Source organism: Pipistrellus hanaki (assembly GCF_964339955.1).
Source record: "Pipistrellus hanaki genome assembly, chromosome: 3".
In the NCBI taxonomy this organism is placed as follows: domain Eukaryota; kingdom Metazoa; phylum Chordata; class Mammalia; order Chiroptera; family Vespertilionidae; genus Pipistrellus; species Pipistrellus hanaki.
This window is the reverse complement of record NC_140505.1, coordinates 2,890,990-2,963,078: the sequence shown is the minus strand read 5'-3', so window position 1 is coordinate 2,963,078 and position 72,089 is coordinate 2,890,990. Positions and strand designations below refer to the sequence as shown.

General features: G+C 40.3%; 1 long non-coding RNA gene across 2 annotated transcripts; it reads right to left on the bottom strand.

Moving 5' to 3' along the window:
• Positions 1 to 28,929: 28,929 nt before the first annotated feature.
• On the bottom strand, positions 28,930 to 54,997 carry LOC311619813. Of its 2 annotated transcripts, XR_014794583.1 has the most exons (5): positions 54,901 to 54,997; positions 37,776 to 37,949; positions 36,690 to 36,737; positions 36,406 to 36,573; positions 28,930 to 29,199 (listed from the first exon to the last, which is right to left on the bottom strand). It is a non-coding gene; the product is annotated as an uncharacterized lncRNA (long non-coding RNA). The 2 variants fall into 2 exon arrangements; XR_014794584.1 differs by lacking the exon at positions 28,930 to 29,199 and having other exon boundaries at positions 34,534 to 36,573.
• Positions 54,998 to 72,089: the final 17,092 nt, after the last annotated feature.

Below are 72,089 nucleotides of genomic sequence, written 5' to 3'. Positions count from 1 at the left end.
TCAAAAATACTCTTATTCTGCATTGATGTTATAAGTAACTGATCAAATCTTCCTATTATCAGGGGTCTTCAAACTACGGCTCACGGGCCACATGCGGCCCGCAGAGGAGTCTGATCTGGCCCGCCAGGTTTTTTGGGCAGTGAGCGCAGCCGAGGTGTTACAGTAGGAATTAGTAGTTCATATAGTCCGGCCCTCCAGCTCTCTGAGGGACCGTGATCTGGCCCCCACTTTAAAAAGTTTGAGGACCCCTGTTTAGATGGTAGAAAAATAGGATCTAAATATATGCTCAATCTTAGCTAAAGTTTATAGAATTATTTTATGTACTATTTCACTATTTTCAGTGTTTGTTTTTAATGCTATTATGCATACTATATAAAATTAGATATAAGTATTTTATGGATATAAATACTTTATTTATTTATATAAATAAGGCATTGATTTATTTGTAAATAAGGTATTTATTTATAAATAATCTTCAACAAAAAGTGATACATTTTCATTCTATGTAGTTGATATTTAATATTCCTCACTGTCATTTTATAATTTTCTCCAAAAATACACATATACTCTACCTATTAACTGAATTTTGCAAGGGATTTGCCTTGAAACCCTTGTTGACTACAGCTGGTTGTAAGCACAGACTGGAGGGTAGCGTTGGATGTCTTCAGACAATAATTTCCATTCAAGTGTGTAATGTTCAATTACATGGTCATCTCATCAAATAATGAATGTATCATGAAGCTGAGGTCTGAGAAGTGTTCATAATTACATCGCTGGCCCCTAGAAAAGGGACCCTTCATAGGCGCTGAAGACTCACTGAGTGACAATTCATCCCATCACTATTTTTGAGAATTATCTAATTCACTGGTCAGCAAACTCATTAGTCAAAGGAGCCAAATATCATCAGTGCAACGATTGAAATTTCTTTGGAGAGCCAATTTTTTAAAATTTAAACTTCTTCTAATGCCACTTCTTCAAAATAGACTCGCCCAGGCCTATTTTGTGGAAGAGCCACACTCAAGGGACCAAAGAGCTGCATGTGGCTCATGAGCCGCAGTTTGCTGACCACAGATGTAACACAAATACTTCACTTGTACCATGCACCCATGACAGAACAACAGATACCACGGTGAGGAGGATGGCTAGGGATCTAATATTGCTTGAAAGTTGAATTCTAGGTGTTATTTTCTTTGAAGAACTGAATACATTGTGTTCTAGCTTCCACAGAGAAATGAGGTCAGAGGCACATGTAGCACAAGAAACAGAATTAACTGATACCACTAGGTGACCCAGTGCTTACAGAGGAGGGAGGAGGAGGGCGCTCAGGGAATGTGTGAGAGGAGAGGCATCCCCAAGCTGGTACTGGCCCAAGAGGACTTCTGAGGGTGGGAGAGGGGTTAGGTAGTTTGAGAAACCTCCTCAGATGACTGACAAAGGTACCTCTAAATTAGTAACTTCCTAAGCGAGATTCATACTGACACTAAATTGGCCATTAAAAAAGTGGGGGAGGGATCAACCAAAGGACTTATACACATGCATATGAGCACAACTAATGGACACAAGACACTGGGGGATTGGGGTGGGGGATGAGAGCATGCTATAGGGAGTAGGGGAGGCTGGGAAATGGCCAATGGGGGAACAAAAAGGAGATCTATGTATTACTATGTGTAATACTTTAAACAATAAAATAATTTTTTTTTAAAGCTGTCTCTTTATGGCAGAATTGTGCTATATGACTGACTACTTACAACTAACACTTTGCTAATATCATACAAGTTGATAACCATGGCTAATATGGTATTAGTCACCACCTTCTAATGGTAACTATAGCATCTAACACACATGTGTCAAACACACGGCCCGCGGGCCAAATCCAGCCTGCCAGGCCTTGCAATGTGGCCCGCACCGCGCTGTCATCACTGCACTCCGCTGTCAGTTTATGACATTGTCAGTTTATGACTGTTCAGTAAACCATTCGGCCCGAGATTTAGGCTGGATTTTAGATTTTGGCCCCTTCTCTGATTGAGTTCGACACCCCTAATCTAACACTTAATATCAGACTGAATTTCTGATAAGCATTTAAGTGTAAAATAAAAATTTGAGGTTTCCATTTACATTTTTCTGATTACTAGTATGGATGAATATCTAATCTTAAGCTTATTGGACATTTGTACTAGCCTTCTGTAAAATCTAGTCTTTCACCATTATTTTACTGACCAATTATTTCTTCTTGTTGTTCAGCAAGATTTCCTTGAAACTACACATTCAGAGGATTTGCGGGCTAAAGATATTATCTTTCCTTTTATAGCCTGTCTTATTCTGTAGCATCTTTTAAAGAACACAGACTCATAGATAAAGAGCAGGCAGACAGCTCTGGTGGGAGTGGAGTGTGGAGGGATTGAGGGAAAAAAAAACTCATAGACTCATAAATGTGTGACTATTGAGGGTAGAGGGGACTAGGGGGAGAAGAAAGCATAGAGGAGAGAGATGGTGTTGGAAAAAAATGAAATAAAACGAAATAAATGAAGCTCTTATTTTAAATGTAGGTCTTCTCAGATTTTCCTTTTATGGTTTATACATTTTGTGTGTTGTATCAACAGTATTCTCTACCCCAAACTCATGATTATATTCCAGCAATCTGCAATTCATTTGAAATCAGTTAGAAATACTATTGCTTTTCTACAATACTACCTCTATCACACATCGAGTATCCATAAGTGTGACTCTGAGCTGTTCATTGTGTTCCATTGATTGATTTTTCTATTGTTCCTCAATATTCTATTGAATACCATTTAGAGATAGAGCTGAGTACCCAGTGAGGGAAAAGACAACATTTTATTATTCTCTGTGGATGGTTCTTCAGGTACTCTTGGACATGTATAAAGTCACAGTTTTGGAAATGCATGCTGAAGTTACAAAATAAAACCTACACAAACAGGATCAATGACAAAATTACCCATTGTTGTTGGTTAGGATATTTAAATTATGCAGCACTGAAAACAAAGGCACTGCCAAGCAAAAATGAGGAGGAATTTAAATGTTTTCTACAGTGAATCTTCAACAAAGGAAAAGTGATATGTTTTCATTCTATGTAGTTGATATTTCATATTCCTCACTGCAATTTTATAATTCTCTCCAAAACATTTTCCATATATTTTGTTAAATATTTTCCTAGACACTCTATATTGATTATAAATTTTATCAACTTCATTTCCTAAATATTTGTCAGTGCTTATAAATGCCACTTTCAGCAATCCAGCTCTTCACTTTTATTATTGATAATAATGTATTACATATGCCTTTAGATTTATTACATAGTCTTGATATTTTAAAAAATAATGGAAGTTAGTGGAAAAAGTATACTTCACTAGCAACTATAAATAATTAAAATGGATTTTAAGAAAATGCTGTAAACATGTTTTGCCAACAATTTACATAAGTTAAATAAACTGAATCAATCCCTGGGAGGATACAAACTATAAAAACTGATTCAAGAAAAATTAGAAAACAAAATATTGATACTTATAATAAGGAAATATATTAGGTTAATAATTTTTAAACTTCCCATAAAGAAAAGCCAAGCTTTTACTTATGTACCATATTCTACCAAACATTTAAAGAAAAAAGTAGTACCAAACCTCTATAAAGTATTATAAAAACAGAAGAACGAGGAGTACTTTTCAACTTATTATCTGAGGATATTAATACCCTGATCCTCAAAGAGATCAAGGCATCAGAAGAGATCTATAGACCAATATGCTTTATAACATGGACATGAAAATACTCAAATTACTGTATGGTCAAAGCTAATATATCAGGTTGGATTTATAACAAAAATGCAAGGTTACTTTAACATTAAATGGTTAATGTAATATACCGTATTAATAAAACAAAGGACCAGAAAATCCACAAGATCATTTCAATAAATGCAAGAAAATCGTTTGAGAAAACCCAATGTATTTTCATGATTAAACACTCAACCAACTAAGAACAGAAGTATCTTCCTCAAAACCAATAAGGGGAATCTAATGAAAATCCACAGGGAACAAAGTTAAATGGTGAAAGACAATGTACATCCACACAATGGCGTGTGATTGAAACCCAAAGAGCTGCCAAGCAACAAACAAACAAAAAACATGAAAGAAACTTAAATGCACGGAGGGCCCTGTAGAGGATTATGCTGAGAGAAATGAGCCAGTCATATATACTCACATGTGGAATCTAATGCGCTGAACTAACAAGCAAAACAGAGGCACACTCATAGCTAAGGAGCATGCTGACAGTTCTGTGGGGGGAGGAGAATGAGTGTAGAGGGATTAAGAAAAAAGGAAAGGAGAGAAAGAACTAATGGACAACAACACACACACACATACATACACACACACACACACACACACACACACACACACAACCTTACATGCTTATTACCAACTACAAAAAGTCACACTGAAAATATTGCATACTATTTAGTTCCAACTGTATTACATTCTTGAAAAGGTAAAACTACAGTATGAAGACAATAAAAATAAAAAATAAAAAATCAGTGGTTGCCAGGGCAGGAGTGGACGGGAGGATGAAGAGGTAGAGCATGAAGCATTGTGAGGGCAGGGAGAATATCCAGCACCACATGAGGAATCCATGCCAGTATGCATTTGTCCAAACCCATAAAACATGCCACCCTGGAAGGAGCCTAATGTAAACAATAGCTTTCCGTGTTTGTGACATATAAACACAGATTCATCAGCTATAGCAATGGTAGCACTCTGTGGAGCTGTGTTGATAAGGGAACAGACTATGAATGTGTGCAGACAGGTATATGGGAAATCTCGGTTAACTGCTCCTCAACTTTGCTTTGAAGTTCAACTGCACTAAAAGGTTGTTCTAATGTTTAAATGGCAGTTATATTTCCTCTTTTAAAATTTCACACGTATTATTTATTTTTACTGGCTGACTGGGATGCTTAGGGCATTTAGTACAATCTATTCATGACACACTTGAATTTCACCTGGGCCCCTTCCAAATAGGGTGGCAAATGGAACCCCAGAGAGTCATTTAATTTGCATATTTCCAATGGACTGTAACCATAATGTTCTTCCTCAAATATATTGTATATGAAGAATTTCCAAGTTACTTGGTTCAAGGTATTTTTAACTGTCTTTTGAGGCATAATATATCACTGATGTAGCATGTCTTTGGAGTATATATGTACTATAATACTATACTAGAGGCCCAGTGCAAGAATTTGTGCACTAGTGGGGTCCCTTGGCCTGGCCTGCAGAATGGGGCTGAAAGCAGCTCTCCAACATCTCAAGGGGTTCCAGATTGTGAGAGGATTGCAGGCCAGTCAAGGGATCCCACTGGTGCACAATTGGGGACACAGGAGGTTGGCCAGCCGGGGGAGGGACCACGGTAGGGCTCCAAATATGTCCGTCCTGTCTCGCTTAATCCCAATCGGCCAGACTCCATCAACAATCTAACATACCGGTCCGAGCTTCTGCCCCATGGTAGTCAGTGCACATCACAGTGACTGATCGACCAGTCAACTATCTGCCCCCTGGTGGTCAGTACATGTCATAGTGAGCCGTTGAGCAGCCTTAGTATATCATTAGCATATTATGCTTTGATTGGTTGAATGGATGACTGGATGATCAGACACTTAGCCTATTAGCCTTTTATTATATAGGCTACTGTAGCATGATATGTGATTTTGATTTTACGATAGGTGTAGCTTAATGGTCTTGTTGCAAAAATAACTGGCTAATAATGCCTAATGTTATCTTTGCCTATTCAGGCCTATTCAACATGTGAAGAAAAGTAATGATGACAACAGTCTGTACAGGTTTGGAATGCCTACTGTGTGTCAATTCCAAACATCCTTCCACGCACATATTCCTTCCAGGTAAATATTATTTCCCCCGATTGTAGCTGAGGAAACTGAAATCCACATTCATTCATTAAGGCCACATGGACCTTATGATAGGATTTCCCCTTTTATTTATTTATTTTGGTGTAATGCTTTTTTTAAAATATATTTTATTGATTTTTTACAGAGAGGAAAGGAGAGAGATAGAGAGCTAGAAACATCGATGAGAGAGAAACATCGACCAGCTGCCTCCTGCACACCCCCTACTGGGGATGTGCCCGCAACCAATGTACATGCCCTTGACCGGAATCGAACCCGGGACCTATCAGTCCGCAGACTGACGCTCTACCACTGAGCCAAACCGGTTTCGGCTATTTTGGTGTAATACTTTATCTTCTATTGTATTAAACTAAAGCCAAGAAAATATCACTTTAATATTGAGGCAAATCTTTACTCCTTAAAGAAAAAAATACAAACCGGTACTTTTATAATAGATATTTTATATAACATTAAAAAAAATCACTAATGTGTCTATATGCTTGGTTTCCTTAAACTACAATGAACTGCAGAATAGGTGAAAAATGGGTTTACTGAACAGCCTACGCCTAGACAGTAAACAAGAAATTCATGCTACCTATTTCCCCAAGTTGTTTATTTGCTATTGATTTTCCCTTTTAAATAAAAATTTAAAATCCTCACATAAACTATGTTTTAGTTATTTCCACCTGGGAAAGAAAATAAATGCCTAATAAATATCTAAAAATTTGTAAGTCATCAAACCAGGTGAGACATGGAAATCTCAAAACTGTTTCTAAAGAATTTGCACCAAGTTTTAAATTACTAGTAAATTATTCTTCTAAACAATTATGCCTTAAATCAACACATTACCATTTAAAGTTCCTAAGCATCTACCAGAATACTTTAATCTTATATACTACTAGAAGCCAGGTGCATGGCTTTGTGCACTGGTGGTGTCCCTCAGCCTGGCCTGCGGGGAACAGGCCGAAATCAGCATTCTGATATCTTCTGAAGGGTCCCAGATTGCAAGATGGCTTAGGCCAGGCCGAGGGACCCCACTGGCGCACGAGGCTATTATAATATAGGATTGATTTTTTTTTTAAATACATTTTTTATTGATTTTTTTATTCAATTTTATTTTAGAGTATGAGCAAGGAGAAGGATAGAGAGATAGAAACACTGATGAGAGAGAACATCACTGACTGGCTGCCTCCTACATGCCCCCTACAAGGAGTTGAACCCACAACCTGAACATGTGCCCTGACCAGGAATATGTGGTCTCTTGGTTCCGGGGTCAGTGCTCAACTGCTGAGCGACACCGGGCAGGCTTTATTAATGATTTTTAATATATATATATGTATATGTATATTTTATTTAAAATGAATTTTTGACAAACTTTACAAGTCTGTGTTTCAAGTAATGAACTGAATGCTTTTCAGAAAGTTATTTATAGCTTTAAGTAACTTGATTTACAACATATTAAACGATTATATTCACACCACATATTCCTACAATATTTTGCTGAAAGATTTGACCCTAGAAAACAAACACATATTGCTACAAATGTGCTTTCAAAACTCAATATGAGTGCCTACTTATGTAAAAAAAAATAAATAAATAAATAAATAAGGAACGTAAGTGAAAAGCACAATTTGCAGGTGCAACATGACACTTCACTTTTCCAGGCAGTTGTAAGTTTGCAGCAAAAGGGTGAAATTTAGTGCTAATTTAGTCTGCTCTCAGAAATATTTCATGGATGAATATGATAAAGATTTACACGTTTAAGCAAATTATGTTTTATAAAATTTACAATAATCTAGGTACTACAGGAAACATTTCTTGCTCAGACTTTATGGAACACAGATGGGTAAGGAAATATGTACATACAGAGATCGCTGGCAAACAGATGGCTCTTTCTTTCTAGAGAGTCTCCCTGGTTGAAAGTAGCCTCCTAGCGACCATTTTTGCCATTTTTGTGTGTTTTAACATTTGGCATCTTTAATGAAATGCAATAGAAATGAAGAGAAGAGATGAGGGACAGTCTACATGTTTAAAACAAAGTACCATTTCCTTATTTTTGGAATCTGAACATATCACAACTGATTAAATGTAGTTTTAGAATTAAGAAGGAATTGTGCCTAAATATTTACTACCGTTTTCAAAAGCAAGCTTGGGTCTTCAGGCACTTAAGCATTTCCCTGTGACAAAAAGTAACTGACTTTAGATTTTCCATGTCAGTTCAAAACTAGAGTATTGATCTGGCCCACCCACTACTTCTCACAGATTTGTGAAAGTAGCTTTGTTGGCAAATGTAAAAATAAAACCTATCAAAAAAAACTAATGTACATTTTTAAATATTGAGAAGTATGAAATAGTTGTGTCTTTTTTTATAAATTTCTACATTGATTAAGGTGTTACAATAGTTTTAATGATATTTCAACTAAGATTTTTCAAATAGGTTTAGCATTTTAGGGATGATATGAATTAAATACATAAATACATGAATTTTCCCTTAGGGTCATTATAGCTTTTAAATGTCATCTGCTCATTTTGTTGAGTGGCCATGTCTGAAATGATCTTTTCTGTGGCTATTCTCATTTTATGGAGTCTGTTTGGGCTCCTTCAGGAATTTTACCCTTCCCATGAGTCACACTTATCTTTGGGATTGCTCTAGGTCTCAATGTGTCACTAAATGCCTTTGCACTTTATCTTATGCTTTTAAAATACTTTCCCCCAATTTTTATGCAAATGAATACACTGTCTTATAAATTCAGGGGCATAGGTTTTATCCGTATATCCCAAAGGAATATAATTTGACTGAATATGGTTTTGTTACAGTTTATTGACATTTAAACTACCTATAGTCAGCATGTAAAGGTAACATTGGTTTACATTTACTATGTCACTTATTCAACAAAGTATAGTCACCTTGTCATAAGTACCACCACCACCACCACCATCCTCCCCTGCCCCCTCCCTCCCTGGAGAACAGTAATCTAGAATACAGACTACCATGGGTATTCTACACTGGCAAAACACACTGTCTGAACTTATGCACACTTTCGTTGAGTTGTAAGAAATGCTGATCATAGGAGTAGTGAACTGGTAAGCAAGTCCTGAGAAATATCTAAACTGTGGCACCAAAAAGTTTAAAAAGAAAAAAAAATGCAGGAAAAAATTAGAACTACAGAGACCACAGTAGAACATTCAATCATCCATGCAATGGAGGCCACAGGGAGAGAAAAGGAGGAGAACTAGTATGTTAGGAGATCATGGTCAAACATCTCTAGAACCGATGGAAACAACAACCCCCCAAATTAAAATAAAATAAAATTCTGAGCATCTGAGGCAGAATAAATATAAAGAAAAATACTCATAGCAAGGCTCTTGGGAACTAAAGACAAAAATACAAGCTCAAAGGGTGTTGAGAAAAATGCATATCACTTTCAAAGCAGCAACAAACCAAGAGCTGACCCCTGAAGAGCAGGAGCGGGAAAACAACTCAAGGTTACCCTAAGTTCCTGAATGTGGGTGCAGTCCAGACATGAGATCATGGCGATATTTAGGAAGATGAAGAAAAAAGAAACAATGCAGGATAGATTTTAGAGGTATTTTAGTAAATGGGATGGGATGTGTTGAAGAGAAAGCAGAGTAAAATCATATACAAAGTAGGTTTTTCCTAGTCAAACTTCAGATTCCAATTAGAGATATGGGCGATTCTGGGCGGAATGTGTGGGAGGTGAAAATTGCCATTATGTTTACTGAAAGAGTTTGAAAGGCTTTTTCTCTCTATAAATAGATATACAGACACAGTACCTCAGCAGCTGGGGAGAATCACAGAGGATTCTGTGATGGTGATCAGAGGGACTTAACTGAAGTGCTGCCTCGGTAGATTCAGTTCTTCACTCCTCTGTATCAGAACACACATTCACACTTCTGCCTGTCACTCTGAGTGCTTCCTACTGTGAAGAGGGTATATTCTTCCTGCCTCCTGGATGTTGGTCTGCCAGGTGATTGGCTTTGGTTGATGTACAATAGTATGTAGTTGTATTGAATTCCGCTGAGATGGAAATGTAGTTACATGGTTTACTCTGTTCTCCTTGATTTCTGCCCTAAGAAGACCATGCCTTGGGTAGTGGCTGGTGTCAGAATAATAGACAGAAGTAGAACGACGTGCCCCAACCAGCAGCCTGGATCTAAACAGAGCAGGATTGAAGCAGCATCAACAAGACCACGAACTCCCAGGCCAGCACACTTGTAAACATAAGCATCAATGTCTACTCTATAACTAGGAGATACTTGTCCAAATAAGTGGTGTCATGCTGGACACTGAACTTGGTTGGGATTCCAGTGTGTCCTCAAGCATCTCATAGTCTAGCTGGTAAAGTAAACCTCACACAAGCCAAAGTAAACAGAAGTATTATTTGGGGAATCATGGAATGGTGACTAATAAAGTGGCAAGTTAGCTGAAACCACCTGAGTAAGCATGAGATCACCCCCTGAAAACTACAGTGTCTCCAACAGCGTCACTTCAAAAACAAAAGAAAGCCAATGTTGACCCAGCATTACCTGCTCAGAAAGGGTGACTGGCTTCCATTCCCCGTGCAGTGAAAAACTTACATACAATTCAAAACCTGCTAAAAGTCGTCTTTAGTGATATAAAAATGTGGAAAGTAATTCTTTTGAATTCCATGGCTTAACCTGTCAAGCAAATAAAGGACATCATACGGAGATGAAATTGAGAGAATAGAGTGAATCTAGAGAGGATTCTCTGAATGAGGCAAACAGTTGGTCCTGCTGATACTCACTGACCTGGAGTTTGGATTTTATGTCTGAAGAGATTAGAAGGGAATTATAGAGGGCTCCAAGGAATCAAGGCCATAAAAAGCTTAGCTCCCCAAAGTAATACATCATCCATACACAATTACAACTACCATATATACAGGTTGTCCTAAACAATGTATACCCATACTTTGAATAATTATAAAGGCGGTGTTTATTAAAACACCTTCCATTTTCAAAACTGAGCTATCAGCTGTTCAAGTGAGTATACATTTTGGACGACACCCTGTACACATGTATGACCACATACAGTGTGCCAGCCACTGTTCTAAAAAATCTGTAACAAATTAGTGTATCCACATAATTAATATTATTTAACCCTGATTTTACATTTTGAAGAAATTGAGGGGGAAATGGGTAAATTATTTGAAGTAACAGAGTCAGTAGATGGCTGAACTAGGCTTCAACTTTGGCAATCTAGATTCAAGGCCCACACTTCATCGTCCTACTCTGTGGTTGCTCAGCGAGAGGATAATAAACACAATTGTGATAATAAAAATAATGACTGCAGATCCGGGGATATAAGGGATAGTATAGCTTAGCCTGGCTCTACGAAGGATTAAATAAATGAATGCTCACCTAGAAAAAATTAACCATCTCACCTGAGTTTTTAATCTGAATTTAAAATACCGTTTGGTTCGTAATACCCAGGAAAAGTGTTTTTTAAAGTTTCTTGTGTTGTGAATTCTGCCCGGAGTTAATACGAAACAAAATAAAACTCATTTTGAAGGAAAAGCACCCTCAGCTCATGTCTCTAGTAGTTTCCAAGGAAAATGTTAAAATTAACATCGGTTGAGAAATATAAAAGGGAAGCAAGTAGTAAATCTGTGATTAGAAAATATAAGGGACTGTCAATCCTCTCTGAATGTCAAATATAAGTGACTATCAGCAGAATTAACAAGTCTTATGATGACATGGGCAAAGACAAAATATTGAAACTATAAAATATATAATGTAAAGCAAGTCTTATTTACCATATGAAAGACATCAAAATTATGACAGAAAAAATAGGCTATCAAGACTCAAGCAAGGCATTTAAAAATCAAAACAAAATTCTAGAAGTGCTTAGACATTCTGTGTGTTGTGTGGGTGTGGTGTTTGTGTGGGGTTCACTGTGGTGGGGGTGTGGGGTGCACGCATGCAGGGATATATGCACCTTTTTTGCACATGAGTGTGCTGTTAGAAATACAAAAATGGTTGCAACATTGGATTAGGCACTGTTGAAGACAAACTAAATAAACATAAAAATCGAATTGAAGATATTTCCAAAAGACAAAGCTATCTTAAATGTGAGCTTTTAAGATCAAAATAAAAGTAAGGGGTATCAGAGTCCTGGAAGGGGGCACTAGACATAACGTAAGAGCAATATCTGAAGATGACGTCAGAAAGTATTTTCCAGAATGGGTAAGTCAAAGAGCTCCATTGATACCAAAAAGGATAACAACAAATGCACACCTCGCTGTACTCCATGGAATGTTCTGTAATTCAGACAGAAAGACGACTGTAAAAGCAACAGGAAGAAAAATACATGAGTAAAGACAACTAATTTCCATGCGACAGAAACTGAAGACAGACTGTGAACAAACATCCTCAAAGAGAGGAAATGCTTTCCATATTATAAATGTAACATGAGCTAACGAACTGCAAAAGCCGATAAAAAAAATCAGTGTAAGTTTATTAATATCTGACACGCAAAATATATTCAAATAAAAAGTGTTCCTAGGAAATAGCATCTCTCTATATTATTAAAATATCTAATTCAAAGTACAGATATAACACCAAAGCTTTTACATATGTGATAAGGTAATTCTAGTTTTATTAATCTGAGGTTAGCAGGAGACCTGATACATTCATCTTCATGAGGAAGAATTAGAGACAAGTCCCTCAACAACGGAGAGAGAGCAAAGAACAAATATTAGGTATACACACATATTTGGAGAATAAAATTAACACGGTGATATAATGTTTTACATAAATATTCAAAATCCAACGATTCAAAAATGATTGAAGGGCAGGTTCAGGACGGTAGCAGAAACCAAAGAATGTATGTTAGTGCACTTACATGCACAGCCCCGTGGACATGGGTAACAGGGCAGTGAAGACCTGGGAGGATGGATAGGGCCTGGGAGCGGAGCGGGGGGGGGGGGGGGGGGGGGGGGGGGGGCGCGGGGGTTGGGGGGGGGGGCGAGGGAGGAATGCAAGACACTGTAATACTATTAACAATAAAAAACAGATAGATAGATTGATAGCCGCATAAGAAGATCCTGAGCTAATCTCTTCCCAGAGACACGTCCACACTACAGTGCTAGAGAGAACCACTCTGAAGAAGATCTAAAGACTGCCAGAACACTAGGCCGAAAGGAGGAGTCCTATGGAGACGGGCAGGAGGGACACAGGCACGTGTTTGAGGAACGCCTCAAACACGCACCTCCTCCCTGAGGGCCTGGGCACCCCAACGCGGAGGCTCAGCCCCCATCGGTCTGACCCTGAAAACCGCAGAGGCACCTTTGGGAAGCACCTGGGCAGGGCCCTTTAAAAGAGAAGTGAGCAGGATGCCAACTGAAATGAGGCAGGTGGAGGGGACCAGACCCTATTGTCTCACTCACGTGGGGACATAATCTCACTCACGTGTGGGACAGAAACAACAAGCAACAGGTCAGAAGCCAGACCAGACTCAGACACAGCAGAACAGGGTGGGGTCGGTCAGGCTGGGGGAGGGAGAGGCCTGAGAGGCTAAAGGGGTCACTGCAGGTGATGGAGGGGGACCAGCCTCAGGCAGGAGGGAGCGCAGGGCATCTGTGGAGCTGTGCCCTGGCACTGCTATGACGCGTTAACCAGTGTTACCCCAATCCAGCTGTTTTCTGAGGAGGAGCAGGGAAAGGGAGATTTCTCAGGGAAAGGCCTGAGTTCCCAGCTCTAAAGTGCCCCCGCAGGAGAGCGGCCTGCCCCCTGCTGCCCTCTCTGTGTGTCTGAAGCTGACGTGTTCAGGGAAGATAGGTTGTTGGCGGAGTCTGGGTGTCTGCGGAACATTTAGTTTATAAAATCCTGAGGCAGCTACTGTGAGGGGGCTCAGCTGAGCCGCTGCTGGGCGGCCCTGGGAGAGTCAGGCCTGTTCCCAAGGCCCAGGGCCCAGCTGTCCCTCTGCCGGCCGGACAGTGACCCCAGCCTGTCCCTCTGCTGGCCGGGCAGTGCTCCCATCCCTCCGCTCCCTCCAAGCACACACCTCCCAGGAGGCAACCACCTCCTATGTGACTCTGTCCCCGTGACACACTGTCCTGAGGGGGGACAGGCCCCGGGGAGGGGGAGGGGACAGGCCCTGGGGGAAGAAGGGGGACATTCCAAGGGGGGGAGAGGATGCGGGGACAGGCCTGGAGGAGGGGTCCCGGCATTCACAGATGGAGTGATGCAGGTACCTGCAGGCCCCTCTGGGCCTCACACCCCCTGGGCAGGAGCTCTGACCGCTCAGCCCGCCCCCCCCCCCACTGGCTCTGGGGCAGGAAGCAGGGGTCAGCAGACTGTGAATGAACAAAGCTCCACACGTGCCTCTTCCACCTGCAGCCAAAGCAGGGAGAGACCAGGATGGAGACTCGGAGTCAGTGCTGAACCGCTGTGGGCTCGGCCACCAATAAACCAGAACTTTCCTCCAGTGTCAACTGTCCCCAGCACCCCCCTCTGCCTCCTCTGCCTCCTCTGCCTCTCCCACGGCCTCTCCCCACCACCCACCTGCTCCCATGCAGTTCCCACAGGCACCCTCCCCTCCCCCAGCTGCCAGGATGCCCCCACATGCCCTTGGGGAAACAGTGGTCCAGCCATGCTCCTCTCCCATCAGCACCACAGCCCCTCAGCACAGTGCCCGATGCAGCCTTTCCTTCCAGAAGCTCCTGTGCCCCCGGGACCCCGCTGGAGCCTCACTGCCTTCCCCAGGGGCCTGGGGCTGAGGAGACAGGGCTGGGGCACTTGGCAGAAGTCTGTCCCCCAACAAGCGCTCAGGCCACCTGGGGGGCTGTCCGTGCACTAACTGGGCTCCCCAGAGCCAGGGGCACCGCACTGTCCCGCTCCCTCTCTGAGCAACCCCCACGAGGGCCACCACAGCGCAGCCTGAGGACCTGGTCAGAAATGGGGCCCAGGGCCAGGGCCTCAGGGCGTCGCAGGGAGAATTCGAGGCATTCACTCAGCGAGGTCACCCCGGTCAGTCCCAGGGCGGCTGCAGGGCTGGCTGCAGGCTCAGTCCCTGAGCCGGGGGTACACATGGGTGGGGGGGGCTTACCGCAGAATCAGGGCGTTGGGCTCTGTTCCCAGAGGCGCTGGGAGAAGTCCAGTCCTTCAGGGGTGTCTGGTGGGGCTGCGACCCCAGAATCCTGCTGCCTCCTCCAGCTCCTCCAACCCAACCACTCTGAACCACCTGCTTGGCTCTTAAAGGGCCTGTGATGGCTGACATTGGCTGCACCTGGGTGAGCTCTTAAAGGGCCTGTGATAGCACTGGGTGCCTCTTAAAGGGCCCTGTGATGGCACCTGGTGCTCTGGGTGCCTCTTAAAGGGCCTGTGATGGCACTGGCTGCACTGGGTGCCTCTTACAGGGCCCTGTGATGGCACTGGGTGCACTGGGTGCCTCTTAAAGGGCCCTGTGGTGGCACTGGGTGCCTCTTAAAGGGCCTGTGATGGCACTGGGTGCCTCTTAAAGGGCCTGTGATGGCACTGGCTGCACTGGGTGCACTTGGTGAGCTCTCAAAGGGCCTGTGATGGCACTGGGTGCACTGGGTGCCTCTTAAAGGGCCTGTGATGGCACTGGCCGCACTGGGAGACCCAGGCCCCTCCTCACGGAGACCCTCAGCCATCAGGCCTGGGGGTTCCTGTTGGCACGTTAGGGAGTCGCCTCCACAGGTGCCTGGGGCTGGGACACGGGCCTCTGTGGGGCTCAGGCTGAGCTCCTGGGCTCCTCCCGCAGTGAGCTCTGTGGGTGCCCTTTCTCCCTGAGGAGGGAGTGCCCCGGAGAGACTTCCCGTCCCATCACCTGATGGGGTGAGAGGAGCGGAGCCTGTTCTCATCTGTAAGTTTTCTCACAAAACATAAAGGAGAGAGACCAGTGATGAAGCGAATGGAACTGTGGAGGGTGGGTCCATCACACAGCCTCATCATACCGCCCACGTCTACCTTCTTTCCATGTGCCAGCCCCTGTGTCAGTGCTTGGCAAAGGCAGCCTCACTCCATGCTCACACACTCACAGTGAACCAGGATGGAGATATCACAACCAAATCATACTGACACACATACATTTTTATGTAACCATGTGTTTTTCTCTTGGGTACTCTCTTCTAAGGAGCTGCAAACATGGGTAGCAGGCGCCGTGTTACAGGACCACTAGGGCAGGCAGAGTTGTGCCTGTGGGACAGGAGGGAGAGGGAGAGGGAGAGGGAGAGGGAGAGGGAGAGGGAGAGGGAGAGGGAGAGGGAGAGGGAGAGGGAGAGGGAGAGGGAGAGGGAGAGGGAGAGGGAGAGGGAGAGGGAGAGGGAGAGGGAGAGGGAGAGGGAGAGGAGAACTGAGGAGACCTGAGAAGGAGACTCTGAAGGCTGAATGTCTACATTGTGGCTGCCTGATAAAGGGCGGAGGACAGCAGCGGGAAGAAGTGACTCTGCATGTCACCTTCACACACACTCCTCCTCAACTCTAGACAGAGAGGCAGTGTGGCTAAGAATTCCCCCCTGCACGCTTTTCTGACTGGTGTGGGTAACATTGGCATTGCAATATGTGCAAGAATACTTAGGACTATGGGGGAAATTCTGCTGTCAAGTATGACAGATTACATTACGTTTTGTAATCTGTCATACTTGACAGCAGAATCATTCAGATTTTGATGTATTGATATATGCCGAGCCTATTCATGGCATGCTAACAAGAGTTAATTCTTAATGGTAGAATCATAGCTAAATTTTGGTTGTTGTTTTTTTCCCCTAAGAAATTTTCCAAAAATTTTCTAAAATGTCTATTTATTCTGTGTAGTCAAAAAAATATTTAAGGGGGGGATTTTTTTCTCAGGGTTACCCAAACCGTTGTGCCATTCCAGTTAGTGAGTGCAGATGTAATAAAGGTATTTTCTGAGTGAGCTTCAGATAATAGCATGGGAGAATTAGTAACTTCAATTAATCACAGAGCCCCAAGTCATACCTTAGGTGTCTGCATTACACAGAATAATACTGGATGAGAATTGGAACCCTAACAAATACTGTAAATACATAGGAATCCACAACCTGCCACCTGCTTTATTCAGACCATATTTCCAAGGAACCGTATTGTGACCTGATCTTCAAATATTAGAAGAGTTCAGGCCCCCAGCTAGGTAGCTCTTTGGTTATAGAATCTTGCCAATACCATGAGGTTATGGGTTTGATCCCTGCTCAGAGCACATAAAAGAAGTGGGGTTCTTCAGCCTGGCCTGCACCCTCTCAATCTGGGACTACTGGCTCCTAACTGCTTGCCTGCCTGCCTCATCACCCCTAACTGCTCTGCCAGACTGCCTCATCACCCCTAACCACTTGCCTGCCTGTCTGATTGCCCCTAACCCCTCTTCCTGCCTGCCTGATCACACTTAACTGCCTTTGCCTGCCTGCCTGCCTTCCTGCCTGATCACCCCTAATCACTTACCTGCCTGTCTGATTGCCCCTACCCACTCTGCCTGCCTGCCTGATTGCCCCTAACTGTTCACCTGCCTGATTGCTCCTAACTGCCTCTGCCTTTGCCCCCACTGCTGCGACTTAGTCCAGAAGGACATCCAGAATGAAGTCCAGGAGATCATTCATCTGTCCAGTCTAATTAACATATTACACTTTCATTATTATATTCACTATCTGCTTGGAAGCTAAGAGAGTAAATCTGAAAAGTACACACGCACAGTAACTGTGAAGGGATGCAAGTGTCAACTAACCTTATTGTGGTCGACATTTTAAAACATACATACATATCAAATAACCATGTGCGCCTTAACATTCTTACGTACGTTATAAACCAATTATCTGTAAAAATAAAAGTGTAACATGCAAATCAAAGGAACGGTGAACAGCGGAACAACCGTTTGGATGACCTTCCGTATGTGGGGCTGCGAGGGCCACGTTGGCCACTGCCGCCAGGGGGCAGCCGCTATTGTGTATCGGGCCTTTAGTTATTCAATAAACCTGAACAAAACAAAATGCAATTTCTTTTTCTCCTTGTGTTATTGTTTTTACTGAAAAATAGGCTGTTACTCTTAAGTTTTCTCTTTTGAAGAAAATGTATGTTTTCCTCTGGCTGCTTTGAAGGTTTTTATCTTTATCTTTGTTCAGCAGTTTTATATGAGCCACTTAGGTGTGATTTTCTCTGTGTTTTTTCTGATTGGGGTCCATAAAGCTTTCTGAGTTGTAGGCTGATGTCTTTTCCAGTGCTGAAAAATTCACATATTGCTTCATAATATTTCACATATTGCTTCTGCTTTAGTTTCCTCTTGCGCTAGAGCTCAAATTATGCCTATTTTAGCTTTTTTCAGTATATCCCCCATGTCTTTTACACTCTTTCTGATTTTCCCATCCTATTTCTGTATGTGTTTAAAGTATCCTATTCCTCTTTTCAGTTTCCTAATTTTTCCTTCTGCCTTATTTAACACATTAAGTTTACCTCATTTTTAAATATATTTTATTGGGGGTTTTTTTGTTTTGTTTTGTTTGTTTCTTTGTTTGTTGTTGTTTTTTAGAGAGGAAGGGAGAAGGAGAGAGAGTTAGAAACATCGATGAGAGAGAAACATCAATCAGCTGCTTCCTGCACACCCCCTACTGGGGATATGCCTTCAACCAAGGGGCATCCCCTTGACCGGAATCAAACCTGGGACCATTGAGTCCGCAGGCCAATGCCCTATCCACTGAGCCAAACCAGTTAGGGCTAAGTTTACCTCTTTAAGTCTTATTTTCAGTTATTGTATATCCTTAATTCTAAAAATTTAAATTGACTTTCTTATAGAGTCCAGGTTTCTGATAAGTCTCTATATCTTCCCTTTCCTTTCTGTGGTTTTTTTTAAACATAATAATCAAGATTATGTTAATATCTAGATCAGCTATGTTATACTTTTACCATCTGTGATTTTTTTTTTAAATGTACTTTTTGATTTTTTACAGAGAGGAAGGGAGAGAGATAGAGAGCTGGAAACATCGATGAGAGTGAGTCATCGTTCAGCTGCACGCCCCGCACTGGGGATGTGCCCGCAACCAAGGTACATGTCCTTGACCAGAATCGAACCCGGGACCCCTCAGTCTGCAGGCCAACGCTCTATCCACTGAGCCAAACCGGTTTCGACACCATCTGTGGTTTTGTCTGGTCTCCATGCATTTCACAGATAAGCCTGTAACTTGCAATTACAAACACTGGAGGTCTGACTGGCCATCTCCCTAAAGGAGGATAACCTGCTACAGAGGCCATGTCTCAGTGCCCCCCCCCCCCCCCCCCCCGCCTTCCCCTGCTGCAGGGGAGGAACGGTCTGGGGTTTTGTGAATCTGACACTTTCTCTGGAGAGCTCTTACCTGCCAGGTGTGGACCTTGCTCTTAAGCAATATGCTTTCTGGCATCTTAACGGAAATCCTGACTGTCTTTTGAGTCACCCAATGGTTCATCTGTCCACCACTGCTTCACTTTCCCTGGAGCAGTGGTTGGCAAACTCATTAGTCGACAGAGCCAAATATCAACAGTACAACAATTGCAATTTCTTGTGAGAGCCACATTTTTTTAAACTTAAACTATATAGGTAAGTACATTGTTATTCACTAAATTAGGGTACGTGGTATTTTGTAGAAGAGCCACACTCAAGGGGCCAAAGAGCCGCATGTGGCTCTCAAGCAGTTTGCCGACCACTGCCCTAGAAGGATAGACGGTGGAAATAGCGGCCCAGTTCTTTTAGGTCTCAAACCACAGCCTGCTGCTTGGTGTCTGGAGGTCTCCTGCTGCTCACCAACCACACAGCTTAGGACGTGGTCGAAGCCTTGGGGTGACCACCGTGCAGGCTCTCACACCTGCCTCCTATGGTTATTTTCCCCTCATCTTCAATTCCTGGAGAGCCCAGCACCGCCCTCTGTCTCCCTAGTGTGATGTCACCTCCGTGAGCTCCAGACCTTGGCGTTGGGCTCTGCCTCCTCACCCCCTGGCCTGGCAAACGCAGAGGGGAAGACAGAAAGGAGTGCGGAGCTCACAGTCTTCTCTCCTGTCCTCAGAGTCTAGGCCCCTCTGGTCTGTCTGCATGGCCGTTCTCTGATGCTTTCCAAGAGCTGCTTCAGGGAAGGATGCTCTTCTACACTTTCGCCGCTTACAGGAGGTTCCTGTGATACACGCCACCTTGTTATGGTGGACAACGGCAACCACTGAATTATGGGGGTTGTCCGTTATGAGCGATACCTGGGAACACATCTCTGAATACATGGAACATCCCTGGAGGATTGAAAACATCTGGTGCAATTACTTCTACGGATAAGACTGCGGTGTTCTCTCTCTTTCTGTGTTCTCTCTTTTTCTGTGTTCTTGAATTTTCTGTCAGGTTGTCCTGCTGTGTTGGTGGTGGGAGGTTCTTGCAACTAGAAGAGTTGCCAGATCAAATTTAACCTAAGAGTTTGTTTTTTATGTGTTTGTTTATGGCTGCGATGTCCCCAGTGTGACAGTAACGGTCCCTTCTGTGGTAGCAGCTCAGGAAGTTATGGTTAACCAATCCCATGTTCACATTAATAACTTTTAATATTTATAACTCATTTATTTTCCTCTGAATGACACAAATATGTTTTTAAAGAACACAACACTTGCACATCTGTATGGTCCTTGATCGTGCTGTATTTGTTCTGCCTGCACTAAACATTGATGGGTGGATAACGCTCAGGGTGTCAGGAGAGCATTTGGAGCTCTATGAGTGGGGTTATTTAAAATCTATTCTCAGAAAAGTACTTGAAATGCCTATAACTCAGCCAGCTCGGGACATAACCACAGGGTGGAACTTTACACTCCATATGCTAAAGCAGCTCATTGAACAAAAAGGTGCATTCATGACGATGGTGCAGAGAAACCTAACGGTGATTCTCTGACTTTCGGCCAGGAGAATTTGCTGACTCTGTGATGGTAAATATGAGCTTTTCAAAGAATCACTCGTAGAAACCAACCCGTGAGAGACTTTTTCTTTTTTTCTGGGGGCTTTCTTACCCAAGAACATGCCTGCTGTGGAACGGGAGGAGGTGGCAGTGTCGGGGCATAAAAAACTTAGGTTATTCTATGTACAATTGCCCTGGATCTCATTCCTACACGCTCCTATGAAATAGGAATGGAAGTTTATGGGGAGCTGTACGATATATCAGCACTTTCCATCGCATCTGTTCAGTTTTACTGCAGGCTGATGTCTTATTAAAATCAAACAACAGCGTGCTTTAGAGCCAAAGTTATTACAAGACCGCCACACCGGGAAAAATATGAAACAAACCGAGCAAGATATAGTGACTAGAGCTACTTATTAAGCATAAAAATGATTCTCATCGGGGATTATTTGGATGCAGTGGTAGAAGCATTTCATTCCTTAGTTGTCACTCCTGCAGTAAATGTGAAATGATTGTGGTATTTTCCCTGCAAATGCATAGATATCCCATCTAAGAGCAGGAATGAGGGGGAATATTATGGACTGGGATGGTTTTTATGAAAGAAAGAGAAGCTAGGAGAGGGACATAAATACAAGTGCTGATTTACGAAGTGGTGTGTATAAAGTAATGGCACTGATTATGTGTGGAGATTGGGAGAAGTGTACGAGAATATTTTGAGGATATTGCTATGTTATTCAGTTTTTTCCAAACACAGAAGCAAGGTAATAGGTCTGATATGGCCTTAGTTGAACTACAACAGAGATTTCAATAAACTGCTTGTGGGGTCATAATACAGGGTATTGTGCTAGTCGATTCCTGAAGACATAAAAATAGGCAAGTCTCTGATCCTGACAATATATATCATTACTTATTCATGAAGATAGCTGTATGCAACTAACTTTATGTAGAAGTAGATTAAAAATATAATACTGAAATTCTGATTGTTTTTAATAAAGTAAAATTTACTTTGTAAAACACTAAATTATTAATCATTGGAAGGTGTTGTATTATTTTAATTAACATTTATGACCTGAATAATGCATGGATAGATGAATGTATGAAAAGTTAATTGCTTAAAATGCAAGGATATTATGAAATACTTGGGTCAACATCTGTGGTCAAATATATGTACATTGATGCAAATGCCTTGAAAAATTTAGATATGCCTCTCTTGCTCACTTAAAGACAGACAACTAATTTTATTTGAAACTGATAGCCTTTGTAAATGTTCAGGTTTAATCTTCCTGTTTATCATGTCAAATCTTGCTCTGGATTTAGAATGCTGGGTTAAAAGAACTGCACATCTTGGATTACCACAGAAATGTGCACCCTTACTGGACTTAACCCTCCATTCTTCAACAGGCAATGACTAAGGGAACTCAGTGGAAAAACACTTTTTAAAAAGTAGGACATACCAACTTTAAGTCAGTGGAGGACAGCCTCCTAGGTTTTTATTTATTAGTTGATGCTTCCATTCACAGTAAGCCAATTACAAATATTTATTAACTACCCAATATCTTTTTTTTGTTGTTGTTCTTAAAATATATTTTATTTATTTTTTACAGAGAGGAAGGGAGAGAGATAGCTAGAAACGTTGATGAGAGAGAAACATCGACCAGCTGCCTCTTGCACACCCCCTACCGGGGATGTGCCCACAACCAATGTACATGCCCTTGACTGAAATCGAACCTGGGACCTTTCAGTCTGCAGACCAACGCTCTACGGCTGAGCCAAACCGGATTCGGCTACCCAATATCTTATAAACTGGATTTCTCATGTCCCTCTCCAGCTGTCTTGATCATTTGATCACCAAAATTATTCTTTTATTTTGTCTATTTTTACAATGTGAATGTCTTTAAATTTAATTTTATTCATTTATTTTTAAATATATATTTTATTGGTTTCAGAAAAGAATAGGGGAGAGGGAGAGAGAGAAAAACATCAATGATGAGAGAGAATCATTGATTGGCTGCCTCCCGCAGGAGCTCCACTGGGTATCTAGTTGCATGTCCCTGACCGGGAACTGAACTGTGACCTCTCATAGGTCAATGCTCAACCACTGAGCCACAGCAGCTAGGCGGTTCTTCTACTTTTAAAACAGTGACATGTTCTATTCAAGATGCCAACCCCATAGGAGACCAACTTCCCTCAAAAATGTAATATATGTCTATATAATATTAAAGCCCCAAATAATATGTTTCTCTTAGTCTAAGCCAGCTATATGAACACAAAGGAGAAACTATGATCGGAGGGAGGTTTACAATAGGAGGTGAGGATTAGCTAAAGCTTAGTACATGCATGGTGGGAAGTAGGTTGAAAAAATTGAAGGCTATCTGTGCCAAGCAGACTTGTAGTGAACCATCATGGCTCCTTGAACAGAGCCCCGGTAGGATTGGTGAACTGCACTGTGAAGCTCTATCAGAACGTGTATGGTGTATGCACACCCAGACTGGAGGACGAAAGGGGAGTTTGCATCAAACTAGAGGGGGCCTTAAAGGACATGCCAGAGTTTGGTTTCACCTGGTAGACCATGGGAAATCAAGGTTTTTACCTGATGAAAGAGTTAGATTTCCATGTCATTGAGATATTAAAATTATAGGTATGTATGGAGCGCTTTTGATGTACCCTCTCATTCACTTCCACAGGCTTTACATTCATTAGCATATTTCATGCCCACCCTATAGAGTCAGTGTTAACATTGTTTCAGCTTGCAGGTAAAGCTTGCAATCACTTGTGTAAGATCACAAGGGAGCCCTGGCCTGGTACCAGGTGGCTCAATGGATTGGAATGTCCTCCCTCACGCCACTGTTGCAGGTTTGATTCCACTCAACAAGCAACCAATGAACGAATGGCTAACTGGACTATCGATCAATGTCTCTCTCGCTCGCTCGCGGTGCTCTCTCTCTTTCTCTCTCATCCTTCTCCCTCCCTTCCTCTCTCTTTCTAAAATGAATAAATAAAATAAATCACACTGCTGACCTCTGCACTATATAAAATCAAATTTCTCAAGGTCTATAAATGTAATGTACAAATAAGTGATTAAATTTTTAGTGACAGGTTCCTTTTCATTTTGCTCATTCCCCCTCCTCTCCCTCTTCAGCTTAGCTCTGGGAGTTAGCCCTGTGGAGAACAATGGAACCTGTATTGTACTTTCTAAACATTTTCCTTGTACATGAAAAAATAACCAGAAGCAATAAGGGAAAGATAAGAAATATCGCTCATAAAAATATGTTACTGCGCTCATCTACTGCATTTTAATGCTTGCTCTAAGAAATTATTGATATACTCAGTGTCGTCCTGTTAATTTCCCAAGTAACGTCCAGAAAATTTAGGTGAAGGAGATAACAAAAGAGATAACAAGTTTCTTCATCATGAAGGGTGATGAATTTTAAATTTAGGACCATATTTAAAAGCCCCTTTAATGAATGTTGACTATTTAAAAGCTCTTTTTTGTTGTTGTTTTTTGTTTGTTTGTTTGTTTTGTTTTAGCTCATGGCTCAGAACAAGATGGCAGCGATTCTTAGTGAACATGACGTTCTGATCTACAGAAGGACCTGTTCTGTTCTAGTGCTCTGTTTCCTGTGCTTGAGGCCTTGAAATGTTCTCTTGATTCTATCACCTCTGCTCTTGATTTTTGATATTCCAATCCAAAATTATACCAGGTAATTTTCTCCTGATTCCTATATTCCTCTTTCTGGAGATAGTTTTTCATCCTGAGACTTTTTTTCTCCTGATTCTTGTTTACAACTCTAAAACAGAGCAATCCTTATGCTCCTCAAACTAATGTTCCCTAAAAGAGCATACTTTTTCTTTTTTTTCTTTTTTTGTTTTAAATATATTTTATTGATTTTGTACAGAGAGGAAGGGAGAGAGATAGAGAGTTAGAAACATCAATGAGAGAGAGCCATCGATCAGCTGCCTCTTGCACACCCCCTAATGGGGATATGCCCGCAACCAAGGTACATGCCCTTGACCGGAATCGAACCCGGGATCTTTCAGTCCCCAAGCTGACGCTCTATCCATTGAGCCAAACCGGTTTCGGCAAGAGCATGCTTTTTCACCAAGGACTGACACATTACCCACCCAACTGGATCGTAGGACTAATAAAGGCCATGTCAACAGACTCTCAAGTTGTTAGAGAAGTTGTAAAATGGTATGATTATTAGATGACAAGATGATTATTCACTTATACATATCTACCCAATTCATTATAATGACCATATAAATTGACAATTTAACACTTTCAAAAATTATTAACACTAATGGATATTTTATATCAAGCAATTATTTTTTTCATTTATTTTTATTGAGAGTATTATATATGTCCCCCTAACCTTTGCTTGCTTGAACCATTTTATTTAATAACAATTTTTATATAAAATTCTAATCTGAGAACTTAATATAAATCTAAAATTGTAATGTGCCTTTCAAAATTAGACACTCCAGTGTGTACAACAGTTTCCCTCTTTATTATATATTTTTTCTTCTCAGTTTTTACTTATAATTAGACAAGTTACATAAGTTAGGACTATGATGGAATGGGCATCACTAGCACTAACTAAAATATATAGACACAAAAATAACTACGAACAAAAATCTCTCTATCTAGTTTTGAAAATTTAGCATTTCTAGTATACAAAAATATCCACCATCCAATTATCAGTTCACTTTGTCATTTCTCTTTAGTTCTTTCTAGTATAATGGCATATTCAACGGTAAATCAATAATATTTAGCAAAAATAATAGTGAAGGATTTAAGATTTATGAATCAAATCTATTAACGGCACAGCAAACTGTGACATGAATATTTCCTATTGCTAATGTGTGCCAGTGAAAGGAAAATACTTGAGATTTAACTTAGTTTTTAGGGTTGAATGTGCTGTTTTGGAGCAATTATTTCAACCATAATGCAGAGGCAACAGCTTACACCTCGTCCTTGTAGATTGCAATGTTTCACATATTTGCTATTTTTTAAATACCTACAGTACTTGGTATGGAACTTTCAATTCCACACCCCAAGCAAAATAAAATAGTATCATTATCAGGCTGACTTTTCTCCAAAGACATCAAAAATATGTATCACTCCCCAGGACTTTCATACAAAAATAAAAATTTTTAGATAATTCATTTGAGTTTAAAATCAATGGAAGTTGTTTAATGAGCTAATACCACACATTCACAGCTTAACAGGTAGGATTTAGAATTTGGTGTGGGTGTGCTTTATATCAGGAGAGTCCTGACATATGACTTGGAACTGATGTTAGCTTTTTGTAATTTGGAGGCAGTGCTTCTTTGATTATCTTTGGAGGTGCTCAGAAATCTAAGTTATAGAATTCAAAACAAAGGCAAGTTTAAATTCAAAAGGATGATTTAAGTAGGATTGTGGCATAATAACAGTAATAAGGTTTTATCTAAAAATATATATTCTTAAATATACATAAATATATTTTTTCAAAAGTCAAAGAAAAAGTAGTAAAGAGTTATACATCAAATTTTTGAAACAATGGGTATATGTGTATGTGTATTTGTATGTGTCAAAAGACTTTTATTTTTTATTTTCCTATTTTATTAAAAATTGTGTGTGTGTGTGTGTGTGTGTGTGTGTGTGTGTGTGTGTTGTGTAATTTTCTTAAAGGACTTCAAGTCAAGAAGTCCTTCATAATTATGGTCATCCCTTATAATTCAGAATGAGAAGTCAGCCAAAGTCACTTTCAGTCAATTATTCTAGGTTATAAGTTCAGTGAGGGAATCTGTCTTATTCATAAATGCAGTCCCTTGTCTCTAGTGAGGTTCTTGATAGAGATAAACGTGCTGAGTGAATAAGTAAACACAAGCCGCCAGCAGATAGCAATTGGGACATGTGACTACGATGAGCATGGTGGAGTTGCTGTGAGATACAATAACAAGCAATTGCTGCCCGGCTGGGTGTGGCTCAATAGTTGAGTATCAGCCTATGAAACCAGAACGTTTCCATTCGACTCCCAGTCAGGACACATGTGCGGGCTGTGGGTGTGATTCCCAGTGTGGGTTGTGTAGAAGGCAGCTAATTTAAAAGTGGTTTTTTGTTTGTTTGTTTTTTAATTGCACTAGCTGGTTTGGTTCAGTAGATAGAGCATTTGCCTGCAGACCAAAGGGCCCTGGGTTCAATTCCAGTCAAGGGCAAGTACCTTGGTTGCAGGCTCTGGTTAGAGGCAACCAATCGATGTGTTTCTCTCACATCTATGTTTCTCTCTGTCTTTCCTTGCTCTTCCACTCTCCCTAAAAATCAATGGGAAGGATTAACAATATATATTATGTGTGTCTGTACATACGTGTGTGTGTGTGTGTATACACATATGTGTATACACACACACGTATACACACACACACACACACACACACATATATATACACACACACACATTGATTTCAGAAAGAAAGGGAGATAGAAACAACAATGATGAGGAAGAATCATTTATTGGCTGCCTCCTGCATGCCCCACACTTGGATCCATCTTGAAACCCGGAAATCAAACCGTGACCTCCTAGGTCATAGACTGATACTCAACCATTGAGCCATACAAGCTTGGCCATAAAAATAGTTTTTAAAAAGTTATTAAAGTTGCCATTATTTTGTCTTTCATATGCTGACTTTGTAGGAAACAAACTTGGTACTAGAGAGAAGGGAAGGGAAGGGAAAGGAAGAAAAGGGAAGGGAGAGGAAGGGAAGGGAAGGGAAGGGAAGGGAAGGGAAGGGAAGGGAAGGGAAGGGAAGGGAAGGGAAGGGAAGGGAAGGGAAGGGAAGGGAAGGAAGGGAAGGGAAGGGAAGGGAAGGGAAGGGAGAAAGAAAAAGAGAGGAAAAAGGAGGGAGGAAGAAAGCAAATAAAGGAAGAAAGACATATAAATATAGACATAGTTATAGACCAGTAAGTATAAAATTATTTTACACAATAGTCTTGCTTTGGAAACATATGAAGCAACAATTCTAATCCTGGATAAATTTCAGTCACATAGAAATCTCTTGTAAAACTACTTATACATTCAAGTTGCAAAGCATTTTAAGTAACATCAGCTATTTCAATGTTGACAGCCGCTGACACACGCCCAGAGTTCCCTAAGGAATTCTTGCTGGCAATGATTGTCATAATAACTGACATCTTGTGCAACAAGTCCTCTGTAAACAAAGAACTTAAATACAGTTTGTCAATGTACAACTCTTACTTATAAGTAATCTTTATTCACAATCTCATATAGACAGATCATTCACATGCAAATTTATTATAAAAGTACTGAGGGACTCGCTTTCTTTGTATTTGAGATGGAGAGCAAACCTGACCAACAGCCATATCTGCGGCTTATAAACTTCACTTTCACCATTATTAAAATACTAGAGGCCCTGTGCACAAAGATTTGTGCAAGAACGGGCCTTCCTTCCCTGGCTGCTGGCACTGCCTTCGCTCTGGCCAGAACTGCCTTTCCACTCCAGCCCGGAATCACCTTTTCACCTTCCCACGCTGCCCAGAGGCCCCTAGCAGCTGGGGTGGTGTGGAACACCAGTGTTGTCGCCATGGAGATGAAGCAAGCATCCTGCCCAGCCCCTGGCTGCTTGGTGCCTGAATATGCAAATTAACCCACCATCTTTGTTGGGTTAATTTGCATACTCACACATGATTGGCTGGTGGGCCTCAGGAAGGTACAGTCAATTAGCATGTTTCTCTTTTATTAGTGTGGATTTCCCATGACTGAATGTGCTAATGAAAAATAACTACTTGTCCAGGCAAATATTGTCAAAAGAGCAATAGGGCAATGAAGACCAGACAAGAAAAATGTAATCCATTTGTCATTTCATTGAAGAATCCAATTAACACCAGAGCCATGCATCATGGTAATTCAATAATCTTGGTTTATTACTGGGAGAAACATTTAAAAAATGATAATATTTTGGTTTTATTTTTCTTTAGACGCTCGAAAATATTTTTATAATACTTAACATGTCTGGAAACACAGGATAATATATCTCATATATGGAAAATATGTGAAATATATCTAAACTTGGAAAAAAGTCATATATTCTGATAAAATATACTGGGGAAATTGGTTCAGGCCATAGGATAAATTGATCATATAAATCGCTAGCAAAACCTATCAATAACTGTAATAAATGAAATTTACCTGGATAATTACTTAGTATGTCTAATCACTAGTACACCTGAAGATAATTTAATATTGTATTATCAACTGATTGAAAAATAAAAACAATGATTTAAATAAAAAGATTGGTTACCGTAAAATCCAACAAAACAAAGTGGGCATCCTTCTGCCTCAGGCAATTCGGCTTCTCTTGCAGATTCGTCTCCAGCTTCAGTTCAGCTCTTGCCCTCTGTCAACCAAGAAAGAGTGTGTCTTTAAGACACTCACTTTTTGTCAACTAAGAAATCTTTCTAACATTGGAAAACGTTGTATTAGACCTGTATAAAGCTTGCTTTGAATTCGCATCTGGACAATTCTCTACTAGAGGAAGATTTACTTTTACTCATCTTCTTATCATTAGTCTAGAAAAAAACTGAAAAATAAATCCTTTTAATTCTGGCAGAAATGTCTCCAGTGACCATTAAATGAAATAAATGTAATGATGATTATTTGCAAAATGTAAAGTAATAAACATTAGGCTATATGATTACCATCTTATTTACAAGAAAACATCTAAGACAGGGAATTTGTAATGTATAGTTGGTCAAATAAACATTACCTGTCTTAAAAAAAAAAAAAAAAAATTAGATGCTGAAACCAGTTTGGCTGAGTGGTAGAAAGGTCTGTGGACTGAAAGGTCCTGGGTTCGATTCCGGTCAAGGGCATGTACCTTGGTTGCGGGCACATCCCCGGTGAGGGGTGTGCAAGAGGCAGCTGGTCGATGTTTCTCTCTCATTGTCATTTCTAGCTCTCTATCTCTCTCCCTTCCTCTCTGTAAAAAATCAATAAAATATATTTTTAAAAAATAGATGAATAGAACTTTGATTTCCCCCCCCCAGAATATTCTTTCACTGAAATTTTAAGCCACTTGCTCTGCTTCCAACGCAGGTAAATTTATTCTGTTAAGCCAATAATATAGTTACTTGTTAGCATAATATTGTTCTTAATTTATTATTCAAAAACTGGCCTAAATTGTTAAACAGCTAATCTTCAGAATGCTTTGCATGGAAGATCCATATTGTTTTTCTTCTAAAACCAGAACAGAATCCAATCTCCTCATAAGGACGAGGAAGGGTTATAACGGTCCTTCACATGCATACCAACGGAGCACATACCAGTTTCCCCGGAGCCAGCCGGATCTGATAGGTATGTCACACTACTTTCATTTTCCCAATTATGTGCACACAAGTTAATGGCAGTCATCTGTTAGGGATACAGATAATAACTTTGTTCTGTCTACTCAGGATTATCGTGGGTAGCAAAACACAATGAAAACCACCTGCTCTTCTGTTGGCCTGTCTCTCAGTACAGATATGAGGTTAGCACTGCGTGAGCCAAATGCCTGGTTGGCCCAAGGTAAGAACACCTTTCCCTGTGGCTATCCCTTCAACCGCCATATTCATTATTTCCTGGGATGGTTATTTTTTTAGCTATAAACTGCATGGGAAAATAAAGACTCAATCATAGCTAAGAAAATTTGTAAATAGAAGAGCGCTGAAGAGGGTCCTGCCTCTCTGGGTAATGAATTGTAAGATATAAAATAATTATAGAGGGCTGTGCAAACAACCCACTATAATAATTCACTAAAAATTAATCTGATGCAATACCATATTGAACAGGATAATTAAAGGAATCTTCCAGAAAATAGATCCTACTATTTATAAACATTGATTTCATGCTGAAGGTACTATCACAAACAAATGGAGAAGGAATGTATTCTTCAATAAGCAGTGTTCATATCTTAAACCAAAATTAGTTTCAAATAGTCAAAAAAGGAATATTTAAATAATAAAAATAAAATGGCATATTTAAATTATCGCTAAATTGGAAGTAATGTATTAATTACTCAAACAACAGAAGCAATTATAAAAGAAAGTGTTGAAGCAAATGCATAGTAACTGAAGTTTCTCAATGCCACAAAAAAAAGAACATAAATAAAATTTTAAAAAATTAATGGGAAAATATGCCAAGGTTAATGTTTTTTTGTTTGTTTTTTTGTGTGTGTGTTTTTTAAAATATATTTTATTGATATTTCACAGAGATGAAGGGAGAAGGATAGAGAGCTAGAAACGTCGATGAGAGAGAAACATCGACCAGCTGCCTCCTGTACACCCCCTACCGGGAATGTGCCCGCAACCAATGTACAATACATGCCCTTGACCGGAATCAAACCCGGGACCCTTGAGTCTGCAGACCAATGCTCTACCACTGAGCCAAACCGGTTTTGGCCCAAGGTTAATGTTATGTGTACATACACACATATATACTCTTAAAATAAGTGGGAGTAATAGGAAAATATAATACTGAAAAAAGCCAATTAGATTGAAGAGAAAATAAAATATAATTGTTTAATAAATATATACAAAATTAAATTTATATAGTTACTACAGCAATTAAAATAAAACATGATCTAACATTTGGAAAATATTATTAAAATATTATCCTGTGCTCATAAGTGGGTAGAAGGAATATAAATCTGGAAAGTATTTAAGGGTTTGAATGGAGAGACAAAAACATATATATCACTTAATTATTCTAATTCTGATATCCAAGAATATCATCACATATTTAGTGATAAAAATATGTATAAACATTTCCATTGAAATCTTGTTACATAGAATAATAACGATCTATAATAATATGGAAATCAGCCAAATGTTCAACAATTAGAAAATAGCCCATTTTACTAGGGCAAATCTACCTAAAAATGATGGCGTAAGAAAATGCTCACAATATTTAGTGAGAGGAGCAATGTGTAAATTGTATTTAGACTTTTATTACAATTTGGCCATATAAAAAATAGTAAACAGAAATATACAAAATGCAAATATGCTAATGATGGCTGTCTTTGATTGATGACTATGAAGTAATTTTGACTTTTTGTTAATGTTTTCTCTAGTTTCTAAAGCCAGCACCTGTTCCTGCAGTAGAAAGTGCTTCCTCAGAATGTGTCTTGTGCTCTTCCGCCAGTCACACTTTCTCACTTTCTGGTAGTTTCCAATTATTAAAATGTGACTCTGAGATGCAGAATTACTTTGAATTTCTTTGAAATGATAAAGTATTTGCCACTATCAAATTTACAAAAAAAAAAAAAAAGATATTTTATGTTATACTATAATTAACATGGATGAGTTTTATGATTTATAATGAATCCTTTAGTACCTTTACATATTTTAAATATGTTCATAGTTCATATTTTCTTCCAGCTCTGTCAAGTAATAAATATCCAAAGAAACAAGTGTAAACAAAATATTATTTGTACTTTATACTTTACACTTCTATATGTTACCAATTTGTGTAAATATACTCAGTAAGTTTATAAAGGAAAGTGAATTATAGGTAAAACTCATGAGTTTAAAGTATACTACTCATTACAGGGCAAAACCACTGTTAAGTAGCAATGAGGTGGAACATAATACTAATTTATTTGATTTGCCTAAATTCAAATGCAAATTAAGAGTAAAGAATTTCTTCAGATCATTGTTACATTTGAACTAATAATAATCACACTATCAAATAGGCATCATTGTTCAGATATGTGATATTACTTTTGAAAAACAAATATGGCAGGAGTGCATCGTAGACATTGCTTTTTGGTCGAATCATTTAAATGAGCGTATTATCTCTCCTGTTCCTATGTCCTCTTCACCCCTACCTCCCAAATCCAAATATTTTCATCTTCAAGCAAGTTCACCCGCTAAAAAGATATTAAATTCAAAACCCCTCATTCAACTTCGGTCTTAACTCTTTTTAAAACTTAGTATAATAGCAAAAAGGATTGAAAGAGTATGAACAACCTAATCTAATCTAAGTTTAATGCCAATAATTGCTGGTTAGAAGCCTTTCTTGGGTGTTTTGTTAGAATTTGTTGTCATGCAAGTAAGTGCACAAGCACAATTTTCAAGAAAACATTGACACACTGCAGTCTGTGACAGACTGCTTCAGCAGCCCTTCCTTTCTTTTATTCTCATCTAAGCTCTTTCAGAAATTACTTTGTGAGAGCGTACTGGCACAAGTTAGATTGTTTTGCCCACCTCACTTTTATTCCAAATCTATTTCCCCTGAGAAGTCATAACTACTGTAGTATAACATTCATTACTATCTATTTTTATGACTTCTCAGCCTCATAGCTATGTATCCCTTCTTTGCATTTCTCATTAAAATGAATACACCTGTAAGCTGTGATCTTATAAAAATGTTCCCTGTCATAGGCTGTTGGAAGAGCTTACACGGCATCCTTACTAATCTACATGTGTGTGCAGGGCTTCCTTTCCTCCTCCTTTCTGTTATTCTCTCTTTCTCCTACTGTCTCAGCATCTTCGTCTCTGAGTGTGGAAATGACCAGACATTCATTCAACCTGCTCAATAAGTCTTCCCACACCACCATGAGCAGCTATCCCCTACAGTGGTCAGCAAACGCCTTAGTCAACAGAGCCAACTATCAACAGTACACGACTAAAATTTCTTTGGAGAGCCACATTTTTTTTAACTTAAACTTCTTCTAAAGCCACTTCTTCAAAATAGACTTGCCCAGGCCGTGGTATTTTGTGGAAGAGCCACACTCAAGGGGCCAAAGAGCCACATGTGGCTCAAAAGCTGCAGTTTGCCGACCACGGCCCTAGGACGTGGCAATAACCTCCAAAGTCAAGCCATGTTGATTCCTCTGGAAAAGGACCCACTCTTTGGCATCTACCAGCCCGCCGCAGTGAGGACATTGGAGACAGTGCAGCTGAGTGAGGACAGGAGCCGGGAGGAGTGGGCCATGCACTGCGTCGACCTGAAAGCTGTGACCCCTAACCACGCCCCTGTCACTAGCCAGCTTCAGGAGCCCTGAGGGACCAGGTGTGGGATTTTTCCTGGATCTTAGGTTCTTCTGAAAGACAAAAATTGGTTATGGTTTCAAACATTTTATTCAACTATTGTTGGAAAAGTATAAATTTTTAATATAAATTCTGTGTGTATGTGTGTGTATCTGTATGGAGAGAAAGAAAAAGAAAGGAAGGAGAGAGGAAGGGAGAGAGAGAGAGAAAGAGAGAGAGAGAGAGAGAGAGAGAGAGAGAGAGAGAGAGAGAGAGAGAGAGAGAGAGAGAGAGAGATTGACTATGGGAATGGCTTATATGATCAGGGAGGTGGGGAACCCTATCACCTCGCATCAGCAAGCCGGACCATCAGCAAGGCAGACCACAGAAAGCCAGGGGTGTATTTCAGTTCAAGTCCAAAGGCACAAGCTCCAGAGCACTGAATCAAGGGCAGGAGAAAATGGCCGGCCCAACTCCAGCAAGTACAACTTCGCCCCTCTGCATTTTATCTGATTCAGCTGCTTGGTGGGCTGGACTAAAAGAATAATCTTCTTTCATCAGCCCACAGATTCAAAGTCTGTCTCTTCCAGAACCACCCTCGCAGACACACACAGATACCGTAATTGCCAGTTTTTAGGTATCCCTTAGTCCGGTCAAGATGGCATATACAATTATCATTCCATAGTAACATTAAAAAAATGTCTTTCTGTGGTCTACAATGTCCTAGAAGACATGTGTGTATTTAAGAGAGAATTCTGTGGGACAGGTATTGGATAAAAATAAATAAAACAGCCTGGCTGGTGTGGCTCAGTGATTGAGCATTGATCTAGGAACCAGGAGATCATGGTTTGATTCCCAGTCAGGGCACATGCCCAGGCTGCAGGCTCAGTTACTAACAGGGGGCATGTAGGAGGCAGTTGGCCAATAATTCTCTCTCATAATTGATATTTCTACCTCTCTCTCCCTCTCCCTTCTTCTCTGAAATCAATAAAAATACATTGTGTAAAGTAAAATAAAATAAAACAAAACACGCTGCTAAGGATCTGTCGATGGTGGGCATATGAAAGGTCCAGCCAGATGACAGGTAATCAGGAAGTAAACACGGGAGGAAGTAGAGAGTCTGAGTGTGGGGGTACCACTCTAACCCCAGGAAGGTCAGTACAATTTTAAGACTTCCTGGGCTTTTAATGAATCACAGATCTTTGTTGATGCTGCTGTAGTATTGTCCTACATTCCACTAAACCCGTGTTCCATCTGAAATCATAGACTCAATAGAGAAAAACATAATCTCAATCTCAGAGATTAGATTATCTCACCTTTCATTGATTAAACTAAATGCTCATTCAGAAGGGCCCAGTGGCAACGCAGAGAATCAGTGTGTGATTTAGACAGAAAATGCTGCCCAGCCCCTGAGGAAGTTACAGCAACTGCTGGCCAAGTCATGTTTCCTCTTCCTCATCACTCTGACTGGAGCCTTCTGCTCCAGGGGAAAAAATAAAGGTGGGCTTATTGTTCAGTCAGTGAAGCATTGAATTGTACACTCAATAAATGTTTTCTTAAGAAGATTTTTAAAGTCCGGGTGTTCTTTCTGGTTCTCAATGTGTGGTTTTGCACTAGGGACCCACGTGCCTGTTGGACAGTGTCACTTAGTGTCCTTTTCACTCTTGCCAGGAGTCGCGTGGAGCCTCTGAAGGAAAGAGGAGGCATTGGGAGTAGCTGCTGTACGCATGTAAAGAATCCTCCTTCGTTTAGTTTGAGACAAATTTGATTAAACCACATCGCCACAGCCACAGCATCCACACACCTGGGCCCAGCCATGTTTGCAAAGCGTAGTCAGAGGAAATGCTTCATTACGTGTTTTACCTACTTTAAGGTGCTGACGCCTGGATAATTCTGCTGCCTCAGAACTAGGTTAACTACTTAAAGTTGTGTAAATGTTACTGATTATTTCTGTTGCTTTTTCATACAATTAACATAAACTTGATCTATGTTGGTAATTTTCAAAAACACACACAGAAAGGGTCTTAGGCAGCATTTAAAATGCTGATCTGCAGCGTGCTCCCAAGGAGTGCAGCCGCTCATCCCCGCATACCCTAAGGGGAGAGCCGGTTTAAGACGTTTTAATAAATTCACAAGTTAACTCTATAAAAGGGAGCCCTTAGAAATGTATGTTGCACTCTAAACAGGTTTGGGTGTTCCAACATCAGACCATAAGCTGATATGCAAATGTTTCTTTTCAGAGAAATCATTAGCATAAGTTTAAGAACTATTTTAAAATTATCACAATGTAAATAACTACTCACAAAATTACTCTGCAACCACAGTTGACATATGGAGAAAGAAAAGGGGATTTCTGAAGGACTTAATTTAAGGACCAGGGCTGGAAACCAACTACATACACAATTAGCCATGGAGCTTCCAGAGGCATACTGATGGTGCCAGACTCTCAAAAATTCTCCATTTTTCTGTCCCCTTCCCTACAGGTGGCAGATTTTAATAGACTCATTCATTCATCATGCTTTAACTCATTTTGGAATAGACTATTTCTTTTCAGGTATGTCTTTGTTAATAAGAAATGTTAAAATGTTCTTCATTACCTGTTACTTCATTTCCAACTCTAACACCATTTATGTCACACCTGGGGACATTATTCTCTCAAATGTAAAGCCCTAAGTGCATTGCGGTACTACTCCCATAAGCCTTATTTCCCATCACCAGCTCAATATTGTTCTTGAGTTGCCATGATTCTGTCCAATTCAAAGCATCTGAAAGAGAAAAATGCAGAATAATAGAATTGGTCTTCAAACTGTTTTGCACACAATTCCCCATCAGAAAACAGCACCCACGATCTGTGTGGGAGGTGATATATTAATGAACTCACCTCCCACTTCAACTCAGTGATGGAGTTTTCCATTCCCTTTTAGGCCAGCTAAAAGACAGACAGAAGTTTTCAGTTGCCAATCTTCTTGTTTCTCTCCAAGCAAGGCAAGGATGCCAGGTAAAGAGTAGGACTATCATTCCAGCCCATCAGTGTTTCCATGAATTTTGGGGTAGTTTGACTATTATTTTTCCAGAAAGCTAATATATAAATCGCTATAAGAAATGGGCACCAATACCACTATATATGATTATATATGGATGATAGCATGTATACACAGATATGTATACAGGGTATATGGAATATCCATTGTTAGGTTGCGATGTAACACAATTTTCACCATAAGTCAGAACCCACCTACATAAGCACATACACAGCAGTAATGATGTGCAACAGTAAAAACAATTGAAAAGAAAGGCAACAACTCCTAACTTTTACTTGTGTCAAATAAATAATAGAAAACATGAAGCACATATGTACATATGTCAAAATGACAGAACATTTTTTTATAAATAAATGGGAAATGGTGATGTATATACATACATACACATGTATATGATTATGATTATATTATGCTATATAATAAAAGGCTAATATACAAATTGTCCCCTAACCTTACATTCTAAAGGAGTTCCACCAGTGGGTGGGACCATCTAGCCAACCGCCTGCGGCCCCTCTCCCTAGCCGGCATGCCCAATTGGCCCTGATCAGGGCAGGCTGGCCGGACCCCATCCATGCACAAATTCATGCACGGGGCCTCTAGTATAAAGTATAACAGAGCTTCAAATAAATGAAGTCATCTTCAAGCAGTTCTCTCTCTCTCCGTCTCAGAATATGACAGGAGGTTATATATTTATTTTCCATCCATCTGCTTTCTTCCTCTATTTTGTAAACTGGATTCTTTACTTACTATCTACATCATGTATTACCTCAATTTGCATCCCATGGTCTCTATATTCCAAATATGCATTCATAAACCTAGAAGATGTGTGTTCACCCATGGACAAAGTGAGTGATGCAGTAAGGTGATGCTAAAGCAGAGAATGAGAACTGGAGCAAAAGGCACCTGTCAGGCCTTGGTCCACTTACCTTCCCTAAGGGGGTGTATGAGGGGTCTCAGGGAAGAGAGGGGAGAATGGAGGTTTCTGCAGGAAGGAGGTCTCACCCCTGTATTGCCTGGCTGTGTTTCCCACTAGACTGTGAATTTCTTCAGACAAGTGTTCTGTCTTCTTCATCTTCAAATCCTCAGAGTCCAGCTTGTATCTGAAACATGGTTCATTATTTGATCATTTAGTGAAGGGACAAAAGATAGGGTGCTAAACTAAAGGGGGGTAACTGTCAAGAGAAAATATTTTTAATATGGGGGAGTCAAATATAGTTGTAGGCTAAGAAGTGTGTAGAGAGAAGACACAAGCTATAAACAAAGTGTGTAATGGGTAGAACAGGCCATGAAAGCTGGAAGATGGCAAGCCCTCAAGTACAGATTAGAGGTTTATCGCCAATTTTATATCCCAACACAAAGAGAAAACTTCTACCCATTTTATTGATTTGCTGCCCTCACCTATGATTTCATATATCATCCCTCAACGAAATGTTTTCTAATGATTAGTTGATAATAGCAATTATAATGTTATTGAAAGAATAGCAGAGATTTCTTATAGTTTAAGATACTGTTTTACTTCCTCCATCACAAGCCCTGAGGTATTAAAAAATATTACAATGTAATATTTCATCATAATGAATCGCATAAACAATAATCATGCATCACATAAACAATATTCATGCATCACATAAACAATATTCATATACTAATTGACAGCAATCATATACACATATGCATATGCACAAGTTCAACTCAAAACAAGTATCTAATTTGGACATTTTCTGGATAACACCTTTATCAGTGTTAGTAGCCGGCTTGGAGATTTAAGTTCTAGTAATTTAAGTGAGGTAAGCCAAAGGCAGAGGAGGAAGAACCATTTCCTAAAGGAAGAGCCAGGCTTCTGTTGTACTAATTCAGTAACTTGATGGTGAAGATATGAAATAACAGCTACTGAAAACCACTATCTTACTCATCTCTGGGCATAATGTTACATGTTTAATTAAATATGGAACTTCTCTCAGATAGACACTAGCCTGCAATTATAGGCTGCTTACAAAATGTTAGGTACCGTTTTAGAGATTTACATTTAATCTTCACAACAGCCCTAAACACCTGACACCGTTATCATCCTCACACAGTGTATAACCAGGGCCCAAAGAAGCTAAATAACCCAGGAGCCCACACTGCTGGGGCACACGGACAAGCACATCCAAGTTTAGAGGAGTCCTCGTGAGCTAGTGTATGATTAATGTTTAACATAAAACCACCCGTGGTATTTATGAATATTTTACATTACAAAGTCAAATTGCATTTCTGAGTCACAGGGAATTGTCAAATGTTAGTTATATTATTTCTGCGAGGAAAGATTGACAATGTGCATGTCTTCAGTAAATTTCAAAGGTCTGTACACACGGCTTTAACAATGCGTGAATTTGGAATGACTCGGTGGTTTGGTGAAGATCATGGTTAGAGAAGAGCACCTGTGAAGAGACTACACTGGACCAATTTTGTAATGATTAAGTCTTCTCGAGTCTGGGGGATGGCCTGCATCTAACAAAGCAGTGTCTTCCTGTGCCCACAGACTGGGAAGTGGAAGTACAACTGGGCATCGGTCTGAAGATTCCCCAGCAGTGGGTGGGGGCCCGGTCCTCTTCCTGAACTTGGCCTCCCTGCTCCACATCCACATACTGGTGCCCGGCATGGCCCTCCCGGGTCTATCTGTCACAGACACAAAATCTGTATCCGGGAAGGCAAATCTGATTTCTCACCCACTGCTTCTTCCTCTAGTTCTCATAGCAGGTCAGGGTAGAAAAGTCAAAGATCAAATGCAATATTATGCCAAATGGAGTCTGACTCATATTAGAGAAAACTTCTCCAGAGAATTTTTATTGAGGAAGTTTTTAAAATAACTGACGAGCACATTAACCTAATAGATAAGAAGAGGCCAACCATCAGCAATGCTATTATTATATATAATTCCTCATTGTTTACATGCACACACAAGATTTTAAGTAAATATTCCAACTATTTTAAGTAACTCTCAATGAAATTCATTTTTATACTTTAGAACCATTTATCTCTAAGCCCTCTAAAATTACATCACATTGGGGAAACTGGAAGGACACTGAAAAATATAAATAAGTATCATGGAGTCCTCCAAGTACTTTGCTCATGTCAAAGTCCCATCTATTGTGCAGAGAGGGACTATGGAACTTCTGAAGTTACCATCTACATTAATAAAATAGTAAGATGCAAATTGACTGTACCTCTGTGATGCCCACCAGCCAATCAGGAGTGAGTATGCAAATTAACCCAACAAAGCTGGTGGGTTAATTTGCGTACACAGGCACCAAGAAGATGGGGCGTTCTGCACTGCCCCAGCTGCTCCAGGCCTCTGGGCAGTGTGGAAGGCAGAAAGGTGGCTCTGAGCCAGAGCGAAGGTGGTGCTGGCAGCCAGTAGAAGGAAGGCCCATTCTTGTATGAATCTTTGTGCATCGGGACTCTAGTATATAACATAATGTGTTATGAAGTACATGTATATCACTAGAGTCCGATGCATGAAATTCGTGCAAGGGGCTCGGCCTTTGCAGCCATGGTGGCTTGCCTCAGCCCTCAGGAGGTACAGAAGAACGTCCAGAAGGTCAATCAGCTGTCTAGTCTAATTAGCATATTATGTTTTTATTATTATAGGTAATTTTTGTATTACAAAAGTAATTTCTCTGCGGCCCACAATGTGCCCATTATATAATACAGGCCCTATAGTGAAATGTACTTGCTCCCAAAATGAAAAGTCGGAATTTCCCAATGCTGCTTCAGCCCCGTGTTGTTCTGTAAACCCTCCAAATTCACATGCTTCTCTGGCATTCCACAGGAGATCACAGTCAGTCTAATATTCCCTCTGCATCCAAGGCACGGACAATTTTTAATTAAACAGATATGTATCTTGAGGTGCTTCTAGTAACTGAGTGTGGGAGGGTAAGAAGCCTCAAAATTTGAATTTTATATTGTGACTATGTTAAGACATAATATGTAGATTTCATTACTACCTATGAGTTCATTTAATGATGCTGCATAATAATGATTGTAAAACAGTTATTAAAGAAAAAGATTGACTGATGGATATATTTAATGTTCTCAAAATACTATATTTTTTTGCTCATATGAATTAATGTTTTTCTTATCCTTGAGTGAATTTGAAGTTATAGCAATGAAATCTGATAAAATATCTAAAGTTATATCAAATATGAGAATTCAAATGCCTTCTAATTGCTTCAAAAGGACCCATACATGTATGAAATGCAGGTTATTTTTATGAAGAACTATGCTAACCCACTTAATTACCACTCAGCCCTCTCTACCTTTAAAGCTAAATAATCCATATGTGGTGGCTTCTTCTAAATTGGTTTATAGATAATCCCCAGAATCCAGCAGCAAACTGGCATGATCTCTTTTCTCCTTTGCAGTGTAGACTTAGCCGCATTTTGTCTATTTTAGTAAGCGCGTTAGGTCTCTCTGGGGGATTATTCTAACCACAGCTAACCCAGGGTGTTTTGTTTTGTCTTTAATGTTGAAACTACTGTCTTGCTATTTTGTAATTAAAGAGATTTTTCTTGATGCAAATATTCAGCAACATTCTTCAGGGACGTTGTTAAGGGGCTGCTCCCACTTTGGTATAGCAAATGGAGCTCTATCTGTGTTTTCCCTGTTCCATTCGACAAGGCTGTGGACGCGCTTGCTTCTAGAATGCCCTTCCATGGCTCCAGGCACAGCAGGCCGAGGCAGGCTTTAAGAAGACACAAATGCTATTTGGAACGACGTGGAGTAAGTGCCGACTTTGGGGAAATAACAGCAGCAGACGGACGGAGCCGGCACCCAGCAGAAACGAGGTTATTCACATGCAGTAAAAGCCATGGGCGTTTTAAGGGAAGAGAATAAGTCAAAAACAACCATTTCCCTGAGCCAAAAGATTCTTCAGATGAACAGGAAAAGAGGCTCCTGACTCCAAGCGAGCCTCACAGATACCTTCCCACCCACAGTGTTCAGCACATCCTCTTCTTACGTGGAGCCCAGCACCATGAGTGTATTAGCACAATTCCAATCAAGTTAACGATATGACCAGTCTAGTCAATATGACTCTCTCCATTTACAACTGATGGCTCCAGCCTTTCTATTGCTATTGCTTCAGGAAATTTTGTGCATATTCAGAGAACTGGGGGGAAAAGTTTACTTGAGAATCGTGTTCACCTACCTAGTAATTGAAATGTTTTCTGAGCACTCTTTTCAGGAGGGCCTCGCTAAGAGGGAAATTTGACCTCCTGTGGATTGTCTCCAAAGCTATGAAAACATCTTCTTTTGTTTTCTCTTGCTTGAGCTTGGGGTGGGGGGTTGATGTTACAGCCTCTTTCGGATAAAATGATTTTCATTTCCTATGTTCTGTGGGAGGCTTGAAACCTCACTGCTATGGATGGTGGGAATGAACTTGAGTGGATTTAATGGAGTGGAAAGTTGCACTTGATGTTTCTGGGCTGTCCTGGCGGGTCTGGGGGTGGGCGACATTTTACTCACAGCTTCTTCCGGGACAGTGGAAAACTAAATATCCTTTCCTCCTCAAAGAGTAATTATTTCAGTTTGATTTATCAATAATGTGTTCACTGTAATTATAATAGAAATAATTAATGGATCTTCTGTCTGCTAAGAATTATGCTCTCTTGTATGGAGCTTGCTCGGTGGGTGCTACCAATAAGTCAAACTAATTTAACATATTAAGGCTGTTATATGCAGTAATTTTCAGCAGAGAAACACAATGGCTCTGTTTCTAGGCAATAGTTTCTTGTATTAAATTGACATCCAAACAAATGAAAAGTTGGAAAGTTATTTCTGCTAATATAAAAATGTGTTATATAATGAGCCTGTTTCCATGGCATTTTATGGTGAAATCAGCACTTCATCTAGATGCACAGCCCTGGTGAAATGCAGAAATGAACCTCAAGAGGAATAAACATGGGTAGTTCTGACCTTGATGGCAGAAAAATGCATAGGTTTGAAAACCATCACCACTATTTTGATGGGCCATTCCCTTCCTCCCTTCCTTCCTCCCCCCCTTCCTCCCTCCTTCCCTCCCTTCCTTCCTTCCTTCCTTCCTTCCTTCCTTCCTTCCTTCCTTCCTTCCTTCCTTCCTTCCTTCCTTCCTTCTTTCCTTCCTTTTTTCCTCCCTCCCTCACTTACCTCCCTCCCTTCCTTCCCTCCCTTCATTCCTTTGACAGCTGTACTGAAAAAACAATGTGATCTCTAGAATGAAATAATGCCAATGATTCTGTAATGCCTTAGCCTTTGGCTTGGCCATTTGGAATGGTCACACCTGTCACCGCATGGCTACATATGATAATGAAAATGGACCTTTTTATTAGTTACACAACATATAATGGCTGCAAGACTCTAACATCCTTTATCCAAATGACTCTTCAGAGATTATTAATTAGTATTTGAGGAATATTTTATTTTTTCTAATCCTCCAAAATTATCACTACTGGGAAATCGGCCGAGTTCATTTTAGCGATGATAAAATTGCATGCAGTGACATTAACTGAGCAAGGCAAAGGAGAACTTGGCAATAAGTGAGAAGTGTACTCTTACGATTGCTTCTTATGGATACTTCTAATTTGTGTGTACAAACATGATTTTCAGCACAGTAAGTGATATCTCTGGTCACAGAAATGTTTTAGATACCCTGATTTGCAAACAGTCTCTTGGTAGTAACATTAAGTTGAATTCAGAGGTGTTTTTAAGAATACCTGTATCTAAGTGTATTTTAAAAACAACAGAAATCCAAAACTTGCCCATTTTGCAGGCACATTAGTGAGTCTTTAAGCTCAGCCAACAGGACTGCTGGCCAGGCCAAGAGGTCCAACCTTCTTGACAGCACAAGGGGCACCGAGTTTAACTAGAAATACCCTGGGGCAAATATGGAAAGAACTATAAAACACTGACAAAGCACAAAATTACCTTTGCTAAAATTAGCATATTTTCCAGTCTACCAATTTACCATTACATGCATTACCTCAGGCAACATCGTGAAGAAACCTGTGTTCACATTTGTGGGTCAGGTGGTCAGTAGCTTAGTTCCATTTTGTTTTTTGCCTTTGTAGCAAGTGAACATAATTTCAGAGCTCACATATGTATTTTAAATATGTTCTTGGCAGACTGAAAACACATAAAAACGTATTTAAAATTAAAAAATGTTGTGAACCACATTTTGTGTGGGGTTCTTTTTTGCATTAAATATGTTTAAAATATTAGTGTCTGGGAACAATATTAAGAAAAGAAACTGACTAGAGAATATTTCAGTTTAGAAAGAATATAACCCCTGAGGATTTTGAGATTCTCAGATTTGTGAAAGACAAGCTCTATTTATGAGTAGCAAAGAGATGCTGCAAGGTGTGGCAAACTCTTCATATGCGGCACTTACCATTACACACTATACTTCCAGTACATAGGGTAATTGTACCTAAGATAAGAAATAACAGCAGCCAAACTTTATACTAGTTTTTATTTCATGTTCATTCCATTCAAAAATGTTTTGAAGTTATTAAAAATAGATCAAAGGTGTTTAACAAGTTGAGAGGTCTCAGATCACTCAGAGTATAAATAATGTTTCAGATTCTCTTTTGAGAAAAAGAAAAATATGCAAACATGCACATAAAAATTATTGCAAACTCTACACAAACATCTGGTGCTCTAAAGGCAATCTTTAAATCCTTTAGCAAGATGAAGGTCTAGGCTAAGTATATATATATATATATATATATATATATATATATATATATATATATATGATTTAGCCAGTGGAAAGCTTATAAATTTGCTGGGGGGAAAATAACAGGTCTAAAATCATTACTCTTACTTGTCTGCCTTCATCTTTGAAATGATCTACTATTAATATTAAAATGTTACATCTTGGAAATTACCTGCTAAGCATGTTATGATAACTGTGAAAACTTATCTAACATTATATCAAAACTGGCATATAACCTTGTCAAGATAAGTCAAGTAGATGTTCAGAAAATGCTCTACATTGAGGTTTAAAGCAAAGGAGACAAACGAACAAAAGCCCCGTCCATTCAGACCCCGGGGAAGTGCGCCAGGAAGCAGAGGCCGTGAGACTGGTCCTGGTGACTGGCTGGGATACAGAAGGCTCCTGAGAGAACTGAAGAGAACTGAAGACCAACTTTTCCTTTTTCAGAAAGTTTTGTAAAGAAAGTTACTAGTTTTCAACAGAGCTAGCATATCACTTATTATGGGTAAGAATAATGACCATACAAAATTGTACAAAACCAAAATCTTTAAAATATGCTGGTTTAATTTATGAAAAATAAACACCTTTCATTATATCCTGACTAAATAGTAGGGGCGTGGCAAATTCACCCAGAAGTAGTTTTGTTCTTCCTGTTAAGAAAATGTCATTTCAGGTAATCAGAATGTGGCCTACTGATCAAGCATGCCTCGTTAAGCTTTCCTTTCCTCATTTTCATGTCCTACTGAAAGAATTGATTCACCCCAAATAGTACTCCTTGTAAGAAGGATATGTATGTTTATCCCTAATTCTCACATTAATACAAGGTGGCAGGTGACAGATGCAGGGCCAACTCCTTCCAAATTAAGAAGTAAAAATATTAAGAGATAAGTTGATATGCAAATAAATAATTATACCATAAAGCACTGAGATGGTGGAGTAGAGAGCCAGCTTAAAGGGAAGCAAATTCTGAGATGAAATTCTAGAGCAAGCAGGATTTCTAGACTTCGGGGTCATGAGCCCTTAAGTAGAGAAGGGGTCACAAAAGAAAGAGAGAAATATGGAAGATATTAGACCCAGGAAGCATTTGAAGTCATTAGGAAGATAGGATGGAAAGGTGAGAACACAGCAAAGAAAACAGGCAACTCAAATCACCCTGAGAATTCACTCATTATGACTCAGGGTAAAATTGGAGAAAGTCATCTAACAGATGGCTTGCTACACCGTTATTAAACCAACAATAATCTTGGAAGTAAGAATCAATGGTTCTTCCTCTGAGATAGAAAAGTATAGGAAAGGCAGAAAAATGAGAACATCTTAAGGCAGTCCTTGAGGAGAATAAAATAATTTAGAACAGCTAATGTTGAGAATTCAAAAGCTAAAAAGAAGTGGAGATATCTGTGCAGTAGCCATTAAGGACCCCATTAATCTTGAATACGAATTTGAACTGAACTCAATCAGTTAAATCACATAACTGGCCACAGTAACAGTTATCAGAACAGAAGAGAGAACAGTGGAATCAAAGTGCAGAACATATATAAATATATATAAATATACACATATACACATATGAAAGTAATTGAAAGAAATATGTTGATAAACTACTTCCATTCAAGGTTAACCAAATCTACCCCATTCACCAACTAGGGACATTATTTATAACAAAAGATGATTTCAAAGCTGAATGGCCCTTTGGCTGCTGAGCACCTACAGAAGTTCTGGTCAGCAAGTCTGAAGACAGAAAACGGTCAGAGCAGAATGCCTTTTCATAAGTCAGAAGAAATTTGCTGGGTGGACAATGGCTAAATATCCAGGAGGGAAAGGTCTGGGTACCATGAGGAATTCTGAAGACTTTACCTTGTCTCTACAGCATATGGGGGAAGAAAGAAGCTATAGACACAGATGCCCCTAGTCTTGTAAACCCTGTCAACAAGTGCAGCCCGCTGACCACACATACAATGCCATCAGGAGGACATGAAGAGGTTAGTGGGGGTCTCTCAAGTGCTGGTTTCCCTCTATAGCAGCCTAAGTTGGGTTGTATTTGGATCTCTGCAAAGTTTGGGGCATTGCCAGGTAGCTGAAATGGGGAGTCAAGTTTAGTGTACAGGGAAGAGTCTGGGCGATGAGCTTTAGAATCTTAGGTACATATGAAATAAAGTAAAAAATAGAAAAGACATTGAATTGTATAAATAAGGGGAAATAACAGATTGACTTTTCAAATAAGATCAAAAAAGGGAGTGACTCAGAATAGAGTAAATGAACTGCAAGGACGTTTTCAGTCTTTTTTTTTTCTTTTTCATTTTTAGCTTTTAAATTATGAGTATTTCCCTTCTCCAACCTCCCTTGACTCAACCCATATTGTACATCTTACTAGGCACACAGTGGGCACCTAATGTGTGCAAATGACATTGTGCATTAAAGAATTTTTTTTCCTTTTCCAGTCATGCTCAGAGACCTGAAATTTTGTCTCTTTTTCTTAGTGTCAAGATTCCTGCAAATGTGTTTGCTTGTAAACCGGTTTTAAAGCGAGAGTCTTGTCAGACAATATAATTTAGACCCTGTAGTATATTCTGTACTGGTGTCAAGGGCTTCTGTTTATAGTGAAGGATAAAAATATGGGCAATTAACTCTGAATTTCTCAAAAGAAAGGGGACGGCGTCTCTCCAGGGCATCTTCCCTTTTATGAATGACTTGGTGTTTTGTACATGATATATGAAAGACCCGACGCAAAGGGAGACCTAAAACTCAATGAGGCTGTGATTCTGGGAGCTGCAGGTACGGCTCTCAGGCACCTGAGGGAACAAACTTTAAATGAGTTAGTGGCTTATTCAGTGGGACCCGGACTGCCTCATGCAAAATGTCATTTTAATTATTTATGCTGGAAGAAGGGATTCCATCCTGCACTTGGACTGCCTTTTCAGTTTTAATTCAGTTATAGGAAGAAGGAAACTTTGGATTTAAATAGAGCATTTGCCTCAGGAAAATAAAGTGCTTTAAAAACATTATTGTAGTTTTACCAATAGAGTGGGATTAGATGCCGGTTTTTATTCTCATACACTGGGTAGAAAGAGGACTTGGGGAAAGTTAGCCAAGTAAGTGACAGAATTCAGAACTAAACTCAGGACTCTGAATTCTAAAACAAGGAAAATATTTAAACAAATAAATTCTAAAACAAATACAAAATATTCCAAGGCAAAAAGATTCATTCAAAGGAAAGTAGCATGGTATTTGGGGCATTACAATACATGTGTCAGCACCATGGTTGGCAAACTGCGGCTCGCGAGCCACATGCAGCTCTTTGGCCCCTGGAGTGTGGCTCTTCCAGGAAATACCACAGCCTGGGTGAGTTTATTTTGAAGATGTAGCGTTAGAAGACATTTAAGTTTAAAAAATTTGGCTCTCAAGAGAAATTTCAATCATTGTACTGCTGATATTTGGCTCTGTTGACTAATGAGTTTGCCGACCACAATCAGATAAATCTTAAGCAGCTTTTGCAAATCAGAATTAAAGATAAGACAGGCTTATAATGAAATTCTTTTTTTAATCCTCACTGGAGCATATCTTTTTATCGATTTTGAGAGAGAGAGAGGAGAAAAAAAAGAAAGAAAGAAAAAAAAACATTGATCAGTTGCCTCCTGATTGGTCACCTCCCTTGTGCATCCCAACTGGGAACTGAACCCACAACCTAGGCATGTGGCCTGACCAGGAACCAAGCCCACAACCTTTTGCTGTGTGGGTGGTGCTCCCCTTAACTGAGCCACCTGCCCGAGGGGACTTAAAATGAAATTCTTAAAGTCAGGAAGCCCAAATAATGACTCAACCAGTTCTAATAAAATATGGAATGTGGAACATATACAAATTAGCTATTTTTAATTTTGGGAGGGAATTAAGTTTAATGATTTAGAAATTATGATGGCACTATTTTCTTAGATAAGAATACAGTGTTTGCTTATCTCTAGCTTGTCATTATTTTGAGGCTGAGATTATTTGATAATTGGATAATAGTAACTTTAAGAACACACAAAAGTTTTGTGTGTTTGATATTTTTCTTCAGAATAAACACATAAAAACAAACAACAGTCCTAACCAGTTTGGCTCAGTGTCAGCCTGTGGACTGAAGGGTCCCTGGTTTGATTCTGGTCAAGGGCATGTATAATACGTTGGTTGTGGGCACATCCCTGGTAGGGGGTGTGCAGAAGGCAGCTGGTCAATGTTTCTCTCTCATCAATGTCTCTAGCTCTCTATCCCTCTCCCTTCCTCTCTGTAAAAAATTAATAAAATATATTAAACACACACACACACACACACACACACACACACACACACACAACTAGTCCTCCACGTGAGGCCAGGCCAAGCCATTGTTCTCCTGGCCTTCGCTAGGGTTCTCATAATACCACAAACACAACTTTTTGCCTTCAGCAATGGCAGTTTCTGCCTTTATTTTCCTGTTATCTATCCCCATCCTAGTCCTTTCGTTACAATTTTTGAATTATCCAAACAGGTTAGCTCATCACATATTTGTTAGGGGCCCACTGTGTACCAGGTTCTGAAGAGATGGAAGTGAAAGCAGCTCCTACAGTCACACCCAGAGAAGAGGACATTTACATGAACACCTAAGTGGAATAGCACGGAACAGACCCAATCTCAGACACACTGACCGCGTCACAGAAGCAGGCACAGGGTGACCGGGTGCCCAGGGGGAGCCTTCCTGTCTCCTAGTGGTGTGGGTGGGCAGGGGTTGGGGGTGGGGAACAGCTCACCAGGGACAGTGCTTGTCAGGTTGGTCCCATCACAACCAGCCCTTTCTAAGCCTGGGAACTACCTTTCCCAGAAACCATGTGGTCTGAACTGTACCAGGTCAGAATCTGCTGAGAGGAACTTTGGGAAGGCCTGGGTGGAGGAAGGAGAGCAGGCCCATGGAGCCTGGCACTTATAACCGATGCCACCGGTGTGCAGACCCCTGCACAGGCTCCGCTCTCTGCTCCCCAGAATCAGCTTCCCTCCGGCCAACATTCTGGCTACTGTTCAGTCTCCCAGCCACAGCCTCCCGAGCCTTTGGTCTCCCCGATCCTATCCTATTCCCATGAACTCTAATTCCTATGTTAGACCCCACATACAGATTCCAACATTGCACAGTTTCTTTCCCTGCCACTTGGAGTAACCACTGTCCTAACGGAACGCAGATAGACGCAGAGGATTTCTCAGAGAAGATGGGGCCTGAGCAGGATTTTGAAAGCTAGAGCAGTGTTCATCAGGAAAACAAGCTGCAGAATGCAAATTAATTGTTCTAAACCCATGAGGACAAAAAATGGTTCCATCTGCCTGCTCCCAGAGAACTTCTCTAACCACTAAGGCAGACTGTGCACTTTCCTGCTTAGTTTCCTTCTTTTCTCAAATTCCAAGGAGTGGTCCCAACCTTGGATCTAGGGTTGAACGGCAGATGTGAGCTTGGGGCTCAGGCAGCCCTCCCTCCAGCCAGCACTCACGGAGGCTCATGGGAGAATCACTGAGCACCGAGCAGAGCCACATGGGGAAAGAGGCCCGACTCCGGAATAAACGGAAGCCTTAGATCCACAACCGAAACTGGTTCAGCTCTTGGAGTTTTCGCTTTTGTGAGGAAGATGAAAAAGGAAAAGAAAGCCTTTTCCTATCAAACACTGACTTACATTGATATTCACTCAAAATCAAGCATTCTCATTAGTTACACATGCTTCAGAAAGGGAGCATTTGCGTGCCTTGGAAATCACCCTTTGGTTTCAGCACTGATTCTGCCTTTTCTACAGCCTGTAATCAAATGAAGTTTTATAAATCTAATTCTTGTTTCAAAATAATGTTTATTGTGTCAAGTAGTGCCAGGCACTATAACAGGGACTAGTTGTTCCAAAGGATGAGCAAAGGTGCTTGCCCCCGAGGAGGTAAGCCCTGCGGTGCAGACAGAAAACGAGTGGACACACTAGCAAGCCCGTGGAGCGTGCAGCAGGCCACACAGGTGGGCGGGTCTGTCCTCTTCCAGCCCAGCTGCCAGGAACCAGAGGGCTCCCTGTCTGTGATGTCAGCGTGAGGAGTCTTTGGCATGGTCTCCTCTGGCTCAGGATGCCCCAGGTCCTCCCTCTCACCTTGCCCAGGTCCCGCCACCTCACACCTCAGGTGGGGGCAGGGGACAAAGGGCCCTCACTGCAAGCAGCGATGTGCTTAGAAAAATAACCTCCCTGATGGTGACATCTGCACGGGCTGATTAAGGCTCAACTCCAAGCAGGTGATGACTGGTGGGAATGCAGGGCCTCACCAACCAACACAGAAAGTCATCCCCTTCTGTGACTCCTTCTTCTACAGTGACCCCATCCCGCCACCCTCCAGCTGGCCACTCGCATTGTCCCTGGGAGAGCTCAGTGCTGTGTTGTTAATAATAATCCTTACATCTCTGCTCAGTGCTGGTTATGCATTAGCTCAGGCACCTGGTGACTTTGGGAGTGAGGAAGTTTGGACAGGTCCTTCTAAGGTTGACTGAAACGCAGATTTATTACTTCACTTACCTGCTCATATCCCCAAACCCCCTCCTCCACCCCTCCGTCTATACCTCCACTTGATGAATTTATTTATACTTCACGAAGAAAAATGGAGCAATCACAAGGTAGCATTTAAGACTCTCAATACCACATCTATTACCAACCACCATCTGCTGCTATGTAATCTATTCTCCCATCTGTTAACATAGGCGAACTTTCTGTGACCCTATCCAAAACCGATTCCTCCACTTTGCCCAGGGTCCCAGGTCCTCTTAGGTGCTCAAGGACATTGCTGGACAAAGTCTTTCTTTGCTTTCCTGCTTGTTTGTGTTTAAATCCTGAAGGGCTCATTCCGATGACATACACCCCCAGTTACTTCTGTCAGCTAGAAAGGGGTTCTCATTTTCCACTGCACCTGCAGAGGCACCTGAGAAGGAGAGTCCAGTGAGGTAGGAGGGGAACGGAGGACATGTGTTGTTGTAACCCATGTGAAGAAATGGTGAATTGAAGAAAAAGGAGGAACCGTCCTGCCAGTGCTGCTAAGACAGACAAGATGATGACACCTTGGACCAACAAGGATGGATGGTTCCAACCCAGAATTCACTGGCGAGTCCTAAGAGCCATTCTGATTGAGGGGTGAGGGTCAACATTTGATTGGAGCATGTTTCAGAAAGGCTGGGAGAAGAGGAATAGATATTAGCTATTTCCAGGAACAAGGAAGTAGTGTGTTGCTAACAAAGAAAGTGGAGACACCCATTATGCATAGAGTCCCAGAATTTCCATCTGTGGTAACAGTCAGAAAAGCAGCATCTGCTAGGGGCAAGCTCCAGAGACAGTGAGGGTTTGTACAGGGTGATGGAATGCCAGCTGAGGATGGGGAGGAGACAGAGGGTATTTTTTTAAAAGGTATGAAAAGGCCTCAGAAGAACAGATTCTGGACACACAGTCTGAGCCAGCCAGCCCATTTGAGGTTTATGGTCATGAATTCAATGTGAGAACCATCAGCATGAGTATGTGTGTTCTTCAGCCTCATTGCAATATCGCTTTGGGATTAAGCGGTGAGTTTAATTCAATCAGGGTTGTAGGTTTGCCATGCAAGTACCAGCAAGAAAAGTGAGGGGGGCAAGGTTAAAATTATATTCAAAAGACTCATAATAGTAGCTCCCCATGAAATTATTTCTGGGTCAGGAGCAAGGACATTAAACAGGTGAGAGATGGTTAAATAACAGTAACACCAGGGATTAAGGGGTGTTGAAAAATGCCGGGGACCAAGAGTGAGCTGTCATTATAGGAAGTGTGCTAAGAATAGGTTGGTTGCATGAAATTTAAATTTTTAGAAGGGTTATAATTATTGACAAGGTCTAATACCATCCGTGGAAATAGACACCTGAGATAGAATGAAAAGCAAGTACTGTCAATTCCAACAATGTTGTAAGGATTTCTCCTTGAAATTGTTGAGTAGAGATTTATGTTATTGGGAAGTTAAAGTCTCGGTCTATAGTATGTGAGGCAAGTCCTTACATGGTTTAACTCTGTCTTATTCTAACCAGAACTCCCACCACTCTCTTGATCAAAGGTTCATACTCCACTTCCTCACTCATTTGACATCCTCATTTATGGGTAGTTCTTTATGAAATCAAAGGCTACCAAGTTGATTGAAAAGCACCTGACACTATTAATAGAGAGTGGAAAAATAATTTGAGGTTCTCTTCTTCCTGTTCCTCCATGACCCAAACATCTTCAGATTGTTATAACCCAGAAGGTCAAACACTCCCAGAGCTCCCTCTTCTACAAGCTACGAATCATCCTGACAATATATTTGGAAAACCCTGTTTTACAAAAGTCTATAGATGAGGTATTTGATTTTGTTATTAGGAAGGGTCTTATTGAATAATGTTATTATATATTTTATTTTTTATTATTTTATATATTTTAAATAGAAAAATCGTATTGTTAACTGAATATTGTAAAAGTTAATAAGAAAGGCCATAGGGCCGAAGCTGGTTTGGCTCAGTGATAGAGCATCGGTCTGCAGACTGAAAGGTCCCAGGTTCGATTCTGGTCAAAGGCATGTACCTTGGTTGCGGGCACATCCCCAGTGGGGGTTTTCAAGAGGCAGCTGGTCGATGTTTCTCTCTCATCGTCGTTTCTAGCTCTCTATCTCTCTCCCTTTCTCTCTGTTAAAAATCAATAAAATATATTTAAAAGAAAAAAAAGAAGAAAAAAAGGCCATAGGAATGGAGGAAGGTGTCTAATAGCTTCTGAACTCAGCAACTAATAATGCACATATGTACATTTTGATTTAGTGCAAAGATGCTATGAATACCAAATATATTTTTCTTAAATAAAAATGTGTTTCCTCACATTCAGTACTACAAAATATCCTATAAAAAGATAACAACAAATAATATTTAGATAGATAAATAGTAAACAGAAAACAGAAGTAAAGAGAGGGACTTAAATGTAATAATAATAATAAGGCAGAATACTTTCAAAGGAATGATATTTAGACTAATAGAAGGCAACTAAATAGATAAAATAAAAACAAAGACAAAATGTGAAAATATCAGCAAGGTATTTATAAAGAAAAGATCAGGTAAGCCTCTATACCCAGTTAACCAAAGGGCTGTATTTTTAAACAAAACAGAGAGAGTTTACACCCCCAAAAAATTAATTGCTAAAGATACTACTAAATAGGACTTCAAGTATGAATAATTTTGGTCTTAAAAAACATGCTTAAAACACAAGAAATCATGAGCAAAGAAATTAGTAAAGTTATTGATAAACTTTAAAAATAATTAACTAGCCAAAACCGCTTTGGCTCAGTGGATAGAGCATCGGCCTGTGGACTGAAAGGTCCCGGGTTCGATTCCGGTCAAGGACATGTACCTTGGTTGCGGGCACATACCCGATAGGGGGTGTGCAGGAGGCAACTGATCAATGTCTCTCTCTCATTGATGTTTCTAACTCTCTATCCCTCTCTCTTCCTCTCTGTAAAAATCAATAAAATATATTTTTTAAAAATAAAAAAATAAAAATAATTAACCATACAGCAGCAGCAGCAGCAGCAGTATAAACAAAAATTAATAATAGTGAGAAATTTTGTAACCATAGAAAATTGGGAATCCAAATATAACAATTGTAAGACAGGAGAGAAATTGTATGAGTTGATGCAAGTAAATTCCTCTTTGGAGCTGGAGATATATAGACATGCAGGTTAATGTTAGAAGGTGGCAGGTTCGGTTCCTGGTGAGGGCACATATGTAGGTTGTGGGGGGAGGTGCATGTAGGAGGCAGCCAATCAATGTTTCTCTCTTACATCAATGCTTCTCTCTCCCTCTTTAAAGAAAAAAAATAAATAAATAAAGTGAAAAGCCATATACTGGGGAGGATATTCATACACTTAAGCAAAATCTTCAATCAAAACTATAAAAAGTATTCTTACACCTCAATAATTGGAAGACAATCAAACCTGATTAAAAACGGAAAACAGATTTAAACAAACTTTACCAAAGAACAAATCAGCACGTGAAAAGATGCTCACCATCTTTACTCATTCGAGTAATCTAAACTAAACCCACATTTGGGTACCACCACACACCCTCAGATTGGATGAAATTAAAGAGGAGATAATGCCAAGTGTTAGGACAGAGGAGGGGAACCTGGAGACCCCGCACATCGCTGTAGGGTAGGTAAAATGCCATGAACATTGTAGAAACACACCAGCGGTCTCTTGTAAATAGACACATAGACACTGATATGACCCAACCATCCCACTTCTGGGTATCTGTATATGCACAGAAAAAGACTCACCTACAAATGCTCATATCATCTTAACTCATGTGGAGTTGTGGGGATAAGGAGAGAGAAACTCATGACTACTCTTATTCAGTATGCTACTGTAGTTTCTAAACAGAAAAATAAAGAATAGAAAATAAATAAAAGCATAAATACCAGAAATAAAAAAGAAAACTCATTCTTTGCAGGTGTTATAATTATATATATGGGAAACCTAAACATCTACAAACTTACAACAGAAAAGCTAATTCAGCAAGTTTGATGACAAGAACATCATAAAAATATATTGTTTTCCTGTAAAATAGCAACAATAACAACAATAAATCTTTAAAAATCCAACTTTACAATAACAAACAAGACTATAATTTACCTTGAAAACCCTGTGGCAAAGATATGCAATATCTTCATGGATTTCTAAGCAGAAGAAGAAGTATAAGAATTGGAGATTCAACAGTGGAAAGATGCAAGCTCTCCCAAAATGGATCTCTGGATCCAAAAAAATTCCTTTCAGCATTAAAACAAGTAACTTATATGCATTGCTGTTGTTCTTGGAGAAACTAGACAAATTGACTCTAAAATGTACATGAAAAATTCAATGGGAAAATCCTTAAAGAAAAAATAACAGTGGAGGGATAGGCTGAAATACCTCAAAGCCATGTCATTGGCAGTTGGACATCTCCCGAGAGGTCCCATATTGGAAAGGGTGCACACTGAGCTGAGGGACCCTCCCGTACATGAATTTTGTGCACCAGGCCTCTAGTAAAATTATATATTTTAAAGGTAAATAATATATCAGAATCTACAGATAACATACTAGAACTACTCAGGGAGCTCGAATATGTTCTTGGCCGTTAAGATCCCTGTATAAAGACCATTTTTATTTAATCAGCAACAGCAATTACAAAGTTACATTTTATAAAGATATCATTTCATGGGCACACACAAGAATTAAAATGCATATGGTTAAATCTTAAATATACAATTATTGAATTAACAAAGCCTAAATAATGTATATGTAAATGCATATATGTATATTAGCCATAAAATGAAAGATTAATAAATTAGAACACAGTACAAATTTTAAATTGTATTCAGCAAAAGATACCATTACAAAAATACAAATCAAATAATGTAATGAGAAAAGACACAATGTATATAACCAACAAATGACTTACATATCCAGAATATATGTCATTCCTTCAATCAATATTAGATCTACAACTCAGTCATAAAATGGGCAAAAAAGGATGTCATCTCACAGGAAGGAAAGAAATGTTTATGAAACATATAAAAAGGTGCTCTCCCGTCATAAGTAACTGAAATAACACCTCCAGGAGACAAGACTCTCCAGATGCATTGGAATGGCTAAAACCACAAAGAGATTTACAATTCAGCTTTGATGAGCATGAGAAGTAGGAACTCTCCTAAATGCAGTGGAGTTGGCAAACTGGTACAGCCACATCCCAAAACACTAGTTGTTAAAGTTGATCTGTGACCCGATGGTTCCTCTCCTGGGATACATCGAACAGCACTGCATGTATGTGTGCACCAAGAGGCATTTGGAAAACCTTTATTGCAGTTTCATTACAACCTCCCCAAACTGAAAAAAAATAACATCAACAGCGAAATGAACAACTTGTCTGAGTCCATATAATGAAATCCTACACAGGAATCCAAGGGTGGAACTGCAGCTGGATGCTCACAAACATAATCTCACAAAGATAACCTGAGCGAAAGCAGCCAGCACAAAAGGATGTGCTCTGTATGATTCTGGTTACATAAACTTTGAAACAGACCAACACAATGTCGTATGGTCTCAGGAGTCAGAAATGGAGAGGAGAGCGCACCTTGCTATGGCAGGGGGTCCAGCGTGGCTGGGAGGGTTGGAGAATGTTCTGTTGTCTGACCTGAGGTAGGACAGCATTCGCAGTAGCTTTGATAATTCTCTGGGTTGTACATTTATATGTTGTACACTTTATGTAGGTGCATCATACCACAATAAAGATTTTACAAAAGATAACATTTAAACCAGAATGCATTGTATAGGATCTGCCTATGGGTGCGTAGTTTATCCAGATCTGACACATTACGTAACGGGCAGTGGCTACATTGGAGGATAATGTAGTTGAAGGACAGGGCTGTCCAATGTGTGTCACAAACCAGCCACCTGTGTAGGTAACTTCCCACTTTCTATATTAAAATGGAAACCTTGCCTTGCCTGTCCTATTTAGTTATTTTTTAGTTCAGGCTCACCAGTCACCTAGGAGAATCTCTTAGCCATCTGATCTTTGAAATGCTCCCCCTTTCTCCATTAAGAACTAGAGTGGTGCCTGTTATTTGCGTTGGGAAAATAGTTAAAAAACAAAATCTCCTCCCAAATAAAAAATTTAAAAAATCATTCTACAAAAGAGGTAAAGAAAGACACCAATTTTATGACAGAACATGCATGAAACCAGATGTGAAGCAGGAACCCTCCTAGATGCTGGTGGGGTTTACAAATTGGTACCCAATGCGGTCCGAGACTGCAAAGACAGAGAGATCACACCTTCTACACCGCCCAGCGGATGCAGCCCATTACACACATGTTCTCAAGATCAACGTGTCCTCAGTAGAAAGATGACATGATTTCACCCTCACGTGGTTGGGGTGGTCATCTGTGTGAGCTAATTGACTTTAAGAAAAAACAGTTTTCTGATATCTTAATGAAGGGGATAGTTTTATGACCTGGAGTGAGGTACCCATAAAGTTAGTCTCTACCTTCCCACAGACAAATTCCTCCTAACATCTACATCTTAGATAGAGGGTTGTTGGACCCTAGCAGGTTTGGCTCAGTGGATAGAGCATCTGCCTATGGGTTAAAGAGTCCCATGTTCAATTCCAGTCAAGGGCACATGTCTAGGTTTGTGGAGTTGTGGGCTCCATCCCGAGTAGGGAGTGTGCAAGAAGCAGCCAATCAGTGATTCTCTCATTGATATTTCTACTAGTATCTCCTTCTCCCTCTCCCTCTCTGAAATCAATAAATATATATATATATTTTTTAAAAGAGATGGTTGCTAGTTCCTTGAGAGAGACATCCTGGGTTGTAAAGTTGGCTGAAGGCTTATTAATTTAGGTTTTTAAAATATTTACATACATTTTAAAGAGACAGAGAAAGAACTTACAATTGCAAATTTTCTGAAGTAAATGCTTTAAGAACTAGGACAGGGGACAGTCTCTTCTTTCACTGTCCACTGGGAGAATTAAGCCTGTCATTATTTTAATTTGTATTTGCCTCCACAGTTTCCATTTAAAAGCCTAATGAATGAAGAGAGAAACTGTACCGAGTAGCAGAATATCTGATAGATGATGAATTTTACTACCTTCATATATTATCATGTATTAGCATTTTTCTACTTATACATTTATATGGACATACAAATTATATTTTTTTTAAAGAGAAATGTCAGTTCAGTTCTGATAAGTAACAGTTAAAACAAGTCCAAGTTCAATCACTTCCAGGGTAATACATATAATTATCCTGTTCCTCCCACTGACATGGCAATATTGGGTCAGGCAAAATTCCTAGTGGTGATTCTGAGGCACATTGACACTTGTTAATTCAACACAGTGCAGCGCTGACTTCCAGGATGGGAGCGGTGCGTTCTGACCTATGGCTGCCACAGTGCGTCCGATTCTGTCATCATTATATGCAAATAGCACTTTAATATTTTGAAACTCAGCACCTCCATTGAAGAAATAAAGTAAGTCTAATTGCAGCTTCCTTCAGGTCTCACCTGGTGGATTAAGCCTTATTGAAAGGTCCGGTGGGGGTTTCCACACTGCTCGGTTGTCTAATAAGCTGATATTAAGTGACTCCCCTCCTGTGCAAAACAAGCAGTTCAGAGACCTTAGGGACCTGGTTAGGGGCCAGCGTAACAAAGTGCCTAGTGAGCTTCTTAATTAAAGGAAAGAACCCGTGATACAGTCAAGAGGTGAGTGATTTTTAAAAATAGACTGCCACTTGTATTTCACTCCAAAACCCAATAATCTATACACAAAATGTGAACATTTGTTTGGCTATGTATTTTATTAAAAAGTATTTTTTAAAAGATGTATAAAATGCACTAATGAATATAGTTATTTTCTTAGTGAGGGATAATCAAAACCCGGATTAAAATGAGAGGATGGTGGCCATGCAATGCAATATACCGATGATGTATCATAGAATGGTGCACTTGAAACCTATGTGATTTTATTAACCAGTGTCACCCCAATAAATTTAATGTGAAAAAAATGGGAGTGTATTAAAAAAAAAAAAAGAATTATTTTTTTTGCTTGCCTTAATCCATAACAGCATTTATATAAATAATGAAAATCACCCTTTGAGGTAACTATTCTAAGCAATACGTTCCAAAAACGTGAAACCCTCTAATGCCATTGTAATTAGCTAATTACTATTATAATAACAGGAAAGGAGCAGAGGGAAGGCCAGACATTATAGGCATGTTCCTTGCAAAACACTGGGAGAGAGGACTGGACAGAGGGAAGGTAGACACATGCCCAGCAAAGCAGGGATGACATAGGAAACATGATCACCTGCCAATCACCCCTGGGGGCAGAGATGGCCGACCAGAATGAGTGTGGACTCTGCAAGGTGCAGAGATTTGTGACACATACGCCATAAACAAAGGAGTTTGCACTCTTGGGAAATGTATGAGCAAACTGGGCTTGTGAGGCTCTCTCACTCTGCTTCCCTGCATTTGCCATGGCCATGAGGACCCTCCAAGCAATGAGCTAATGCAGTGATGGGAAAACCATGGCTCTTTGGCCCCTTGAGTGTGGCTCAGTGTTAGAACCACTTCTTCAAAATAGACTCACCCAGGCTGAAAACTGACTTCTGCGCATGGGCCACGAAGTTCCAATCTCACTGTACGTGCGTGCCCGCACGTGGTATTTTGTGGACGAGCCACACTCAAGGGGCCAAAGAGCCGCATGTGGCTCTTGAGCCACCTTTTGCCCACCACTGGGTTAATGGACTGGACCTAGCCTGATGCTGAACTGGACCCGGCTCCCCCATGGAATGGGAACTCTGGAACTGGCTTTCCTCTAGCTCTGCTGAAACCCCAGCTGCACTTCTATGACTGGACTAAGGGGATGGGGCTTCGGGAACCCAGGGGTGAAATTCCAGAGGAATAAAGCTTCTCCCATAGCTCCTCCTCCCATAGGAACCTCCCGAAATCCTCATTCCAGGGGCCCCCCAAGGACCCCACTCGCACCAGCAACGGGGAAAGATGAGACATATTTTTCTCTAATAACATCTTTAGAGGAAGTTCTTATAAAATCAAATTACATTATGCCAAATTAACTATACTTAAATTTATTCCTGTTATCTCTTATGTGGAATACAACAATATAGCCTATAATCCATCCAGTTAATCCTATGCATCTTTAAAATTTCAGATTAAGCCTCATTTTTTTCTAAATAGGTTTTTCTACTTGTTCCAATTCCACTGACTCTATTCTCAGAAATGATAATCAAGTTAGTAATCATTGCTCATAACCTTATATCCTATATAATAAAAGGATAATATGCAAATTGTCCCCACCAGCAGGAGTTTGACCAACCAGGGGTTAGATGTGCACTGACCACCAGGAGTAGCCTGAAAAATGGCAGGTGTTGACAGGCGGCTTGGGGAAGGGAGGCCCAGGCCAGTAGCCGGCAGTAGCTAAGGACCCTACCCGTGCACAAATTTCATGCACCGGGCCTCTAGTTTTTTTTATAATTGTATTATTTTCCAGGATTTATTCCTGGAAACCTTTTCTTAATCAACTGTTTGGAAGCACAAGAGACTTGGTTGGAAAGCTTGTAAAGAGGACATTCCAAGAAAAGGGAAGTGTGTGGAAGGCCACTCACCCTGCTTATTGGAATTCTGACTTAGGGGAGTGCTGAAGGCGGCACCCTAATTATTCCTTGACCTTTCCAAACAAGTCTGTCCACATGCAGTCCCATGTGGTTTCTAGAATCGTTATGTTTAATCTTTAGGTGCCCTTAGTTAAAGGACACAACAAACATATATATCCTCACCCTATTATTTACCCCACTGATTATATCTAAAAGATAAACTTTATCTCAAACTGCTGCTACAATACAAGGCTAATGAGGCAGGCAATCAAGGCTGCCTGGTTCCTTTAGCCAGGCAGTCCCTTCGCCCTCTCTTTCACAGCAAACCTTGTGTCAGAGAAAGCCATTCATCCTTCACTCAGGATCTGCTGGTCAGCCCCTGCAATCATCTTTTCACAGGTAATTTCAAATGGATCCAGTCATTTACACATCACTATGGCATTCTTATTAACCTCTTAAATTCTTTGTATTGATCTTATGGTGGACGCTAATACCTTTGCAGAAATGTTTTTCTCTTGTCTATCTTATTGAAAGTTCACATATTTTTAGAAAAGGACCAAACTCTAAAATCAAATTCAGCTTTTAAATTTCACCCTGTTTTCACTAACACTAATGTTAATTTCATATTATTTTTTGTTTTGCTTATTCAGGTTTTTGCTGTTTGGTTTCCTGTTGCAGTTTGGTTTTTCCTCCAGGAATGTTTGTTCCTAGTGAGCTTCACATATTTCCTTGATAGTTGTAGTTCCATTTTCCAAGGGTCATTTACAATCATACTACCACTAAAATTTCCCTCTCTCAGAGAGGCAAAAAGAGGAGTCCAGCCTGGTAAACTGGATAAAAGACAAATTATCCAGATCAGAGATTACTAGAGGTACCCAAGGGAGAAACAGGAAGCATTAGCAAGGATGTGTCACCTGCCACTGGGAAAGGTTTTTGTTGCTGAACACTGATATTGCCAATAAATTAATCAGTAACATTTTTAGCATAGATAGCTAGATATTGATTTAAAAAAAAAAAGGAGCAAAGGGAATTAGACATTATTAAGCCTAATAAAATAGGCTCTGAATCTGACTATAAGCCTTTTTCACCAGGAACTTAGAGCATTCCATTAAGCCCGATTTACTAGGAAGCTATAGCATTCACAGGCTCATTCACAGGCTCTTTCACACACATCCTCCCACACAGGACTTAATCCTCAAATCAGGCGGGGGGGGGGGGGGGGGGGATCATTACCAGTCATTATCTAGGATTATTGAGGAAGAGATAAAACTATCAAAGGGTATTCCTTTGCTGGGTGTATTAGTATGTTCAGTAGAAGCCAAGATGGCAACCATAAAGGGAGGTTCTTAGCCTGGGGAAACAATTGGACTGGATAAGGACACAGAATGCTGGAAATGGAAAAAGAAATAGACTGGTTAGGAGGAGGGCCCAGTACTATCCCAGGAAGGTTAGAGAAGTTGATTGAAAGAGAAATGGTCCTTCCTTATCCTGAGATAATATAATCCAGGTTTAGCAAAGGCTTAACAAAGGCAAGCTCTCTCTTTCTGGCCCCACACAACGCATTCCTTAGTATGCTATGTACCAACCCAACCTGGCAGGCCTAGCAGTGGGGAGTGCAGGCTCCCAGCTCAGGCTCCAAGCCTGAACCTTGGCACAGTAATGCTGACCTCAACACAGATGGGAACAGAGACTATATTAGCCAGACAGGTTGGGTGGTGGTGCAGAAGGCTTGGCAAAACCAAGCTGAGAGAATCAGAGTTAATTTTCTGGAGAAGGTGATATTCAGCTTAGCCTGAAAAAAATGGCAGGTGAATAGGGATGTTAGCTATTTCAGAAAGAGGGAAAAGGGTAAATAAATGTTTAGTGGTAAGAAGCAGCCAAAAGAACGTTTTGTATTATTGATGACTATGCTGCAAAATTTTGATGCTTCCCCATGAATTGTTTTTTGCCTATATTCAATTTCAGTCTGAGACCACAGCCCCTAAAAGGAAATGGTTAAAATAAGAAGGCTCTCCTGCTAAGTCACTAAGTCGCATGTAAATATGCCATGTCTTTGCTTATAAGACAGATAAGTAAGTTGGTTAGAAAATTATGTGTCAACTATGAAAATATTCTCCATTTAGCATACACTGAAATATTGCCAGTAAATAAACACAAAATCATTTCAAAGGTGAAATATTTTTTGTCTAAAAATTGGTACCTCACTGAATCTCTCATCCTACAAAGTTAGCTAAGGATACATGCTTTGTTTCTTTCTCCTTGTAGGAGACATCCTGCCTGATTTTGATTTGTACAGGGATGAAACATTGAACATGCTAATTTACTGGTTAATATTCCCCCTTGGCACGTACCAGCAAAGGATAATTGGCTGTAATGTGATTTAAACTTACTTGAATTTGTAGCTGTTAACTGAACATTCACTTTTAGTAACTCGGCATCATAGCACAGAAATGACTCTATTCTTGTAAGAAGTTCCCAAATCTCCTTCTGAGGAAATAACCATCAGGCTAGAAATGTGTCAGTATCCTCCCTCCCATCTGGAATCTAGGGATCAACTCTAAATAACCTCCAGCGTTACCCTCTAATCTCAGGACTTGATGACTGTGGAATGGGACACTTATCTATTTATCTCTCAGGGAAAGGAGGGCACCGAACAAGGCGAGGAGGGGTCATCAATCCGAGGAGAGGACTTTGAGCTAATTTCAGTGAGGGATGAGCATAGTCAAGAGGCGATTTTAAATTGTAATGACGAAGAAAGCAATCAGCTGATGCAGATTTCAGACGTTGTACCAGGAACAATAATGAGAAAAGAGGATACTTAATCACTTCACAAAAGAATTATAGGAATACATAATTAAAGCAGTGATGATGAGTAATAAAACTCTTGGTAAGATAGCTTTCCAATATCGCTGGAAATAGTAAGAAGTGAAAGACACTGTCTTCTGTGTTAATAATAGAAATGACCCAGAAGTTCAGAAGCTGACTGGGAAAGTAAGAAAATCCCACAACTCAGTGGCATGGCCCCTGGCTATGGGAGGAAGGACTCTAACCAAAGTGTAGGGCATATCTTGTACAAAAACAAAATGAAGAACAAAAAGACAATTTTGGCCGAAACCGGTTTGGCTCAATGGATAGAGGGTCGGCCTGTGGACTGAAGGGCCCCGGGTTCTACTCTGATCAAGGGCATGTACCTTGGTTGCGGGCACATCCCCAGTAGGCGGTGTGCAGGAGGCAGCTGATTGATGTTTCTCTCTCATTGATGTTTCTAACTCTCTATCCCTCTCTCTTCCCCTCTTTAAAAAATCAATAAAATATATATATTTTTTTAAAAAGAAGACAATTTTGAATTTTAATGTAATTGAAGAATATGGGAGGAGCTACAAGGTCTTTAACCAGGAAACTGAGGAAAAATTTTAGAAAAAGCAAATCACTTTCAAAATGCAAGTGCTAGCACAGAGAAACAACACACAGAATTCATGGTTTGGGGCAGAGGGAAGCAAGGCAGGTTAATTTGTAAACAGAAATATTATTAGATGCTGAAACACAATTATGAGAATGAACAAAACACAAAGAGATAAGTTCTCTGAGATCTAAAACTCAAAAATTATTCTATGCAAAGTCAAAGTGAGGAAAATTGGAAATTTAGGTTTATAAGCAAGCCCTTGTGTATGTTTTATTTCTTTCTGTATCCCACTTGTCAGGGGTCACTTCCTGCCACTGTCAGTGTGTTCTACCTAACCTCTCCACCCTTGTTTCCTCCCCTGCTTTGCCAAAACCAAAGACACTGCCATCCTCGGGACTTATCTTCAGACAAACTCTCCTGTGAGCATTAAATCGCAGTACACAGCTTCAGTGACGTGTGTCACGGCCACTCAGATGGCAATGGAGGGAGACAGGATCCCACAGAGGTGCAGTTCTGAGTCCGTCATGATGGTAATCCCTTGAGAGAGACAAATCTCTTCTGAAAGGAATTTGCCAGCTGAGTCTTTATATCAGGGGTTTGCAGGAGCATGCTGGCCCCTTGTCCAGTGATAGCGCTAAAAATATCCGCAGTGAGTGTTTGCAATGGCCCAGGAGAACAACATGCAAGTATAACTCAGTAGATTTCTAGCAGGTAGGCTGGTTTGTCCACTCAAACACTGACAGTGTTTAGTGAGTGACTGCTAAGTGCAAGTCATGGACAGGGAGCAACGTGAACATGATCCCTGCTCCTGAGGAGCCTGCAGGCTGGAGGGGAACAAGCAACATGAGAGCTTGGCTGAGTGTAAGAGAGGTAAGAACAGGTGTCCCTGTGTCACGGTGTGCACGGGGGAAGGAGAGAGAAGTTGCTCAGGGCCAGGCTCAGACAGGTTTTATATAAAATGCAGAGTGAAAGGTGAATGGCATGCAAAAACACTTAAAACAAGAAGGAGGAGGACTTCAGGGAATACTAAAGGAATGCAAAGTCCCTAAGGAGTGGAAAATATCATGTGATCAGGGAACTGAAACCACAGCCTTTTCTTTCTTTTTTCTTTGAAAGAGCCAGCTCCCTAGGACACTATGGGCTTGAAACACAGGACCTGAAGCTCACTGGACATGAGCTTAAATCTTTCCTCTGTGGTCACTACCTGTGTAAACTTAAGTCACCTCTGTGCACGTCAGTTTAGCTTCTTCTTAACAGCAATCAAGTTACTTACTTTGATAGACAATTACTTTATATAAAATAACGTTTGTTTAGAGCAGTTAATCATTAAAAATAACACCTCGTATATCATACTGTTGTGTAATTTGTCCCCCTTGTGTTTTCACATAGTAACCTAGAGGCCCAGTGCACAGATTCATGCACCGTGGGGTACCTCGGCTTGGCCTGTGGAGATGGGGCTGAAACTGGCTCTCCAACATCCCCCAAGGGGCCCAGATTGTGAGAGAACACAGACCAGGCTGAGGTACTCCACCAGTGCATGATCAGGGATGGGGAGGGACCTTGGGTAGGTTCTAGGGTGTGTCCAGCCCATCTGGCCCCAGCAGCCCAACCCCAGCAACAAGCTAACCTACCCTGTTTCCCCGAAAATAAGACAGTATCTTATATTAATTTTTGCTCCCAAAGATGCAGTAGGTCTTATTTTCAAGGGATGTCTTATTTTTCCATGAAGAAGAATACGGTACACATTTATTGTTAAATGAAAATAAAGGAAATTTATTATCTGTATACAGTACGGTAGTACGGTAGTTATCAACACAAACCAGACAAAGTGTGAATCCTACAGTATCAAGAATTTACTCATTTATTCAATGACAATCATGTCATCATCTTCTGGAATATCATCATAGCAATCCAATTCCTGAATTTCCTGGTGAATTTCTTGTGACTCCATTTCTTTCAGAATCAGTGGACCAAATCTCTCATGTTTAGCCTGGGGGGGGGGCCTTATTTTGGGGGTGATGCCTTATATTTCACTCAGAAGGAAACCTGTAAGTAGGTCTTATTTTCGGAGGATGTCTTATTTTCGGGGAAACATGGTATGAGTTGGAGCATCTTCCCCCTGGTGGTCAGTGCACGTCATAGTGACTGGTAGAGCAGTAGAACAAATGGTCAGACACTTGGCATACTAGGCTTTTATTATATAGGATATCCTGCTGTTTGAAATCTCTATGGCCTTTACTACCAAGAATCTTTCTGATCAGGGAAGCTAATTCTTTCAAAGGATTATTTAAAATGTCAGATATCTGATGTAATTACAGAATAAGACATCCTAAAGAAAAGTTATTTAAAGATAAACGTTTCAATACAGCAACAACTCTTTTTAAAAGCTTGCCTTTCAACATTTTGAGAATGATTTAAGTATCTTTTTATCATAAAAGTATCTAACCAAACATAAATGCTCACTTTTATTTCCCCAAAGAAAATATAACTTTTTTTACTCAAATTGTGACTAGTGAGCAAGTTGCCCAGTTACTCCATGGGTTCATGGTCAAGAACACGAACGTGATTGCAAACAGTGACCATGATGCTTTTAAAGTTGAATTTTGTGAAACGCACACATTTGTGCATCACAGCTCTATTCTTGTGGAGACACATGTGTAACTAGACATGAATACACTGGATGCAGCCGAAACAGGTTTGGCTCAGCGGTAGAGCATCGGTCTGTGGACTGAAAGGTCCCAGTTTTGATTCCAGTCAAGGTCATGTACGTTGGTTGTGGGCACATCCCTGGTAGGGGGTGTGCAAGAGGCAGCTGGTCGATGTTTCTCTCTCATTAATGTTTCTAGCTCTCTATCTCTCTCCCTTCCTCTCTTAAAAAATCAATAAAATTTAAAAAAAAAAACTTAAAAAAAAAAAAACACTGGATGCATACTAAGACGATAGCGTGAAAGATTCAAAGGTATTTCAAGACTGTGCCTCCACACAAAGAAACAGAACGTTCAGTCCAAGGCTGTGTAATGTGGTCGCCAGCAGCCACAAAAGGCTTTTGAGCCCCTGAAATATGAACAGTGCAAATGAGAAAGGAAGTGAACTTTTTAACTTTATTAAACTTAATCTACTTTGCACTTAAATGTCTACACATGGATAGTGGCTCTCCTTACAAAAGCAAGGAGCAGATATCCATGCCAGTGAGTGTGTGTGTGTGTATGTGTGTGCGTGCATGTGCTGGTGAGAAGCATAGAGAAGTGTAGGCTGCCATTGTGGCATTTATATAATAAGTTAAAATCATCTGTCTCTTCCTCAGGTGGAAGCCAGGTGACAGTCATGAGTCCCACCTTGAGGGGCCTTACTTCAAGTCCTATATACTCTAAAGCCATAAAAAAAAAAATCACCTTTCAGGCTTGGTAAGTAGCTGAAGTTTAATGGTTGTGTAATTAATGGCCTTATGTAAGTAGTAAACTAATACTATTGTGTTTTCCTCAAAAAGTATCAAAGAATATTTGTGTTTCCAAAACATTGTTCTGTGGTGTCTAAAGAGTCAGTAACATTCAATAAACCATTTTCAACTCTCCTGTTTAAAATTTACTTCTCTTTTATCTAATAAGTACAAGATATTTCTTCTTCCAACTCTATTAAGACTTTTCTCTCCATGTTATTATACTAGACCATACTCAAAATTAAAATGAAAAAGTTTATAGTAGAATTTTTAGTCTAGAGATTTTTTTTGCTGCTTAAACTGCTAGTACAGCTTACAGTGAGTAAATAGCTTTAAAGTTGATGATTTCTTTCATATTTACAAAATAGTTGGCAGTGCACTAAATGATATGTACCAACATACAAGCTGCCTAAATAAATGCATTCTTTTCAACTCTTTACATCTGTTATAGAAAGAACATTTTTTTAAAAAATCAAATGTCAATATGTCATAAATATGAAGAAAAATGAGGTTTGCAAGGTTCAATATATGATGGGAGTTTTTTTCTTGACATTTAACCCATCATATTAAAAGCTTCTTCAAAGGAGAGAAATATCAGCTTGTCACCTGGAGATCGAAATTGAGCTGCTCCAAGACAAACTGCTGTTCCCTCCCCGGATGGATTCACAGGCAGACACAAATGTCAGGATAAAAATAGACCGCCTGAGAAAAAAGTCATTGGGAGAAGTACAGCTATTGTTATAATTACAACGAAAAATCACCTGAAAGCCTGTTATTTGTCCCTAATATCACATGAAGGAACACCGAGCACATTGATTTATGTTGTGAAATACTAATATGGAAAAAAATGTGGTGAGATCATGCTAATAGTAGTCTGTGGATTTAAATTTGATGGAAGATGATTTATAGATAACATGGTATTTTAAAGAATGGCAAATGTTTTCATTCCTGATGTACAAAGGACATACCTCAAGCTGGCATTTTGAAACTCCAGATGACAAAAAGGGATGAAAAGGGTGTGTGTGTATATATTAAATATCATGCAAGATATTGGGAGGTTGAATAGGAAAATATCTTTTAAGGAAAATCTCTGAAATTGCAAGAGTGATAGAATGGTAAATGAATCTACTAATAAGTATCAATAACTTGAAAGTTCCTACAATTTAAAAATTGTCTTGAATAACAGAGATAAGCAGAGAGCTCAACATGATATCATTCCTCTAAGAAAAGGCTGAATGCAGCAAAACGTAAGGATTTTCTGTTTCTGCAGCATGGGAAAATACACGTGTGTGCAGATTTGATTCCATGCAAACACCTGCCCCCAGTGAAGTCCACATTGTTAATTACTCAGTGTTCAATGCTATACACTGAGAAGTCTATTAGTTACTTCTGTGGGTACTTTATCCTTTAGGTTATATTACATCATTATCTAATGATTTTTCATTCTTATGAATATAATTATGAGTTGTATTTGGATTTTACTTAAGAATTATATCACTTTTTCATAGCTAATTTAAAAATATTTATGGAAGTATTTTCTAATATTCTTATTTTATTCGACATTGCTTTCCCAATCAATATTTCCCTCCTATATAATGAACAATGCAAAGAAAGTTCAAATCAGGAATGGGTCAAAATCCAGTGTGACTAAAAAAAATTAAATAATTAGCATAGTATGTGACATACCTGGTGCATGAGGTTGGCAAAATATTCTTTAATTTTATAAGTGTTTGGATGTAGATTTTAACACTAAAATTGTGGGGACGGGAAGGACAAGTTAATTAGTGATTTTGGGTTGTGCATAAATCATGTTACAGGAGGGATAACTAGTCATCAAGTCTAGTTAGTGAAATTAACCTGTCACTCTGCCCAAGTTTGACTTAGACTTGGTATGCTGTAGCTGTCCAGAGCAAAATTACTGGCTAGTATGAGAAGAGCAGAATGGCAAGGTGTCAGTTTTCCAATTTATAGTGACAGACGTGTTATATGCCCATTGTGTATTTGATGGCAATGGGAAAACATACAAAGAAATTGTTTTAACCAGAGATTGCCCACACCATATTAAAAATGCTTCATATTTAAGAACCTAGTATGCAGAAATTTTAAGGAATAAAACTGAATATTCTAGCTAGTTTTATAGAGTAATTTAAAAATATTTATAATACACAGAATATGTCAGTATATATAATTGTCCTTATGCATTAAAATATTATTTAACACTAGAGGCCTGGTGCATGAAAATTCATGCCCTGGAAGGGGGTCCCTCAGCCTGGCCTGCCCCCTCTCACAGTCTGGGAGCCCTCAGGAGTGGAAGGCAACCTGCAATCAGGGGAAGGTGACACCCCACACCTCTGCTACTGCCACTGCCGGCAGCACAAGCCTCTGCTGGCCCTGATTACCTGAGCCTCAGGCGGCTCTGGGAAGCTGCTATCCAAGGCTTGCCTGTGCCTCGGGCCAGCCCTGGGCGGCTGGGGGGCTGAGGAGATTGGGGGACTCCAAAGGCAGGCGTGCAGAGCAGCCAGACTCGCCTGGGGAGGGCCCAGCCATGCTGGGCACCTGCTGCCTTGGCAGGGCTGAGGGGACTGGGCACTGCCATCTTGTGGCTGTGGGTGCCACTATCTTTGAGGGTGTGGCAGTAATTAGCATATTCTCTCTTTATTTGCTGTGGGCACTATCATCTTTGTGTTGGTGTGATGGTCAATTAGCATATCCTCTCTTTATTAGATAGGATGCTATTTTATTTTTCCACAGGTTCAATGAACTGAATCAAAGATTTTACACAAATTATGCTGCTACTTTATTTAAATCAAAGTTAAGTTCTAAAGATCTGACATATCAGTATTCCATATAACAAACAAATTTTGCTTTTTTACTCCCCTAATAGTAAAAGCCTAAATTGCCTCCAATCCCCTTCTTCTTAACATAATCTGATATGTTCCTGCTTGGGATTGAGGGCTTCATGAGTATAATAACAAACACTGAGTTGATGAATAATAAGATACAAGTGTCTGTGAAATCCTGACTATGTATTTCCATCCAAAACACTGCACCAGGCTGTGTTCCTACCAGCTGTCCATGGCCAGTGTTATTCCTCCACGTGGTAGTCTAGGACAGTGGTCTGCAAACTGCGGCTCGTGAGCCACATGTGAATCTTTGGCCCTTTGAGTGTTCTAATGCCACTTCTTCAAAATAGATTTGCCCAGGCCGAAAACCGACTTCTGCTCATGAGCCATGAAGTTTCAATCACATGCCCACATGTGGCATTTTGTGGAAGAGCCACACTCAAGGATCTAAAGAGCTGCATGTGGGTCAAGAGCCATGGTTTGCCAGGCACTGGTCTAGGAAGATGGCCTTGATGTCTTTGACATTCCTCCCACAAGGAGGTCAGAGCCCCAGCCATTCAGCCCTTCCCAGGAGCAGCCCAGGCACAGAGCTGCCCACCAGCTCTGAAGCCATTTTCCTTCCCAACCCACAGGAAGTCAGGGCATAAATAAGGAAAGGCTGATGTTTCATGCACTTGAGTTTGAAGTGGCTTGTTATGTCACAGTTGATAAATGGGACATGTAATTATCATATATCTCAAAATTTTCAGATGGCCTTTATTTCAAATAGTCAGTAACTTCAATCCTTCAAAGTCCTTCAGAGAGTCGGGTACCGGGTGAACATTTCCTTATGAGAAGAGCAGTCCCTGCACCACTGACTCCACCTGGGAAGGCTTCACAGAGCAGGCGCCATTTGTCAACATTGCTGAACACATCTCTGATCTATTGTAGGCGCTCTCTGCACCCTTTCTCAGGGCCAACACCAAAAGCCTTTATTGTTTAGGAAAGTAGCTCACAATTATTGCTCATCTGCCTATTACTTGATCTCCAGTTTTGTCATCTGCCTGAATCTGGTACAGATTCTGTGTCACTCCCCAGGTAATTCCGCGAAGCAGAATTCCAGGTGGCACTGTGAGAGCAGAGGAAGGGGAGGGAAGGCCGCCTCCTTTTTCCTTACAAAGGACAAGAGGGAAGGTGAGGAGGAGACACATGCAAGGATGCTGTTGCCTTTCCATCTTTGTTATTATTGTCGTGGCTCCTCAACATAAAGGTGCCATTCTGTCTTTGAAGCTGCAAATAAAAGGGGATGGGGGTATATTTTCTCCTTTCTTCCTTTTTGTTAACATAACTTTAATTTTAAAAAATCATTTAATTGGGCCCAGAGGCTGTGCAATGGGAGTACACAGAGTTTAGTGAAAGTAAAGCCCATGAGTGAACTGGGGCAGTTTATGCTCTCTGCTTCAGGAGGACCTGTGCTAACTGAGGAGATGAACATCCTCTTCTGACTGAGGGCTCACTGACAGCGTGGTCTCAGGAAGCAGAGGTGGGTGTGGGGAGCATCCCAATACACAGAGGCTTCCTGGCAGTCCCACAATGAACACTGCCCATGGCCATCTGCATCTCTTGTTCTCTGTGTGGATTTCCTATGAATCTGTTTATTAT